The sequence below is a fragment of the Punica granatum genome, chromosome 3 (genome assembly GCF_007655135.1).
Source record: "Punica granatum isolate Tunisia-2019 chromosome 3, ASM765513v2, whole genome shotgun sequence".
Taxonomy (NCBI): domain Eukaryota; kingdom Viridiplantae; phylum Streptophyta; class Magnoliopsida; order Myrtales; family Lythraceae; genus Punica; species Punica granatum.
Window position 1 is genome coordinate 13,584,389 of NC_045129.1, and position 57,510 is coordinate 13,641,898.

Sequence of the window (57,510 nt, forward strand, 5' to 3'; positions counted from 1 at the left end):
AGATATACTAGACTTTATTGTATGTGGGTGTATAAGGTTTATTGGATCAAATGAGTGATTTATGCACGTGGTGGATATACCTAAATGTGCAAAAGGTATAAGTCATGGATACTTGAACCTAAAGTAATCGTTCATAATCGGGTGATGAAGCTGAACAGTTCGCCGTGTAAAGGTTATAACTTGAAGGTCTCCTTCATATATGTAGGGATGACTTACCTTGGTCATTGGATGGGATCTAGACTCATTGAGCAAGTATAGGTGGCTAGCGTTGACTAGGACCATGTGAAAGTGATTCCTAAATGTCATCACAAAAAGGAATCTGATACTTCTACTGATGTATAGTTTTCGTGTGCTCTTAAACTTGAGCATGTGTGAAAGAACCAACGAAGCTAAGAATTTATGCTTTGATACGTCATGGGTGAGATCTTGTACGGGTCAATAACCCCATGTATTAGGCATATGAAAATAGTTAGTTGGAACATGCACGTGTAAAATAGAATCTATGCTGAGTTAATTGTTCAAACAAATTGCCCCCTTGGGTCGTCCAAGTTAATCATTGGAAACTAAGGTCTTAGTAACGTGACTTTGAGTTATGTCGGATGTTAGCTACTTCTAGTTTCCACTGGCCAATGGGAGGCAAGAAAGACACTCAGAGATGTTCATCTTTTAGATGAGATGCTCAAGGACAAAATATATTGAAGAGGCGATTGCTAATTTGAGACCTGACCTCAATTACACTTAGAGGGGCAACACGTAGAGCCACTTACAGGTCAAGGACAAGAGTTGTGCTCGACACGACATGCCTTTGTCATCAACACGGTATTTGACACCAGAGTGCAGCTCTGTTTACGTAATGGTAATAACCAGAATTAAAATGGCTTTAGTGTGCTATTTCTTAGCTGGGGCATTATGGTCATTTTGGAAGCCGAGTTAAATATGTCGTAGGTCCCTCCTCTAGGTACTTGTACCAACTCTTTGTATGATTTGTTAAGACAAGTGAACTGTCAGAACATGGGTTTTTACAAGACCAATTTCAGCTTGGCCCATTATCTCTTTTTTTCTATATATATACATATATGAAAGTAGACTCTTGGGATGTGTGATAGAGTAGAGCAGACACTTACGCTTGGTTGCCTACACTGCCAAATACACAAAGAGATGAGATAGGAATAGGGGAGAAGATCGGGCTGAGGCTATTGATGATCGAGTCGATGATCAATTCAATGCATGCCACTACTAACGCGTCCCCAAGCAAGGCGTGAAGGGGCCAACAACCAATGGTCTTCCTGGACACCTCCAGAGGCTCAGGATAGCCTTGCTCAGCACGTGCAACCAGCCGCAAACATCAAACAACTCACGGAGATCACAACCCGTGAAAGGAGGTATGTCGTGAAACCGATAAATGATGAGTTGCTTCATGGTTGTTTGAGCAATGATCCTAGGGTTCTTCCATTGCGTATAAATTTTTTTTTAAAACCTAGGATTATTGACCTAGAAACCAATAGCAACTGCCCACACTAGATCTTTTAGTACCTTGCCTTTCTTTAATATCGCAGCGGTTATTTCATCGATGGCAAGTGCAATAGTTTTTCTCAGCATTGGGTAATAACTCCTTAAGGATAGTACTAATCCCTAAATAACATAAGAAGAAAGGTTGGTTGTCAACAAACATTTAAGATTTAATTGTATAATAATGCAAATAATAATAAGGTAACAAGTATTCAACACCTTTTCCTTCTCCCAATAAAGACCAATGGGCAGAACTTTGAATATTCAAGTCAATGGTCAAATTTCTCAAGAACCATGACCATGTCTCTCTATATTCAATGTCAACATCCCATATGCTATAAGATAAATACAGTCATTTGCTTCTATCCTAGCTGCTAATAAGAGTTATCCTCCATATCTGGCTTTCAGCCAACACCCACCCAAACCAACTAAAGGTTTGTAACCTGCAAAGAATCCCCTCTTGCATGCATCAAGACAAACGTACATGTTTTGGAAAATCAAGTTATCGCACCTTATGTAACCGAAGAACTCAGAACTCATCTTTTTAAGCTCTTCAGCATAGCCCCATAAGTTTCATACTATTTATCCTTTGAACTCCTGAAAATACTCAAGGCATGGTTTTTGGCCCTCCATAACTTCATCCTATTGCATTTAGTCTTGAAGTCTTACTGAAGCTAATGGGCAAATGCTTTATTTGACCATTTAGGGTCAACCTTGAAATGGTTCTTGTACTTTTCACTTAACCAATTGTGAGTAATAAATATGGTTGGCACCTCCTTCCCACAGGTGTATCTATCCTTTAACTTCTTGATTTGGATAGCTTGGTACTTTCTATTTATTGATAAACATAGTTTTCAAGCATTATAGTTTCTACATTTTGTATTCACTCTTTCTTTGTTATTTCTCACTATAGTCACATATACCCTGTTCGCAACGCCATACTGCCTCATTGCTGTTTTAAGCGCTTGCTTTGTAGCAAACAACATCTTATTTAGAAAATTAGGATTGTCCATATCCCTGTTAGCATTGAACTTTGGTAGCCCGGGTGCCATTTCACCATATGAGTCTATGCTCTACGAGGCATCAAACTCATCACCGAGGTCACCTGCCTCCTATCCACCTTGTGCATCTTCTCCAGCAATGGCATTACCTTGTAGATATTCTCCAATAGTGGCATCACCTTGTGCATCTTCTCTAGCGCTGGCATGCTCTTGCTGATCTTCCCTAGCAGTAGCATCAGGAAAAACTCCCTTTCCATGGCAATATCGACATTAATCAACCCCACATCATTAGTTAAATCAATGTCGTTGTCAGCAAAGTCACTATTGTCTTCTGTCGTTCCATCTTCCACCGGTACTCCTTATACAAGTGGTGGCTACTCATCCATAGTAGCTCCATTCCTTTCATCAACTTGATGTGTCTGTTCCTCGATAGCAACAACATTCTCTAAATCAGCTTGAGGTGGTTGTTCATTACCAGCAGCAAATGGTGCAACATATGTAGTTTTCTCCATGTTATGTGTACTTGAATAGCATCAATCTCATCCAAGTTTACTTTACTCCCAATCAAAATCATCAAACACACCACCTACCTAACTAGCGTTAACAGCCCCACTTGGTTCTCTTACTTGTCCCATTTTCTCTTTCCCACCCTTAAAATCATTAGGCACACCTCCATCACCAAGTAAAAGGGGTGTTCTTCTTCTCCTTTTTCTTGGCCTATGTACTGGCATGGGGGGTTTTCATCCTCTAACTCCTCAATCACAACACTAGGGGAAATCTTAAAAGCTAGTTCTTTCATCAGCTTCTCCACCACCTCTTCTTTTATTCTACTAACTATGTAGATATAGACATATCTCCCTGCATTTATAGCTTCTTGTCCCATCCTAGAAGTATCTTTACCAGCCTAAAGCTTCTCCAAATTATCAAGTCTATCCCCTTCAGTTGTCCATTAATAATTTGCAAATCCCACTATTCCAAAATTCTCAACATCATCATCCATCTTTATCAGGGATATATAATCCACAGATGCATAGTTTGTATGACATATTTTACCCCCAACATAAACAATATGTATGTTCTCCCTTCAAAATTCCCTCTGTAATGATACTCAATCGTAAAATATGGAGAATCCTCATCTGTAATGTATAATACAGAGCAACTTAGTCATAGAACATCATTAAACCCTCAAACATTGCAATAGAAAGCAAAAGTTCCAGACTTTTTCATAAAGGTCTAAACTTTCTCATGTCCATAAACCCCTGAAGCTATTAGTGGCCATTCAACCATGACATGAGGTCTTTGATCAACGAAAAATGCAATATTTTTCCTATTCTCACTACAAAGTCTTGAAAACATACTTTGCATGACCTTTCTTATTAACTGGATAGCAACATCTAACAAAGTACATCACACAAAAAGTTATAAGGTAAATAACTTACCATACAAGGGACCCTTTACGAACTCATCTCGATGTCGATTGTTCTATCAGGGAATCGCGACCATTGTGGCTGCAAACCTTCAGTACAAGATCACCCTTAAACGCTTGACCAAACGGAGAACCAAGATTCTCAGACATTTGATAAAAAAAAACAACTTTGTTGACAAGAGAACACAAACCTTGTTGAGGGAATGATTATTTGTCTTTCTATCTTCCCTTTGAAATATACTATTTTATTTGGGTTTTTTTTTATTTTTAAATTTTTTTCAAGGTGCCAACCAATTTTTTCTCGCTTCCATGCGAGTAGGGGGTGACGACATCAATCGAAAATCGAAGGAATATATCTGATTGAAACATTTTGAAATTTCATGTACCCAATTGTTTTTTTTTTTCCTTTTTGTACCAGAGTGTTTTAAAAACATTTTGTAACCCTAGTGGAATTAGCCCAAAAAAAATCAAAAGGCAATTTCTATCATGACTTGGGGTTATAGAGACGCGTGCATCCTCACCGTCGAATGAAGTGGAAAAGATCTCAAACGACATGATCAATGACTTAGGTCATCAAGTCAATCAAAGTACCAAAATGATCGTAATGTGGGCCAAAGGGAAAAATCCTAGAAAAGAGCGAGAAGTTTTAACCAAATAATTAAGCCAATCTATCTATACAAATATAAAGCTGAAGCAATACCTCAGACATTTCCACGTAAGACAGAGGTAGTTCGTACTTAAGCGATCTTTGAGTTTCTCACAAATCACAAAGTGACATATGGCATTGTTTTAGCGTGCCACACCACTCATCTAACTCCAAATGTCATTTAGTTATGAAAATAAAAAGATCATATACATATATATATATATACACTATATAGTCTAAAATAAATCTCAATATGTGTGTGCATTACATGCCCTCATCATCTTCCCAAGATCAAAACAAAAGTTGTTATCCTACAAGTCTTAGGAAATTCTAATAATTTGTGAGATGCTAACATGGAGTGTTGTTATTGGCCTCTGTAAATCAGGGCTTTAAGGAGGCTTCGGATTTTACCATATTTTGGGTCACTCATAACTCTAGGGATAAAATAATTTTGGCCCTCAACCTTTGAAGCTTTCTTTCATTTTAGTCTAAAACTTCTTTTTATCATTCTTATCCATAACCTTTCCTTTTTTTTGTCACATTGTCACTTTAACTATGATGTCTACTTTCCCATCAAAAAAACACATTTTTCTTCCAAAAAATAATTTTTTATAATTATAATTTTGAAAATATTAAAAAACTAAAATAATTAATGGCAAAAAAGGGAGGAGGCCAGTCTTATTAGAGTCACTATCCCACCACCACCACCAGCCCCGGAGGGAGCTCATAAAATGCCCATCTCTCTTTTTTCAAAACAAATCTCGAAGAGAGAAATGGTGGGGCTCCCCAAGTGAGTCAGTGCCTTAACCCTAAACCCCCCCCCCTTGTGTTTTTTTTAATCTATATTTTAAAATTTTCAAAAAATTATTTTTGGATGGAAAATGTGCTTTTATGGAAAAATGGATGGCAAGACTAAAGTGGCAAAAAAGCAAAAGATTGAGGGAAAAAAATGACAAAGAATAGGTTTAGGACTAAAATAATAAAAGGTCAAAAATTGAAAATGAAAACTGTCTTTTTCTTTCCAATTTTATCTCTAAAATGTTTTTTTTTTCCAGTTACAAATGAGGTCTAAAGCCTAATACCGTGAAAAAGAAATCATAAATAATTAATAAATTGGTACATATAGTCCCACAAGATATCGAACATGCGACTTTTAGATCAACAGACAATGAGTGCTCCACTACGCTACATTCTCTTTTTATTCTTTGAAATGTATTTTGAATAATAAATGTCAATCTTTCAGAGCGGCCATCCATAAGCCGTTTCATTATCTCATCATCGTCTCTTGATGCGTTTTAAGCTTGAGCCATGATGAAGGATCAACAATCAGGTACGTCTGGTTCACTTCCTCCCCATCTCATCCTGGGCACCTCTGATGGCCCCGGGACTCCGCTCGTCTCGTGTCTCCTTAATGGAACAAACTATTTGACTTGGTCATGGGCGATGCTCACTGCTATTCCGGCCAAGAGTAAGGAAGGATTCTTGGATGGCACCGTGAAAAATCGGATGAAGGAGAGCCGCACCTTATGCAGTGACGAGCTTGCAACTCCATGATAGTGATGTGGATATTCAATCACTTCGTTGCGTATGCAGAAGACACCAAATTCCTTTTGGACGACCTAAAGGAACGTTTTTCTCAAAGTGATGAGACGAGAATCCATCAAATTAAAACTAATATCTGTTTGCTGAGGTAGGAAGGTCCGCTACGTTCGGAAATACTACTCCGAGTTGAAGACTCTGTGGGATGAGTTTGAGAATCTTCTTCACACTCCGACCTGTACGTTTGCGGCAGCGATTACATTATCGGCACGGCGAGAGAGGGAGAGAGCCCACCAGTTTCTCATGGGGCTCAATCCCGAATATGCTACCATCTGTTCGACCATTTTGAGTCTAGATCCAATGCCGAATGTAAACAAAATTTTTGCCATGCTCACCAATGAGGAGGCACAGCGTGCAGCCTGTCGAGGTCAAGAGGCGACTCTAGACAATCTTGCCTCTGTTGCCATATCTGGTGGTCATCAACTGGCGGTTTTCAAACTAATCCCAGCAGTTCTGGCAAGTCGAATCAATCCGGCAAGGGAAGACCAGTTTGCGATTACTGTGGAAAAGTCGGCCACGTCGGGAAAGTCATTTTTGGTGATGATCTTACCATTAGACATGTCTTCTTGTGCCGGATTTCAAATGCAATCTCATCTGGGCTGCACAGTTGTGTAGCAATTTTGACTACGCTGTCCGTTCAGGACCGCTTCCCAAGGAGGACGCTTGGAGTGGGTGAACTCCATGGGAGGGCTTGGCTTGTGGGAGATGTGCGGTCATCCATCACGACAATACAGGCAGAGGTTGGCGAGTCAGAGCTTCGGCATCGGGGTTTTGGGCATCCCTCACGGGAAATTAGAATAAATGGCACTAAGTTAATGTTAGGAGATTCAATAAAGGGGCCTTGTGACGTTTGTTACTGGGCGAAACAATATCGAGCAAGTTTTTCTAATAGTGACAGTAAAGCGGAATTTCCATTTTATTTTGGTGCATTGCAATCTTTGGGGTCCTTATAAGACTTCTACCATTTCTGGCACAAATTATTTCCTTACATTGGTGGATTATTATAGCAGATCCGTTTGGTATTACATGTTACGTCACAAATCCGAAGCTCAACGATCTTTGATTGCCTTTTGCAAGCTAATAGAAAATCAATTCGGTCTATCCATCAAAGTTATTAGAACCAACAATGGCCTCGAGTTTTTATCCCGGGACTTGCAAAAAAAATTTGTTGATCGGGATATTGTTCATCAAACGTCATGCATTGACGCCTCACAATAAAACGGGAGAGTCGAACGGAAGCATGGCCACATTTCGAACATGGCTCGGGCATTGCTTTTCGCATTTGAAAGTTTTTGGGTCACTTTCGCTACGCTCACAGTCGGCCACGAGTTCGAGATAAAGTCTCTCTCTCTCTCTCTCTCTCTCTCTCTCTCTCTGAGAGGAGGGGCATGGAGCATTGGCAATTCAAAAATCCACACAACAGAGGGACTCGGTCACTCTTCTGCCGAGAGCAGTGATCGATCGGTTGATCGAACGACAGCCGCCGATGGAGTTGCCGAGGGAATGCTGGGAGCTCATCTTCTCCTTCCTCGACCACCATCGCCACCTCGATCCCCTCTCCCTCTCCTGCAAGCAGTTCCTCTCCATCTCCGACAGCCTCCTCTCCTCCCTCTCTCTCACCACCCCTTCTGCTGTCCCCTTCCTCCCCTCCCTCCTGGCCCGCTTCCGCAACCTTCGCTCCCTCGACCTCTCCTCCTTCCCCGGCTCCCCCGATCCCGTCCTCCTCCAGGTCTCCCGCTCCTGCCCCAACCTCCGCCGCCTCGACCTCTCCAACCAGCCCCGCCTCCCCGTCGACAGCCTGGCCCAGATTGGCGAGAGAATCAAGGGCCTCGAGGCCCTCGTGCTGTCGAGGCTGCACTTTTTGCAGAACCACGACCTGTTCGTCGTCGCCAGGCTGTTCCCCTTCCTCCAGGAGCTCGACGTCAGCTACCCCCAGCACCTCGGCCGGGCCTCCGACGAAGGGGTCTCCTTCCTCTCCCAGCGCCTCAAGGGTCTCCGCAGGGTCGACATTTCCGGTAATCATTTCGTGTCCGATCAGTCTCTCGTGCATTTGGCCACTCACTGTGCTCTGTTGAGGGAGGTTGCCGTTAAAGACTGTACCTTCGTAACCCCGAGAGGCATCGATTTCTTGATGAGCAATTCGCCGGATTTGGTCAGTCTGAGTGTGAGTATCGGGATTAGTCTTACTTACGACATGTGGAATCAGACATTTCCAAAAGCTAGAGCTTTGAGTAGTCTCGATGTTTCACATTCGTACTTGAGCGATGGTTTGCTTTCTTTGCTGGCCGAAGCAAATCTTACCTTGAGGACTGTCAGTCTGTCCTATTCGGGTGGGTTCACCTTCGATGGGATTTCACTGCTCTTGTCCAAGAACCGATCAGTCGAGTCTCTGGATCTTGAGCGGGTTTATTTCCTTAGTGATCAGCATATGAGTGAGCTGTGCAAATTCCTTGGTAACCTAACCTTCATAAACCTGAGCTTATGTTCCAAGGTTGGCAATTCGACCTTCTACAACCTTGTCAGGAGCTGTACTTTGCTACGCGAGATCCGAATGGAGAGAACAGGACTAGGAAATGCGGATTTCATGGGTTCAGATACGCAGTTTATAAACTCCAAGGTTAGGTCTCTCCACTTGGCCCGGAACTATAACTTGTGCGATGAATGGTGCATCAGAGAGCTTGTGCGTGCTTGTCCAGAATTGCAATTCCTCGACGTGAGCCACTGCCCTGTAATTACCGGAGCGGGCGTTTCAACTGTACTTGAGAAGTGCCCTGAAATCATGTATTTGGATATCAGTGATTGCAATAGTATATGTAATCTTGTGGTTGGGTCTGATTCCCCGAGGTTGGAGGTTCTGCGAGCAAATGGGCTGGTGCTCCATAACCAGGCACTAGCAACGATTGGGAGGAGATGCTCCCGTTTAATGGTCCTGGACTTGCAGCGCTGTTTCAATCTGACGGATGAAGGGGTGAAGGAGGTCACGGGCCATTGTAAAGCTTTGAGGGAGATAAACTTGAGACATTGCAAAGGTGTAAGCGTTCATATCGTACCCTGGTTGGTGTTCTCAAGGCCATCGCTAAGGAAGATAACTCCGCCTAATGGGTTGAAGCTTAGTGAGAACCAGCGGAACTTGTTCCTGCGCCATGGATGTCTTGTATACGATGGGTGCTTTGTGGGCAATGAATTGTTGCCGACGCCAGAAGAAAATCAAATAAGAGAGCAGACATCCACTTGAAGGGAATTGCATCTGCTTCTAGCATTCTGCGGATCTCAGCACTGTTGATTCTTCGAGGGATTGCATCTTTGTTAGGTTTATGATTTGTTATATACAGGCGTGATTCATAAAATGTCAATTGTTACATTTCTCTTTGCTGCAGCTGTAATTTGTAGTATTTAATGAACAAAAAATAAGAGAATAATTGTTTGTCTATGTATATCCAATACGAGAATGATATCTGATGTTGCTTTGCTACCGCTATTGTCAATTGTCATCCCCCTTACATGTTATGAGTTATGTCAAACGATTGATTTGTTTCGCATTCTCAGAAATAGATCCCTCGATTATTGGGCAAGCGAACAGCTAACCTTAAACTCGGGAAAATTAATAGGACAGCTCGGATTTTGCTACTGCTCAGTAGCAAAGCTGCAAATTACAAAATTTTCCATCATGTTAACCATTACATTGGATCTGCGATTTCATGCAGAGCATAACAGATTACTCAATGGATCAACTGAGAAAAACTGTTAAGATAATCACAGACAGAAAGACGGCTGTCCAAATAAGGCAACTTCCCATTAGGAACAGCAGAGATGAAATGGAACGCGGAAGATTAAAGAAGAGCATTTATTCGATTCGTCCGGACAAAAAATGGTAACAGCCTCTGGTATGAAATCACAAGATGAAGTTCCAACACTGTTGAATTTGTATCAGAAGCTACTGCCTAGCGCTTCAAATCTGGGTTGTCTCGGAGACCTAATCTAGAAAGAACCAAGCAGTACGAATCCCAGTCTGTTCTTCTTAGGTACTTCAACAATTTCTTTCTCCTTTGCACCATCTCTTCAAGACCTTTCCGAGAATGCTTGTCCTGTCACATTGCAATAGGTGCCTTTTTAGCAGCAATTATCAACATTTTACCAGAACATGAAGGACAGTACATGGAATAATATGTTTAGGCCATTCTTTTAAAAAAGAAAATCTTTTTCGAATGCAAATGTGGTATTAGAGATGAGCGTATTGCCATGGAAAGTATTAGGTCTCAGAGTCACCTTCTTGTGCAGGACAGAAGATAGATGCTTGATCTTAGTTGTCAGCTGTGCAACTGCAAGATAAAGTGGAACGAGTGAGATATTTTAGAAAATAAAAAACCTTAAGTAGTGCAGAACTCTCATGGAAAAACAAAATATATTCGGCTGTAACTTGAAGGTTAATATAATGACCTTCTATTCATTTTGGTTTAAAAGTTGAAACAAGGATTAAGCTAGTCATGAGTCAGCAGGTTGAAACAATGTGATGGTTTTTCCCTGCTTGCTTAATGTGTATACTAAAGCCATGTCTACGGTATGCATATGGTGGCACATGCTTTTTAATGTCTTCAGTATACTTATCTTTTTCATGGATCCTTTCTATTCATTTTGGTTTAAATGTTGAAACAAGGATTGAGCTAGTCATGATTCAGTAATATGCACATCAATAACCAGTGAAAGAAACATAGCAAGAACAGCAGGTCAAGACTTGTCATGAAGAAGAGGAAGAAAAGACATAACATGATTTTATGGAAGAATAAATTACAATACTAAAAAGGGTTTTAAGAAATGCAAGCATTCGTGTTCTTGTCTTAAAAAAAATAACAGCACATACTGAAATCAGGAACTCTGGGTGAATTAGGATGGGAGTTCTAGGGAGTAAATTACTAATGAAATATAGAAAACTTTGACATCTTACAAAAAGGTTCTGAACATAGAATGATTGAGACTTCTATCCATTATGCCGTAAATCTGAGTAAATCACTTAGTTACGTGCAAGACAGACACATGCAATATGTTCCAGACATGTCTAGGTTCGGGTCAAAACCTTGGACACGTGCTGATCCACAGTCTGATTCTGACATTTTAAACTCTTCTCTGACTTTTGCAAGCTCGAGTTTCATTTTCTCTTCAGAAGACATGTTATCCAGATGGAAGTACTGCAAATAACAAAACCAAAATGAAACAATTATCAGACAGCAAGCAAGCAAGAGGGCATACTTATTTATTCTTCTGCTTCATATGTTTGCTTATAGTATACATTTGCAATCGAGAATTTTCACAGAATCTGCTCTACCCACATGGATACGGATCACTACTCAAAGACTAATATGAAGAGCTAAATGATGGAACTAGCATGTGCTTCTAAAGAATCAGCTGCCATAATGCCCCTCACAAAGGAGTGTAGACTTACCTGTTCAAGTAATTGCTCCTTTGGAGGGTGTGACATGTAGTCTGGAGTTCGTGACGCCTGTTCCAGTATATTGAGTCGCTGGACTGCAAGTTAGATCTGATCAATAAATTGAGGAGTTACATATAATTTGCTAACCGCAGGCAAAACCGACCAGGATATTTTTCTCCTTCATTTGCCCGAGGAAACCCCAAAACAGGTGCAGAGTCAGTGACCAGAGTTATACTAATTATTGGTCGTCCATATCTCAGTGAATGGAGTTAGGGACGAGCAAAGATTGTTCCAGTAAAACAAATTTCAACCAAACAACACAGTATATGGATTGAAATTTAGGACATTTCTGATTTCAATAAGCCTTGAACTCATCCCACTGGTTTGCGGAAAACTACACTGGGTGATAATCCTGAAATCAAGCTCCATATTTGATAAAAGAGTAGCATTCCAAGTGCTCGTGGAATATCAAAAATAAGCAAATCTTAACCCATAAATACTCTAGCAAATCAGAGGTTCACTAACCATTATGCAATTCGAATGTCTTCGAAGCCCATAAACACCATCAAAAATCAAGAATTTAAAGCATCAAATTGGACAAACGCACACTCACTTGCTGTCTGCTTGGTCTTCTCCTCTTCAGACATCTTCAGCTTTTGCAAACTTTCCCTCAGCTCCCTATAGCCGAACCCGGCCATCCTCTCATCAGTCTCTTGCTCCTCCATCTCCCTTAACTTCCCCAACCTCTCATTCAGCTCCTCCAGAGAGAACCCGACCTTCCCTTTATCCAAGCCTTCGGGCCTCAACTGCCTCAACCTTTCCCCCAAATCTTCATAGTTATACATCTTCAAGAACTCAGTCTTCAACGCGAAGCCCGTCCCACCACCACTCTCTTTTGACTTCCGCTCCTTCATCTCCTTCCCGAACACCGAGAGCGGCAATCTGTCCGTCCCTCCGATCGCAGTCGAACCTGGGCTAGGTGTCAGCCCACCAGGCTTGAGCTTGAGAGAGTCCTTAAGGCTCGAGAGCGACAACGGGTCCCCACCCCGCTTATCAGTTCGCGAACTGGTGTTGTTCCTCAGCTGTTTCAAGCTCTCCCGGATAGCGTCAAAGGATAGATGAGCCGCAGGCTTCGGAGGGCCGGGCTCGTTCCCGGGCTCGACTCCCTTGGGGAACACATTCCGCTTGAGGAGTTCATTGACGGAGATGGGCTGCGATGAAGGGGAGTCCGCGGGGTTGGGAGGGGCGGAGCGGCGGCGGTACTCGGAGAGGTTCTTGCGGATCTCTTCGAGGGAGACCTTCGGGGGCGGCACTTGGCCCGAGGCGGAGAACTGGGTGCTGGGTCTTCTAAGCTGTTGGGAATGCTGCTGCTGCTGCTGCTGTCTGAGCTTAGCCTTGATGTCGCTGAAGTATGAAGAGGTGGAGGACTGAGACTGAGAGGGTTGTGAGGTGGTGGAGGAGGATTCGTCGGGAGGAGGATTGGGGGTGGTGGAGGGGTCTCGGGAGGTGGAGAAGAAGTGGACGAGAGAAGGGTTGGACAACGTCCGATACTTGGGTCTAAGTTGCCGAGCCATGGGAAAGAAATGGAAGGGGGTTTTTGTTTGCAGGAATAAACCCTAGCCAAGGTCAGTCCTCTGCTTGGTGTTGCCTGACTGACGTTATGAAGAAGACGCCGACGACGATGATGGGGGAAATGAGAGGGCTTTCTGTTCAGGTGGAGACGACGGCTTTTGGGTCGTACGAGTTGGGCTGGGCCGGGCCTGGCCTTTCAGTTGGATTTCTCTATTAAGTTGCGGTTAATAAATACAAATATTAATATTTTAAAAAATTGTTGTACATAATATATGGAGTCAAAATAAATATGAACTAGCTTATAAGGCCCGCGGGTCAAGATATTGTTTAATCATAAATATATAATTATGTACATTCATAAATTTGTAATGTAATTTATGCATAAAGATAAGTAACACAATGAGTTTAGTTATCATCGTTCTAATATACAACAAATTAATTTCGAATAAGCATCTTTTGAAACTGTCAAAAATTTCATTAGAAGTGCTTAATATTTTTCATATTTTACTGAATTTAACACATCATCTTTTCTTTTTCTTATTTTAATTTTTAGGACAGGTTCGCTTGTTCATGTTATGTATTCCATCATTTAAATTTTTGACTACTTCTTTGTCAATTATGCATACGAATATATAAGTTCTAATCGATTCTTTTCATAATAAAAATAAGCTATTAAATTCAAGATAGTCTTATAGTTATACATAAATAAAGATATATATTATATCCCCATTCAATACAAACGCGCTATCAATATACTAATATTTATTTTTATTTGTTCTCTTTGTTTCATTTTTATTTTGTTTGTGAAGAAAATAAAACACACGTGTAAGTTTGAAAGAGTGGCGCACTCGCCCCTCGGTCCGAATAGGGACATGCTTATTTTAAGGAGTTTTTTGGTTTTACGATTTTTAAAATTTATTTAAAAAATGAATAGATAGATAGTTAAAAAAATGGAAAAATTCCATGACATATTACAGTTTGAAGACAAGTATCACATTGCATCATATTTCGAAAAATTAACATGGTGCATCAAGAAAATTTGAAAATTTTCTTGATGCACCATGTTAATTTTTCAAAATATTATGTACTGTGATACTTGTCTTCAAACTGTGATGCACGGTGTCATTTTTTTCTAAAAAATTGAAAAAAAAAACTAAGAAAAAGATAAAATGGATGAGATTTTTTTTTTGCTAATAAGGAGGGATGGGAATGGGATAATTAAAGGAGGAACAATTATTTTTAAAAGGAAAGGGGTAAAAAAAAATGGCACCTTACACGTGGCTTAATGAGGGATGGGAACAGGACCTGTCTTCATTTCTTTAGATATTAATAATTAGTTTGAACTTTGAAGCGCATGTGTTATACGAGTAAACTGGTAATTTCGTCCCTGACTTACGCAAATTGCATCATCTGGGTCCCTGAAAAATTTTTTTACATCTAATTTGTCCCTAATCACATCGAATTCATCATTGGTCACATCTAGAAGTTCGTCCTTAGGCACATCATATTCGTCCTTGGTCACATCGTTTTTGTCCATAGTCACATTGTTTTCGTCCTTGGGCACATCAAAATGGTCCTTGTACGCATCAATTCGGTCCTTGGTAACATCATATTAATCTCACGATCCCTTGCCGTTAAAATTCTGTAAGAGGTCTAGATTCATGTGTATCAAAAAGGTCATTATGTCTGTATTTGTAATTTAGCCTTTTTTCATCATTTTTATACAGTTTTGGTTTCCAATTTTCATCAACAGAGTCTTTATCCCTTACATCAATATAGTCATCTACCCTTAATGAAACAGATTGAGCACTCTATAACATATTTGCTGTAATATAGGCTCAAAATCTGCTGTGCACTGTTATTATAGTGTGAGAACATAATGATAAAATTTCAAAATGAATAAAGCAACCGAACCAATTAGCGACAAGTAATATTAATTTAATATAAAATTCATTACAGTTAGAGGTTCTAAGTCACCGCAGTTACAAAAATACATAAACTTTAACATATAACAATTCAGCAAAAAACCCAACATGTACAATTCAGCATGCATACTGCCTTCAGCATAACCCAGCATGTACAATTCAGCATGTACAATCCAACTAAAAACACAACAAAAAACCATCTATGTCCCGACCTAATTACATTCCAATATTCACATCTTAATAATCCAAAATGCATCTGAGTATGTTCTAAAGCAAGATCAGCATCAACCAAAATGAGCAAGAAAAGACAATTGTCATCATTAAGGAGGCCTTGGTGCTCCTGCGTTCATAAAGGCCGCAAACCTTTGGGCAGTTCTAGCACTGGCACCTTGAATGGTTTCCTTTGTAATAGGAGCTCTTGGATGGGGCATCATGCTAGATCTCACAAGCAGTGGTCTGAATGCAATTCCACCTGGAGGAGTGACCTACATGTTGGCAAGATAATCTATAAAGGGAAAGTGCTGCCAAGGACCTATACATCAAGAAAAATGATATTAGGATGACAAAATTAATCAATTCAATAATGTCATGTTGAAATTAAAAAATAAAATAAAATTGTACATGTGTGGTGTGATGGTCAGCTTGTGAGGATTGTGCTGATTGAAGTTCAGGTTGAGATGGGATAGGACCAAAATGTCCATCATGAGCAGCAGCTGGTGCATCATTTGCACCATTACTTGTAGCAACTGAATCCCCCTCACCTGGCACCTGAGATGCTCTGGTTTCCTCATTTGCACCATCACCTGGCACATGAGATGGCCTTGCTTCGTTAGTAGCTGTAGTTGTGTCCCTATCACCTAAGTTAGCCTTGCAACTGATCTTTTTATGTCTAACCTGTTTGCACCTGGAGCACCCAAGAGAGCCAAGCTTCCTCTTCATCTTGTGATGATTAACGTCTTCTTCTGGTGTCTTCTTTCTCTTAGTTTTTGGTTTCCCTGGTTTTCTCTTCACAATGGGAGGTTGGATAAGGTCAAAACCAATTTTCTCCCAAAATCCATCACCAGCTGCAGGGTTGATATAGTTAGAGTATATCTTGTCATTGGTCTCTTTGGTTAGCCAACAGTGGATAAATTGTTCAGTTTTTTCACCATTGTGGCTAATGCAAGCAAGGGCATGCTCGTATAGAATGCCAGACAACTCCCAAGATCTGCATGAACATGTCATCTCTTTCAAATCAACAGCACACTTTGAATGAGGAGGACAAATTACCTCAAACTTTAATCTACTAGGATCCCCTAGCTAGTGAGAAGTCCAATAGATTGCCTTCTGATGCAATTTATCAAGCTTCATTTGGACTTGTTTACAGAGGGGTCCTTGGCTCTTGGCAATCAATGCATGTGTCTTCACTATCTTGCTAGCGATATACATCCTTACACCTTCAAGTATCGTAATTATGGGCTTGCCCCTATACTTGAGGATTGCACCGTTGAACTGCTCATACATATTGGATGTAACTGCCTTATTCTTGCACACAGTATCAAAGGCTGATTTGTTCCACCTATCTGCAGGGATGTCATTCAGCCATTTTACAGCATCCTTATTTAGCTTGTCAAACACCATCATTGCTTCAGTAAAATGGTGTTGTGTTGTTGCCTTAACACAGGCCCGGAATGGTCTTTCATACTATGGGGTGTTGCTAAATTTCTTGAAAAAGTTAGCAAAGATATGTCTGCAATAATATCTATGTGGTGCACTATGACAAACTAACTCCAAAGCACTATCCAGTCCCTGCATGAGAAATGAAGGAATTAATGCAAATAAGTTACCAGTATGAGGACCTAAATGATGTTATTACATTTCCACGTGAATGACAAGTAAGCAATTGGTTACCTTTTGTCTATCAAAAATAAAAGTAAATCCCTTCTCCACTGAATACCCCAAATCATTCACTGGGTTTTCAAGAAACCAAATCCAATTTTCTTTATTCTCCACATCCACAATGTCGTATGTTATCACATAAAAAGAGTTGTTCCCATCCTGACTCACAGCAAATAACAATTGTCCACAATAATATCCCTTAAGGAAGCAGCCATCCAAGCCAATCAGGGGTTTACACCCAGTCAAAAAGCCCATTTTGCAAGCTTCCAACTAGATATACATTATGTAAAACTCATGAGTATATGGTGTACATTGCAAGCCAATAGTTGATCCATGATTTCTCTTCAATAGCTCATTAGCATAATTACGCAACTTTGCATATTGCTCATTCTCTTGGCCTTCACATATTTCATGAGCCAATTTTAGAGCCCTAGATACCATAGCATCATTCATCTTTACTCTATACTCGTGGATCATGTAGTCATATGCTACTTGTCCAGTTATGTCTGGCTGGATCCTGACAAGTAGGATCAACTTAGGGGCAATCCATTCCCTTATCGCAAGCTTGTTTGTCATCCTTCTAGCACATGTGTGCTTAGAGTACAAAGTCTTCACCTGGAAGAGTTTACTTGCCTTGTTTTCTGAGCATAATATGACCCAAGGACATCTCTTACCCTTACCACCCACATCCCTCTCAATACACAGAACTCTGACCCTCTCATTATCATTTTTCACAAAATCAACTTCACTTCCGATGAAGATATTCAATTCTTTCACAACATTTTTGAATTGCTCCAAACTCTCAAACTCCATTAACTTAGTGATAACAACACTACTTTCATCTTCTGGATTGAAACATGGATACCTGATACTCTCATTGTCTGAATCTTCATCATGGATTAACTTCATCTTATCTGTTTCATAGCCCTCACATACACGCTCTTCTTCAAGGTTGGTATCAGATGTGGATGCACCAGTAGCAGCACCACCAGCAGCAAATGATGATATAGCAGGACCTCTATATATTCTATCTGCAGTGCTTCCTTCCATCTCCTATACAAAGCTGAAAGTACCTGAAACATGTGCTCCCTCTCAGTAGTTGTCTTGTCCTTAAACCTTCCTTTGCTCTTATATCTTCTTTTCTTAATGGATTTTGAGGTAGAACAGCTTGATTTCTCCTTGCACTTTCTCTTCATTCTCTTCTCAGGCAGTGTGCTTTCTTCACCTTCCTGCACTTCTCCTTCACCTCTTTGTAGTCCTCCGCCTCCACCTGAATCAACTCTTCCCTCATCGAACTCCTCTGAATTATTGTCATATGGTTCTAGCTTGTAGTTGCTGTCATCTGTGGTGTCATATTCCTTATCACCTTCCTTTTCCTGATCATCTTCCTCTTCTTGATCATCTTCTTCTTCCTGATCATCTTCCTGTCCCCGATCATCTTTCTGTCCTTGATGACTTTCCTCTTGCATTCTCTTTCTCTCAAGCTCTCGAACCTCATCTAAAGAAATTTCTTCAAGAACATTTACTACATTGTGCTCAAAGTACAAGTGAACCTCTCTATAAGGCTCAATAACTTCTGGAAGTTTATTAAACAACAATCTTGCATCATCATCACTAGCTAGAGGTTCAAGTCTAATATCCAAATCACTACAGATTTGATTTTTATAGAAGCAAGCAATGGGTTTGGTCCTATATGTGTTGCCAAGTATGTCTATAACCCCTGCAGCAGTGAACTTATCTATGTTTTCGTCCTTCTTCACTTCCACAACACCATATTCATATCGCAATATGGGTTCTCTAAGAAAATTTCCGCCATGATGCATAACAACATCGATTGTCCTAAACGTGCTTCCATTGCCAAAGACCACAGAAAACCAAAACTTAGAAAACCCCCATTTTTGTATTGTTAGCCAAAGCAATGTCTCCACTCAGAAAATTCGAATGGATAAATAGTAACCAAACTGTAATGCATGTTCCGATCATCAACAAAAATGTCATCTTTTCGCTTAAAACAATAGCTTGTGAGAGTTAGCCGGAGACATACCTTGGCTCACGAACGAATCTGAAGTCTCTAGCCATGATCAGGACGAAACAGAAAGAGAGCTTAGAGAGAGTGAAACTGATCTTTCTCCAAGAGGAAACAACGTCGCTTAGCTCGCGCTTGAAGGGTGTTATGAGAGAGAGAGAAAGCAGAGAGAGAGAGAGCGGGAGTTATGAGCCAAAGACTAGAGGGAGTGATAAAAGAGATGACAAAAAAAAGGGAATAAATTAAAGCAATTTCAAATTTGGCAATAAATTGAACAGTTACATAGAATGACAATATTGATGAATACGATGTTTTTCGTCCAGTGTTAACGATAGATTTGATGGAGGGATGGATTTGATGTTACCAAGGAACTAATTGATGCGACGGAGGACCGAATTGATGTGATGAATGATCGAATTGATGTGTCTAAGGACAAAAATGATGTGCCCATGGATGAATTCGATGTGCTCAAGGACGAATTCAATGTGACCAGGGACGAAGTTGATGTTACAAGGGACGAATTCGATGTGACTATGGACGAATTCGATATAAATTTTTTTTCAATGACCCAGATGATGCAATTTGCGTAAGTCAGAGACGAAATTGCCAATTTACTCTGTGTTATACGGGTCAAAAAAATTATTGTAGAAAATTTATAGATTTAAATATGAGAAATTGAATTGATAAATAATCGTTGATATCGACCTTATAGTATAGGTATTAATATGCATAAAATATGAAGTTTATTTTTTAGTTTATGAATTCTAATATGGTAAATTTCAAACTTGTGATGACAAATAATTATTCAAGAGATCTTTAGCAAACTTTTATGTGACATACCTAATTAGATTAGCTCATTAGTAAATTTAATTTCCAATAAAATAAGGTCAAAACTCGAAAAGTTAGTTGTAAAGGTCTTTTAAGTCTATATAATTTCATGTGGGAAATAAAGTTGAATTACAATAATTATCAAGTTGTACACTCTTTAAATAAAACTAATATTTTTTATGAAAAAATAAAACTAATATCTAAAAGCAGACTAACTTTTTATTTTAACACTTACGTCACTAAGGGTGCAAAAATTTCAATAATCTTCTCACAAAAATATCTTCTAAACTAAATTACTAATAATACTACACTTTAAACATATAAAATTTATTTTTATGTCTTGATTGGTATAATGGATATATAGCTCAGTTCCATGATATTAGAGTATAACCAATACCATCAAATTGTCTTGAATGTAGTAAAGACAAAGATTAAAAAGTAAATATAATTAATAAAAAAGAAAAATATTCATTAATCCGCTCCATGAATAAGGTTATTCTCATTAAGCTTTTTTTTTCTGTGGGTAGTGTGAAAAATTATAATTTTGAAAATATATATATTATAAAGTGATAGTGTACGTCATATATCTATTCAATCATAAATTATATAAATAAAAGCAAGATAATATTAAAAACAAATTACATAATCATGGAAGAAATTACACTGTTCGATGATTGTTTGGAACCTGAATTCACAATATGCTTGAAGATTCGTCCATTCATTAACATCTAAGCTAAATAATAAAACAAGCGAGAGAAGTCACAAATGCATAAAAAAATCAATATCCGTATATATAAACGTAGCAGAAGCATCGAGAGATCGGCACAATATCCATGAAGCAGCAACAACAAAAATATGCTCCTACAATACGAATTCTTGCGATGAGAGATCGACTTTAGTTCGGGGAAATTGTGTTCCAATAAACTCCGCGACAATTTTATGATCTTCTGATTTACTGTCCTATTATCTCCCTGCACACACTTATAATATTAACTTAATAAACATAGAAATGCTAAATTCATGTATACGATCATCCATCATCAGACAGAATTTCCAATATTTATTTACAATAAGAGAATCAAGGGACTGGAGACTAACTACAAAGTCCTTGATGCTCCGTTTGGTTTCGCAGTTAAAATCACAAAAATTTTAACTTTAACTTTAACTTAACACACTACACAATCATTTGTCCTTTTTCACAATCAAAATCAAAGTTACTTTTAATTCTGAAATCAAACGCGCTATGAGTATTTACAAAAGGAACCTGTACAAGCCACAAAAGTAATTGCCCTAAGATCTAAACTTGGAGACGCTCGGCGATACTGGACTCATTTCAATAGATAAGTCGGACAAGAGAGGAGTCGATGCACTTAGACATCGAGGTGGTGTCGAAGGAACTGCTATATCGGAAGGATGATTTTGAACTTTGAGGAGGCACTGCTGGAGAACTTTGCGGAATTTTGCTTGGAAAGAGGCTGAAGGCGTCTTTCAACTGGCAGAGGCGTGTGTGTTTTAAACTTGCGATATCAAACCCCTTCCTTACCAGTTCAACATGTCGCATGTCAAGCATATTGCAGAGGAAGTTAGAAGCCCAGGAACCACTCGACACATGTCAAAAGGTGATGAGATAGGACAACAGATTACGTCGGACTTCGAAGCAACATTAAGCCCGCCAAATTTGAGATCTCACGATTTCAAAACTTCGATATCTACACTATGCAAGGCAATGATGAATAAACCAAAAGCTCGACATGATGAACCCTAAATGGGGAACATAAAAATAAAGAATGAAAAACAAAAAAAGCTACAGAACAAACAATAAAGTTCCCTCTGAATACTGAGATGCAAGTCGTTCCCATCTCTTCCTAAGATAAGATCGACTGGGGGATAGATTTTAATCAACAATAAGCATCTTCACCCAAAAACATTCCAGCACAACAGAATTTCAATACCCACCATGCCATTCCAATATCTTCCAAGCCCACAAACCCATGAAGGGGATCCTTTTCAGAAGTTAGCATGATAAATCAGGAACTGAAAGCATCACATTGGACGAATGCACGGTCACTTGCTTTCTGCTTGGTGTTCTCTTCTTCAGACATCTTCATGCTCATCTTCTGCCCTGTTTTTTGCAGTACCAGACATGAAAACAACGAAGGAGAAAGAATAAAGGGTATGGAATGCTTTTATGGGCTGGGCTTTTCAGTTGGGCAGCTCGTGCTGGGCTGGGCGTTTCAGTTGGATTTCTGCACTGGTGGGCTGGGAAGGCCGTACGAGTCGTATGGGGCCCAGCTCTGGTCTTGAAAATTTGATCAATTACATATCATCGTACAATCGTACTGAAAGAAATTGATGCTCCAATAATATAGGAGGACTAATTGAATGGCAAATTCCTTTCAAACTTCTCCCCCCCTTTCTCCCAGCTCTTCCTCCAATGCTCATGAGCTTTCCGCGGAGGAGGCCGACGAGATCCAACGAAGCACCACGAAAGTAAAGGAATGGACCCCAAATACAGAATCCCCTGCTTCTCCGGCTGTTTCCTACGAGGACAGACTCACTGGAACTTTCCCTGGGTCCATGGCAGGGGCCTATGAGGAAGCTTTCTGCATCGACCACGCCTACGAGGATGACACTGATGATGATATTGGCCCAGAGGACGATGATGGTGAACCACGCATCCTCCTCACTTGGGAGGAAAAGCTTAAGCTCCGCGCTCCTTGGCGTGATTCCCTCATAATCAAGCTCATCGACCAACCACTGGACCACAACTATTTTGTTCAGAGAATTCACAGCCTCTGGAAGCCATCCGGGGGCCTTGATTTATATGACCAAAATGGCAAAAAGCTAAAAATTGAGAACAAAAACTGTCTCTCTCTTTTTTTTTTACATTATTTAACATTTATCTTTCTGATGCTATTTATTGCCTAATCATCAAATTTATATATATATATATATATATATATATATATAGTATGCCCGTGTAATGCACGGGTTATCCGTTACTAATAAAATATAAATAGCTGTCTAACTATTCAATGTAAAATTTGGACAAAGCATAAAGAGATATTTAGCTTCTCCATCGTAAAACATATATACCAATATACCATATAAGAATTCTAAAATTTTATTAACTATAAAGAGTTCATAATTATAATTCTATTATTATAAGTTGAGATTATGTGTAATATCGAGTATGTATAAATTACGATCACCGAATTATTCGCCAAAAATCTTTTAACTTTGCCGCGGGGACTTTGTCCTAGTTTATACCTAAATCTATTCCGGCCAATAACGATTCAACCAGATCATCATTGTAATTAGTATAATGAGAAAGAGGGTGCAACGCATGCTCTGGTAACGGTAAGCTAGAGATTTTATGTTTGATTCTCGAGGTGGAACTGCTCTTGTCCATTTACTAATTATGAGGATTATATTTCGTTGTAACTAAAAAAAGAACTAATACAAATTTCATTATATGTCATATATGTTACATGTAATTTATATTCTTTTTCTGGTAAATAAATGATCATCATAATATTCTCTGTCAAGTGATCTAAACACAATATTTACGTGTTGAAAGGATGCAAATGAAACCTAACATAGTACAATTTCCCGAAGGAAAAAAAAGGAAAAGAAAAAAAGAACCGCATATATATATTTATGCCTTACATTCCCGATCAAATTCGGTTAACGATATTATGTCGACGAGCTTTAAGTTGACGCATATGTTGGGCCATTTTCGACTAAACTTTAGGTACAAGTACGCAATTTGTAAATGCAGTGAACCGACACTACGTGAAAGTAATTAAATCAATTCAGCATGGGGCAGCATCCTGATTTGAATTTTGCCATTCATTTTTTTCCCTCCTTACTCACATACACATAGCTCCTCACTCACATCGGCCCCATCCCCCCTCTCTTTGAGTTCAAATAACAAATTCCAAATGGCCAATGTCTTCTGCTGGTCCACTCATAAATATTCCATCCCCGCTTAGTCATCACAAAATATGCATGTGGAAAGCGTTAGCTGCATGATGAGGCATCATGAACTATTTAGCTGCGTTTTGTTTTACGAAAGATATTTCATGTATCCATTGTATGTATGCCAAGAAAGGCTGATGAATTAGACGGTTAATTAGACCAATATTACATGGATTCTAGCGATCGCCAGATATATTATATTTCGGTTAATTATACGTGGCAGAAACAAAGTTTATAAGACTCCTAAGGTCTTTTGTTGAAGGCACATCTGTTTGCAGCGATTTCCTTGTAAAGAATCTTCTGCGAAGAAAAAGGATATATTCAACTAAGATTACAAGTAGTTTCGGGGAGCATTTCTGAATTTGAACATTTGACAGAGATGGAAAGTGACTCACAACGAAATACTTCATTAGAAGTCGTTTCCCTTCGGACGGGCCCAATGGAATTCCACATATATACATCCATAATCAGCTTGTAAAGAGAGAAATTAACCAACATGGATTTGGTTCAAGCGGTTCGAATTTATTCCACTTAAGCAATGTTTGGGTTTGAGTTCTTATAAATGTAAAAAATCTATGCTAAAAGAGTTTTACCACTTAGTGAGCCGAGCCGGTTTGACTGAATTAGTTAGGTTTAATTGAGCTTTCGATACTATGGTTTACACCGAAAAAAAGAGAAAAATAAAAGACCAACAGTGTGTTTAGTTTTAGAAATAAATAGAGTTGAGTTTTGATTTTAATTAGGTTGTAATGATTGTATTGTTGAATTACGAGAAAAAATGTGGAAAAGTAATGAATAGTTGAGAGAGTTTAGTATTAAAAATTGAATTAATTGATTAAAAAATTGAAGAAAAAATAAAAAGTAATAATTGTATTGCTGACTTTTGTTGTGTAGTGAGTGGAGTTAAAATTTTAAAAATCGATCCTAAAACCAAACGGACCGTAACAATTTGGTGGTGTTTGATTTCAGAATTCCAATCATACTTTCAATCAAATTCCACTTTACTGCACTCAATTCTTCACGCAATTCTTCGCACAATTCAACCATATAATTATTATTATTATTTTTCATTTAAGAATACATTTTCACACATATTTTTTTCTAATTATTAATACAATCAATTTTTCAATAATAAATTCCTACATCTATTTACACATCCATATATATATATATATTGTTGTCCTTTCATTTAATAAATTATCGCATATATTTTTTAAATTATTATTATAATTAATTTTTAATAATAAATTTTTTTGCGTAAAATTATCTATTTTGTCTCTAGTGATTAGAGTAGAATTAGATAATTCCAACTCCAAACTCAAACGAAGCTCGACTAATGTATTATAGGATTGAACTGGATTGACTCATTGAAGCGTAAATCTCTTTTGATTTATATTTTTTTATTCACAAGACTCAAATTTAAAATTCTATTTAAAAAAAATAAATGTCGAATTTGAGCCAACTTACACCGATGACCGAAAATAATAAAATATATAATAAATAAATTAGGGACAGGTTGAGAAAACAAGGGCGGAAAGGTGGAAGGACGAGGAACAAATGGGAAAAGAGGAAGGGGAAGAAGGAAAAGACCAAAGAGGGCAATGCCACGGTTGACTGGTGGGTCCATAAAACACAACACAAATACAATACAAATAGAGGGAGAGGGAGAGAGAGAGAGAGAGAGAGAGACCAAACCCCACGACACAGCACACTTCACTTGCCATTGTACAGTGACACAGAGAGAGAGAGAGGAACAGCAAATGAAAGTGTGGAGTTGTCAACAAACATCTACTCCCACACCACACCACACACACACAGAGGCCACATATATAAAACCTCCCTCTCTCTCTCCCTTCCCTCTCTCTTCCCCATCCCACCTCCCTCATTATTATTTCTCATCCCACAGTTTGATTTTCATTTTCCACACACATCCCCCTCCCCCCAACCCAACAAACCCCATCTCCCTACCCTCTCTCTCTCCCCCTGTAGGAAGAAAGTGTGTGTATACACCCGAGAAGACAACATACATACACACATGACGACAGCCGCCGCCGCCGCGGAGGAGGAGTGGATGGAGCTCGCCGCGAGGGACGACCACGTGGTGGCGGAGCTGCTCCTCCGCCTCTGCCGCGCAGCGCCCTCTTCCAGTAAACCCGCCGCCGTGCCCGGCTGGACCGTGCGCCAGCCCAGGAGCGGAGGACCCAAGAAGAAGGACAACGACAACAAGAGGAGGACGAAGAAGACGCAGACGACGAAGCAGAAGCAGAAGCAGAAGCAGAACCAGCAGGAGGAGGACGGCGTGGAGCCCACACGCGCCAGCCCCACCACCCCGCTGTCCTGGAGCGGCGCCACCTCCACCAGCGGTGGCGGCGCGGACGGCCCCGAGGAGTCCAGCCGCCCGGCCAGGCCACCCTACAACGCGAGATCTAAGGTCTGTTCGTTCTTGCACCTCTGCCACGTCCCTCCCCCCCTGCTACGCGTCAGCTCCTTTATTAGTTGGTCCCGTCGTCTCGTCCCTCGTCGTTTTCACTCCTTCTCTCTTCCCTTTGCTGCTTAACAATTACATACATATACACATATGTAAGTATGATGCGTACTACGATGAGCTACATGGCATGGATCTTCCATTGCTGAGGAGGAGGAAGAAGAGGAAGATGGTTGAGGTTGGAGCTTGGTGGCGTTTGGTGGAATATTTTTAGTGGGTTGACGAAACTGCCCTCACCGTAGGGGTGGATGGAAAGATTAGATATTCCGTCGTTTGGTCACAAGAAGAAGTAAAGTCACCTCACAAATACAAAGGATGCGTCTCTTCTACTCCTTACAATCACAATTATATAATTTATAAAGAAAAAAACCAAAAAAAAAAAAACAAACTGTCACTTGTCAGATTTCTCTTCGTTTCCAGCTTCCTTTTGCAGCACACCCTTTATTCCTGCCCCCTTCCCCCCTCCCCCCTCCCTCCCCTAATTACCCTTTTTACCCTTCCCCCCGTCCGTCCATCTGGTGGTTAGTCATCGATAATATTATTATTTTTATTAAAATAAATTTATTTTTTTGTTTCTTTTATTATTTGGAGGTTGAAGAGATAAATGGGTAAAGCGAGAGCGACACTCGTCGTCTCGTTTCGCTTTTGCCGCTTCCACGTCCCCTATCCGGAGGGGCATATCCGTAATTCCGACTCAGCTCGCGGTATGCCCACCTAGTTTTCCAAAGTAGGCAAAGCGCCACACCTCAACCGAATTGACCGAAAAGCCCCCTCCCCCGGCCGTAGGGTCACCGACCGAAAGCCACCTCGACAGGTCAAGTGGGTCTTCCACGGGGCCGGGGCAGTTTCGTCAGTCAGCGCATTGAACCTGTTTTGTTGATGGCGTGTTGTCATGGCAATAGGAATAGGGCTGCGATGCAGAACAGTTTGGGGGGCGCCAGTGTGTGTATATCGTTAGTGGCCGTGGCCCTTTTTTTTTTTTAATTAGTCTTTTAATTTAATTAATTAATATGAATAATTATGTATTCATGCGATTGTTGTCGGGAGGGGAATGATTGGGTGCGGCTGCTGTAGCTTCACGTTTCCTGTATCTGCATTCTCTGTCCGTCCGTATAAGAGAATCATTAGCTAGTAGGCAACATTCAACATTTTGCCGAATATTCTAAACCAAGACCTGACTTTGATTTGGGCCATTGAACCTTCCCTGAGAAAAATATCGGGTCGTTGTCGGTTCAAGTCATTCCATGAAACCCTCTGTCGGAATCTCAGCTCGGTTTGAAGTGAGCGGACGACTTGATGTGAATTGTGGACATGGTGACAGGCTGGGCCAATAGGAAAAGAAGCTTCGGGTTTGGGGGGTCAAGAGCATAAACATGGATTCTGTCATGGGATTTGTATGGACTTTTTTTTTTTTGGGGTAATTCATGCTTTATTCAATCAAAATCAAACGTTCCTGCTGATATGCTCAGCTACAGAGCGGGGATAACAAGTCCCATTTACATTTGAAAATGACTTGTCATACATACTAAAGTAGGAGCTAAATTTAGAACTACTAAGGTGGCATCTTTGTCCCTCCCATCTTGGCAAGAGCATCAGCACACCGCCTCTTTGAGAATATGTGACAGTCGAGCTCATCCATCTGAGCGCAAAGCTTCTTGCAATCATTGATAATCAGTTGGAGCAGTAAACTGGGAGCGTTACCCCGAACCCAATCAAAAATTAGACGACCATCTAATTGAACGCAAAGCCTCTTAATGCCACAGGTAAGAGCCAGCTGCAGGCCCCGTCGAAGTGCACTAAGTTCCACTACAGGGGTTGTGGTCTGTCCAAGGTGCATCACGAAACCTTTGACCCAGTTCCTGTTATGGTCTCAGATTAAACCTCCTCCACCCGCTCTTCCCGAGTTTCCCTCTACAGAGCCATCTGTATTCAGAGTATAGAAGCCTGCTGGTGGCATATTCCAGTTTACCAGAATGGACTTTGGACTTTGGAGATGCATGAAGATGGATGGAGCAATTAATTCAGAAGGGGAAGAAAGAGTGAGGACAAAGTGGGATCCTTTCTGGGGTGGGGGGGATGGAATGGAAATGGGAATGGAGCCAGTGGGAGAGAGTGGTTCTCAAAGTGGGGTCCACTTTTGTCCCCAGATAAGCAGCTGACTGTCTGACTCATTCTAGGGTTTGCACCTGCCTGCCTTCCTTTGCTATAAACTAATTTCCTTTTTCTTTTTTTTTCTAATTTTTTGAATTTTAATAAAATATAATCAATGCAAAAGTCAAGATTGTTTTCTGTGGTCCAAATCATGAGGAAGCTGGGTGTTGGGTTTCTCTTGATAATGGGCCTAAGATCGAGTAATGGTCAATCGGCTAAGACCAGGCACGGGCCAGTCTCTTTCATGGAGACTGTTCACGTGAATAAAATTCTTTTCATTGTCTAGTATATTATCGTCGAGCGCCAAGCACCACAGGCAATGGAAGGACAACTTCCGGGAAAGAAGGCTTCGTCCCCGTCTATCGTCTCATTTCGTGTCGGAGAATGTACGCTAGGAATACAATGAGAATGATTTACTGTGGCCCGGCTAGACTCTTTGGATGGGTTGTTTATCATTTTTTTTTTTACCACGGTTTGTTTATCGACTACTGGGAAATCATTGTGTTTAGCGCGTCGTTCTTGCAGTGACACGAATGTTTAAGTCTTATTTTTAAGTTCGAAGGAGAAAATGAATCTTGAGTTATATACATTGGGGATGCAGGCTCAGCTTATCACGTAACACTTTGGTTTGGGTTTCAAAACCGTTGCTCCTGTTTATTTAGGCTACCGTCTCTAATGTCATGTCGGGCTCGTTCATGAAGGGCAGTGTTAAACTAAAACAAGCTTGATATATATATGTGTGTGTGTGTGTGTGTATGTATGTCGCTCAGGAACTCTTCGAGTTTAAGGTTTTAGGAAATTGATTACCACTTAATATTTAAATCACTTTATATGTTTCCTGTTCCATATCTACTTGTTATCTACCTATTGTTTGTCGAAGGCCTTCCCTATTAACCAGAAGCATCTCTAACAGAGAACTCTTGCTTCTTCAGGCTTCTATGTTCACAGCAACGGCCACCTCCACGACCCCCATGACAAAAAGGCCAAAGAGGAAAAAGGTGATTTGTAATATCTTACTTGAAGTTCTTTGGTACTGAATCCTTTTCATTAGATTCATATAATCTTAGATAGAAAGTTCAACTTCTTTATCCTCACCGCTGATTCTAAATTGATGCTTAAAATGTGATGAACTGATTTCATTCTGAAGCTCGAATTTTTTCGGTTCTAGCAGACATTAGCTGAACTTAAAGATGAGGAGAGTTTGCTCTTGAAGGAAAGGAGAAACTTGAGACATGTACGATCTTCCAAGTTCCAACTTAGTTTCTCAGGGCGTGTCCTCGTATTATAGTCCTCCTGCGTTGTCTATATTATGCTTCATTCCACTTCATGGAGCTGATGCAATCTTCTTCTATTAACAGCAATTGGCAACTCTGCGCCTGACTGTTGAACAAGAAAGGGCCAAAAATGAAATCTTTAAGCAGAAAAAGGTGAGACTGTCACTAATCCTTCCGAATTCTCATCTCGATATAGCATATTCTCAGGAGAAATCGTCCTCCTACCGTGCCGTTAAATAGAGTTGCTTTTGGTCTTTCATATATATTTATAGATGTAGATGTAGTTGCTGAGCCTGTTCTTGCCCTTTTCAGCTTGATGTGCAATTGCAGCATACAGAAACAATTGCGGCAAGGGACATGAAAGCTGAATGTGAACCTCGAGGAATCTTACCTAAAAGTCGAGACAATATCAATGTAGCCACTCAACAAAATTCTCTGCCTGATAATATTTCTGGGATGACCGAAGTTGAAAGGCCTCAGGCGATGTTTGAGCTTCCCGATCTGAACCTACCGCTCGATGAACATTGTGGGCCCCAGGTTCTCAACGGAGCAAGCTGAGAATAAAGAGCTGCATATAAGTTGGACGAAGTGCTTCTTCAGCCGAACTTATGGGGTAATAATTTTTCCCCTGCTTCATAGTCCTAACATCTTAGGTTCAGTCACCCGTGACGGAGTTCGGGCTTTAGCCCTGTTTCTACCTTCTCAATCTCCAGGAGAAAAATCTCCATCCTTGTGGAGACACCGAGATCCTGACAAGTTAGAGTAAGTGAGACTTATATTCTTTACTTGCCCACCTCCATAATAGTTTGGCAAATGACGAGCAATACCGTGAATGCTGCGGTGCGAAACGTACTAATTACTGTTACTGAAACTATACCTTTGTTCAGTTGCATTGTTGTATGGCTTTCTTTTTACTAGTGAAGATTTGATTCTGTTTAGTGTTGGAATTTGATCGTACTCGTTTGGAATATGCCCAGATATCTTATTAGTATCGATGATGTCAAAATTGTGTTTGAACTGAAATCGGCTCGACATTCTTACGCTGTAAGATCGCAGAGTGGAGTGATCTCAAAACGACGTACGCTATAGGTTTGAATTCGAGTTACTTTCCAAGCAACGTTGTTCAGTTCATTTCAATCCATTATTTAATCTTCCAAACATGTCAGTATTCTTCTCTCTCTCTCTCTCTCTCTCTCTTTTTCATTTCAATCAGGATTTTTTATTTATTAAAAACTATATTAATATGATCACATCCTCTCCAAATTAATCCAAAATATATATTTTATATTCCTTCCACGAGCAAAGATGAGTGAGACTTGGACATGCACGTACTGGTAGTGGACTCAGCTTTGAGGCCCATTTCGGTCTCGTCTTGTGGGCCTTGTGGCTGGCCCAAGTTCTGACTCAGCACGCAGTTGACAAATGACGTTGCTGACTAAGCAAAATGACTCTTAAGCAGGAATTTTCTTTTTGGGTAAGTTTATGCAGAAATTAGTCTCACAAAATATATTAAACGACACACCGTGGTCCCAAAAAAAAGAAAAAAAAAGAAAATAAGAATATGGACAATCATAATAGTCTGACCGTATAAATATATATACACGTATAGAGGGCTCAAGGTCGTTTCAGTTATGGCATGCGGTGTAAGCTTCCATTATTTCCAACTGAGGTTTTGGCAACTTCTTGTATTATATAAAGACTAGGGAAAGCAAAACTGCAAGTTGAGGGATCTATTGTTGTAATCAGGGTGAATTTTATACAAAATCACGTTATTTTCAAAATTTTCGAGATCAAGCTAGCGTATGATTTAAAGAAATTAATATTGTAAAAACGTGGGATTTCATATTTGGTGGCAAATATTTCACGTTCATCAACCGAAGTTGAAAATTCCCGTTAGGAGAATTATAACATTTGGAGGCTCACTCTTAAAAGCATATGGTATAGACCGAAGAGGTGATGAGCTGAAGGTGGTTGATTGGTAGGCCCAAAACACATGGAAAGAAAGAAAGAAAGACATTTCCCCATTTCTCAGGTCACTTTTCTCTCCTCTCTATATTCCTTCCTATACTTTTCCCGTCTCTCATAAGAGAGAGACACAAATGAACCCATGAGAATTTATGTGAGTTATGTAAAAGCTTGACAAAATACTAAATCACAAGTGAATTATGTGAAGTTGCATTTTACTAAACTATTCAAACAATGGTTAAATTACTTGAGTAAATTATGTAAATTCTAATAAAGTTAATTATATTTATAATAATATACATACTTCTAACTCGCATAGATAAATTACCCTTTGAGTAAATTCCTTGCACATGTAATGACTTACTTTTCTTCAGGTGTTCATTACCCGATATTCGAAAATTTAATGAGTCTTGACTAATTCAAATTCAAATTGAATCAGTTCATTAATGAATAAAACTCGTCCGATCGTTGGTTATCTTTGTTCATAAGACTCAATGCCGAAATCTTACTCCATGGAATAAATGCCGAACCACTATTAAACCCACTCACTTTGGTGTAAATGACTTCTTACATGTAGATTTTGAGTAGATTACATAGTTTTATTTATTTATTTCTTTTTCCTCTTTAAAGTAAATTTCATAGTTAAAAGTGATGGCATCACCCACACCCTCTCTCTTTCAAGCAAAGCATTACGGTTTACCCACCATGGAATTTCCTCAATCACCCCCGCCGTCCCATCAAATTCAATCCTTGCCAGAACATATCACAGAAGATCCCTGCAATCTTTACCCTCCCCAGGTGTGTCAGGATCAGTCCAGCTTTAACTTCTCCCAGTTCCAGCCCTCTTTTCGTGGGTGCAAAGATATACTTATTTCACTTCATATCTCTCCTATCATAAAAACGTAAGCACACCTGTTTCATGACGTGTTTCTACAATTGTCCCCGCTGTATATTCATTTAAAACAAATCTAAAATTCTATGGAAAATTCATTTTATGATACAATCACTTTTGAATTATTGAATGATTGTTTATGAGTGGAGCTAAAATACACACCCCATATGACTATGATCACCCATTTTATGGCAAATAGACAAAGTTATTATTTATCTCTCTATGAAATCCAATTTTACAGAATCACATTTTAAGGATAACTTTGTCATTTATCATAAAAGGGATAACCTTAGCCATATTAGGTATACCCAAATCTTATTTATTTACATTTTTAATCTATGATGGTAATTCAAAACAAATAACTGTACATAAAGTGATTACAGTATATATTTTCAATATATATCCACTTTCCTTTTTGAGGAAAGATTTATCGTGTAATCATTTTAGTAATCATTTTAAAATGATTTACGCCATGTAATCAAATTAATTACTTTAGTTTGTAGTAAAATTATCTCAATATGATCAATATCACATAAATTATATGTACTTCCAGTAAGTTATATTATTTTCAAGTGAAATAATTGAGAATAATTACTTACTTTTCTAGTAAATTGTTCATTAAAAAAAAAGTAACTTACCCCACAAATAATGGATGATTTTGGCATTTATTTCTCTTGAGCAAAATATTATGATGATTTGACGCTTATTTTTTTAAGCAAACTATTAGCTCGAGTATTACAAATGGAGAAAGTCCTTGATTAGGAGCATTCTACCCGTAATTAGTCGAGGCTCGTTAAGCTTCCAAATGCTAATACACACCGAAAAATATAACTTGGACCTATTTATAATAAATTACATACATTTCGAGAAATTTTACTTAATTTTATAATAAATTATAAGAATTTAACTTAAATTTTACTAATTTACGTGATTATATATTGCATCACTTTCATCTTTTTTTCACCGAATAAAAGACTAGGTCAGATTATTAACCCGCTGTGACTGTCCCAACTAAAGAAATCTAATCGTTACAGAATGTTCATTTCGCCATAATTCGTTGAGACTTTAGCTCAATTTGATCACCGTAGACCCACCAATACACTAATGAATTAAGTCCAAAACTCACTTGATCAAGCATTATGAACCAACTACCGACATCCCATAATACACCCACATAATAAAGAAATCTACGTCCTCGATGAGATTCGAACTCGTGATGTTCAAATAGAGCTTGTGATACTTAATCACTTAATCTAATCACTGAATCACCATGCTAATGGTATTGCATCACTTTATCGATTGCGCCATATAATTTCCCTCCCTTCTCTTCCTCACACATTCCCCATATTTTCTTTAATTTTCTACTCTCTCTTCCATCACCTATGTCTTCTCATTTTATTCCCAACTTTCGTCAATCTGTTTTCTCATTTTCTGCTTCCTTCCTTTCTCTTTCTCACACATTCCCCATTTTTTCTCTAATTTTCTTTCAACATTACTCTCTCTTCCATCCCCCATATCTTCTCATTTTATTCCCAACTTCCGTCAACCTGTTTTCTCATTTTCTGCCCCAACTTGTTTTCGATCGTGAAGGAGGCTAACCAATCACGATCGTGAAGGAGACTGATAACCTAATACAACAATATAAAATAAACGAAATAAAAGAACACATAAATCCAATAAATAAAAATCAAATATGCACTACTAAAAATTCAGCACATAATTTCTCGTTTTTAATTCGATGCCTTGTCCAATAACTTGAGATAATTTCAAAATAAAAATGAAAACATTTTATGCCTAAATAAATATGCATCTCTATTATGTTCCATATTAACCAATGGAAGTAGCATCTATATCTATATGTCCAATTGAGTTGCTCAAGTAGTCGGTTAGAAAAGATGGATCACCATAACCACATATATCATTCTAAGCCAGAGGATTCCTACTCTGTCATTCTCAGCCAAAAAACCATATATATATATATATATATATATAGAAACATGGAAAATTTACACAGTAAGACAAGGTCTTAAGTACATTCAACATCTCCCAAAAGGTTCCCACATATTGCCATCCATACAATATATATACTTGATCTTACCATCCATGCAATATACTTGATTAATTTTAAATATAGAGCGACATGCATGCACTTACATCTTCCTATTAAGCCCCAAAAATGACTCCCCTATGATCAAAAAACGAAGCGCACAGAGAGGCGTTGACTAGAGTCAGTGAGGATCTACGTAATGTACCACTAGAGTACCATCGATCTAGCCATAGCGACGGCGTTATCGCTTGGACCGACGAACCCCGACCTCAAGCTTCAGATCAAGCTCCAGACCATTGCTGATGCTATTGCTCCCATTGGTTATTTTGGCTTTGTTACCTGATCCGTTGCCGTGAGCGCTAGGGCTGCCACTGAACAGGTGCTCCACGGAGGTCACCACCGAGCACTTCCTCCCTCGGCCGGCAGCCTCCCTTCTCCTCCGAGAGCCCGGCAGCGCCGGAGGGGATGATAAAGCCGGCAGCGGCACGATCGGCGGTATCTCGAAGTTGGTCCTCGCCTTTGAGCCCCTCAGCCGCCTGGCAGCCGCATCGTAGGCCCGGGCCGCCTCCTCGGCCGTGTCGAAGGTCCCCAGCCAGTGCCTGCACCGCCCTATTCTGTCCCTTATCTCTGCCGACCACCTCCCCCACGGCCGCTTCCTCACCCCCCGGTAGTTCTTCTGCACCGACACGTTCCCCTCGACGGCCGCGGTCCGACGCCTCTCCTCGCTGACCTGCCGCTTCTGGGGTCTCATCGGCCCTAGACACCGCGAGATGGAAGGCAAATGCGATTCATCAGCCTGCTCCGAATCCTTCTTCCCGAAGAGGACGTGCTCACCAACAACGGCGGCGATTCCATCAAGCGGCGGCGCGGCGTCGGCCTCGGACTTGATGGCTTCGGGGGCGGGAGAATACGAAAGGGCAGGTTGGCCGATTTGGAGATTTGGGACGAAGGATAGTTTTGTTAAGGAGAGAGGGACATGCAGGAGGGGCGTTTCATCGATGAAGCGAAACATTTCGAGGGGAGGCTGCGGGTGCTGGATGGGGCTTGCATGAAACGGAACGGGAAGCAGAGCCTGACCGTTCATGGTGAAAGAAGAGTTTGCTAAGTAACTCGCCCAAAGAAAGAGTCTGCTGAATAATGAGAAAAAAGGAAAAATTGAAGAGTATTTATACCTAAAGAAACGAAATTTCAATTTAAAATAAATAATAAATAAAAATTTGAAAAGTCTGTGCGCAAATAAAATTAAAATAATATATAATATACAAACTTTCGATTATAAGATTGACTAATCAATCTAAGTATGACTAAATAGAAATTTCAATAATTAATAAAAAATATAAATAATTTCATAATAAATATTAAATTTAAAATATTTTAATTATAATGTAAAAGTATGTATTACTTTGTTATAATTTTTTTGATATATATATATATATAATATAAATATATATAAGTTAAAATTTAATAAGAAGGAATAAATATTTTGTCTTACTTATGGTTATGGGAATAGGATTCTACGGAAGCACTTAAGATATTCCTGTCAATATCGATGCGACCGTAAATCACCCACGTTTACAAGCCTTTGCCTTTCCCTAGGCAAGGACAACTAGGAAGGGGGATTACGACCAGATGTACCTCGACAATGTCGATATTGCCCCCTGTTGCCGTTTTCAATGTGGTTTTCCCTTTTCGGTGACATAAGCGGGGGAAGCTGTCTACATATCATGTTACTCCATGTACCCTTATGAGAGTCTCTTCGAGCTCCACTTTAAATTCACGGCAATCTTCCGTCTGGATCGGTAAGTACATGCTATATCAACATCCTCAACTCCTCATAAAAAGTATTTTCATGTTCCTGAATTAAACATACGAAAATTTTGTAAAATCGTATTTCATAATCTCCATCATCAATAATATTTTAAGTCATCATTCCACTGCAATTCTAAAATATATCTCACAAAAAATTAAATATAATATATAAATAAAATTGCTCGTGCAATGCACGGACAAGAAAACTAATTTATTATTATTATTGATTAATTAATTTCTTCATTAATTAAATTTTGGCCTTTTAAAATTAAAATACAAGGTCATGGCAGTATCATCTTGTCTAATCCTATCCATCCATATTATGTACAACAAACTAACCTCCCTTTGAGAACACTGTCTACGTTTGAGAAACAAAGGATAATTGTTGATGTTGCATGTTTACCGCGTGTTCCCTTAATCATTGCGCACTTAGCCGATGACACCATGAGTTTACACTTCTCCATTGGTGATAAATAGATGGATAGAAATGTGGAGATTTGGTATATTATTGATACGTTTATATTCGATTAATTAATAACAGTTCTTTTGTGAAATTTTTTCACAATTTTAATTTATTTTAAAATGAATTCAGAAGATTTGATCATGTTTTATTTCAACAGATCACTAGGTAATTATGTTACCGAAAAAGTCCAGTAATAATTTGTACGCAAAATATTTCGAGCATCAGTGAGCCATCTATCATCGATTGACATAAGAATATTTTCAACTACAAGAGAAGCTCACCGCTATATAAATAGTATCCAGTTAAAATGTCTACGAGCAGAAATTTATAAAACCAATATGGACCTAATTTTTAGAGTTCTCTCCCCTCCACCCAACTCTCTTCCCCAAGCTACTCCCCAAAAACCAACAAACTCTCATTTTCAGCCATCGCCCGGGATATGCCATGATTTCCGAGATATTTCCACATATTGCTCGAGATTTGTTACATTAGAATCTTCTTGTATTCTTAGGATATTCTAGGATATTCTTAGGATATTCTTTGTATAGTTTATACAGTATCCTTTTTGATTTACTTACCATAGGTATCAATGAGTTATTTTGTATATATACGGTTATCACATCAATAAAGATTATCACCTTCTATTCAATCGATTCTCCTCTTTTCACATGGTATCAGAGCTTCAAAGCCTTGAAACCGATCAAATCCTTGTTGATATTCGTTTCTTATTTTCCAATTATCCCATGGAAGCAAACACTGGAGTAGGAATGGGATCCATCATCGCTGTTTCACCTTATGCTGTCACCTCATCCGATGTGCTAGGAATCAAGATCATCGCCTGCACTTTGAACAGTGAGAATTATCTCACTTGGTCCAGGCTAATGACTAATGCACTTCGAGCAAAGAATAAGCTTGGGTTCATCGATGGCTCAGTACAAAAACCAGCTGAGGGAGATGCCAATGAATTGCAATGGATCATGTGCAATTCGATGGTCGTGGCGTGGATAACCAATACTCTCGATCAAGATTTGCAATCGAGTGTCGCATGTATCGAAAATGCGAAGACTCTCTGGGATGACCTCAAAGAGAGGTTTTCGGAAGGTAACGAAGCAAGGATATATGAATTGAAATCTCGTTTATGTCTGATGAGACAGGAAGGTGAAACCGTCGCAAAGTATTATTCCAATCTCAAAGTCTTGTGGGATGAGCTAGAGAATTTTCTCACGGCTCCTACTTGTACTTGTGCGGCGGCAGCATTCGTGACTTCACATCGCGAGAAAGAAAAAGCATATCAATTTCTCATGGGGCTCAACCCGGAGTTCGGTATGGTGCGCTCCAATATCCTGAGTCTTGATACACTTCCTTCTCTTAACAAAATTTATTACATGGTGATTCATGAGGAGCGACAAAAGATTGTGGCTCGTGGACATGAGTCGGGACCAGAGGCAGCAGTTTATTATGTCAAGGAGGGAGCTGGAACAAATCAACCCGACGCACGATCGGGAGGACGACCTTACTGTGATCACTGTGACCGAATGGGCCACACTCGCAGCACATGCTGGAAACTTCACGGAAAGCCCACGAATTGGGAGCCCAGGAGCAAAGGCAAAGGCGGGCCCAAGCAGCATAAGAAACATGGGCCGAGTTATGCAGCGATTGGGCCGAGCAATTTGCAGGCCCGTTCAAATGCAGTCCAGGCCGCCAGCTCTGGTCTGAAGCCCAGCAAAATTTCAGAGCTGTCCACAGCCCAGTTCAAGAAGCTTCTTGACATAGTCGGAAGAGATAATCACTCAGCTGAGCCTCTTGTCGGTAATAAATTAATTTCCATTAATCCAGATGATCAATGGATTATTGACACGGGTGCTTCACGCCACATGACAGGAAGGGTTGACTTATTTAATTCTAGTCAACTTATTGAGAATTTTAGGGTTCGATTTCCTAATGGCAATTCTATTCTTGCCACTAAGAAAGGAAACATTCATATCGCTGGGGATCTTAATTTATCGAATGTCATACTAGTTCCATCTTTTGAGTGCAATTTAATATCAGTTGCTCAATTATCCACTGATTCTAATTGTCGGGTGATTTTTCATGGTGACATGTGCTTATTACAGGACCTCACCATGAGGAAGACGTTTGGAGTGGGTGAAATGCTCGGGGGGGTCTACTATCTACGGCGTGTGTCATCATCGTCAATCATAGCTTCCGCAGTCACATTTGAAAATAATGAGCTTTGGCACAACCGTTTGGGGCACCCGTCACGTCGTCTTATTTTTAAGGGTATTACATCTAATTCCAGTTGTCATAAGGACTGTGATGTTTGCTATAGGTCAAAGCAAACTCGTTCTCCATTTCCAATAAGTCTCAATAAAGCGAGTTATTTATTCCAATTAGTTCATTGTGATTTATGGGGGCCATAGAAAATTAAATCACTTTCTGGGGCTTATTACTTCATGACGATTGTTGATGACTATAGTCGAGCTATTTGGATATACCCTTTACGTGATAAAGCCGAGGCCAGATATAACCTAATTGGATTCATCAATCTGGTACAAAATCAGTTTGAAAGATCAGTGAAAATTCTTCAGACTGATAATGGGTCGGAATTTCTCTCCAAAGAAATACAAAATTTCTTCTCACAACGTGGCATCATACATCAGACTTCCTGTTCCTATACTCCACAACAGAATGGGCGAGTAGAAAGGAAACATCGCCACATATTAAACGTGGCACGGGCACTCTTATTTCAGGCAAGTCTTCCAACACGATTTTGGGGAGAATGTGTAACCACTGCTGCATACCTCATCAATATAACGCCATCATCGATTTTATCGAGTAAAACTCCGTTTGAGATGTTATTCAATAAACCACCTGATTATTCTCACCTACGAGTATTTGGTTGTCTTTGCTATGCACATAATAGGTCAAGCGTAACAGACAAATTTGGAGAAAGATCACGTAAGTGTATTTTCGTGGGATATCCATACGGTAAGAAGGGTTGGCGCTTATATGATTTGAAAACACAAGAAATATTTGTCTCTAGGGATGTGAAATTTTTTGAGGACACATTTCCTTTTTCTCAAGAGAGGTTGGACAGTAGAATTATTGACAAGAATGACACACCATTGTTCTTGGATTTTGTGCCCGGTTCGGATTATGGAAGCAAGGGGGAGAATTCTGAGCTAGAAAATAAATTCATATCAGTTCAGCCCAATGATGAATCGGGACATGCCCAGCCCGAAGTTAATTCAGCAGTCCAACCCGTTTCTTCTGATCATCGGCCTGCGGAACTGGAGAAAATTCCAGCTCGGCCCGCAGCCCAGCTCCCTTCCTCTGAGGCCCAGTTCTCTTCCTCCGAGGCACAAATCACTTCCTCCGAGGCCCAGCTTCTTCCTTCTGCGGCCCAGCTTCCTTTTTCTGTACACAGTCCACTGATTCAGCCCATGGATTTTGGGCCTCTTTCTCCTACCCATGCTGATAGTACTCCAGATAATCAGAATATTCAGTTACGAAGATCAGACAGAAATCGACATCCTCCCAGTTGGCACAAGGATTTTCTTTGCCATACAGTTGAAATTCAACCCCCCCTCTCCAATTCGAGCACACCCACTTCATCGACTTTCTCGGGTAAGTCTTATTCAATTGAGCCATGTCTATCATATTCGAAATTTACTGATTATCATTTTGCATATACTGCGGCATTGGACCATGAGGTTGAACCTCGATCCTACCAAGAAGCAGTACAAGATTCTCGATGGCGTAATGCTATGCAGGCTTAAATACGAGCTTTGGAATCTAACAATACTTGGCGAATAGAACCAGTTCCAGAAGGCAAGAAACCCATTGGTTGCAAATGGGTTTTCAAAATTAAACGTCATGCGGATAGCAGCATTGAACGTTTCAAGGCTCGTCTTGTAGCAAAAGGATTCACACAAATAGAGGGTGTGGATTTTCATGAAACTTTTGCACCCGTCGCCAAGCTTGTTACGGTACGTGTTCTGCTTTCTCTCGCAGTAACTAATAATTGGAAAATGCATCAACTAGATGTCCATAATGCATTTCTTCATGGGGAACTTGAAGAGGAAGTATATATGAAGTTACCCCCGGGATTTTCTCATCGACGCCCAGGTTATGCGTGTCGTCTTCAGAAATCTCTTTATGGTCTTCGCCAAGCGTCTCGCAATTGGTTCTCTAAGTTTACGAGTGCCCTACGCAATTATGGTTTCTCTCAGTCTGAAGCCGATCATTCTCTCTTTACACTACAGCGGGATAAGAAATTTCTTGCGGTACTAGTCTATGTGGATGATATGATTGTCGTTGGGAATAGTTCTGAAGATTGTACATCTCTTAAGAGATATCTTGATACTCATTTTCGCATTAAAGACCTGGGGTCTTTAAAATACTTTCTCGGAATAGAAGTAACCCGCATGGAGAAGGGCTTATTTCTCAATCAAAGGAAATATGCACTCGACATCATCAATGAGTGCGGCTTACTTGGATCGAAGCCCTCCTACTTTCCTATGGAACAACGTCATGGTCTATCATCGGACTCGGGCTCTCCAATATCAAAACCGACTAGATACCGTCGTCTGATCGGTCGTCTAATTTATTTGACCATAACTCGTCCTGAGTTGTCTTACTCGGTTCACATCCTCTCCCAGTTCATGCAGGACCCACGAAAGGATCACTGGGATGCAGCATTAAGGATCATTCGTTACCTCAAATGCTCACCGGGACAGGGAATATTCTTATGACCTGCTTCCATGGATTTAGTAGCATATTGTGATTCCAATTGGGCTAGATGTCCAATGACTAGACGATCAGTCACCGGATATTTTATCACACTTGGTGGTAGTCCAGTATCATGGAAAAAAAAGAAGCAAACCACAGTCTCCAGATCATCTGCAGAAGCTGAGTACCGAGCTATGGCAGCAACTGTTAGTGAGGTCATATGGTTACGTAGTCTTCTATCTTCTTTGGGCATCACAATACCTGGACCTACACTCTTGTATTGTGATAATCAAGCCGCTCTACATATTGCGGCAAATCCTGTATTCCATGAACGAACCAAGCATATTGAGATCGATTGCCATTTTATCCGGGATCATATACTGTCAGGCATTATTTCTACAGCTTATTTATCGACACATTCACAGTTGGCAGATTTGTTCACTAAAGCTCTCGGTCGAGATCGCTTTCATTTACTCCTTCGCAAGTTGGGAATTCGGGATCGTCATTCTCCAACTTGAGGGGGAGTATTACAGGATATGCCATGATTTTCGAGATATTTCCACATATTCCCCGAGATTTGTTACATTAGAATCTTCTTGTATTCTTAGGATATTCTAGGATATTTTTTGTATAGTTTATACAGTATCCTTTTCTATTTACTTACCGTAGGTATCAATGAGTTATTTTGTATATATACGGTTATCACATCAATAAAGATTATCACCTTCTATTCAATCGATTCTCCTCTTTTCACAGTGTCCAACCTTCGTCGGGCGTGTCGGGCATCACCTCCTTCGCCATCAGAGAATCTAAACTGCTTTTATACCCTCCGGTGATCTTAGTTTTTTCGATGGCTCCCTCCTTCCACTCTTTCCATCTCTCTCTTTTTTCTTTTTTCTTTTTTTTTCCTTTTTTTTTGAATGGGTAACGATGGTGTGGTGGTTCGATTACATCCAGCTTCGTCATAGTGAGGGCGTCAACGTTCCCTTCTCGATGACTAGAGTCCGTCCTCTTCTCCGTTCGGCCGTTTTCTTCATCGTGGTGGCTCAAATCCGGTGGCCCCTTCACAGTGTCGGTCTCCTTACGATGCAATGGGGCATCCCCTCCTCCGGATGGTGGCTCAAACCTGTGAGGAAGATGGAGTGGGCTCTTCAGCTATGACAGTGGCCCTCTCATCCTCCTTTCCGTTCGGCAGCATGGTATACCCTGATGGCGGCGGTCTCCCGCTCCCTCCTGGAGGTTGCTCCCCCTCTTCGGCGGTTCATTGATTTTCTGATGGAGCATAGTCGCTACTGGCTGTCGTTCGGGTCGGGCTGGTCTCGAGTTGAGTCGGGCCGAGTCCATTGCCAACCCATTGGACCCTCGATCAGAGCTGGGATGATCTACACCTCCCTACTAGTTTATCGATCCAATTTTCTCCTCTTCTACGGCGGCTTCTTGTCTTCGGCCTTCCCACCAATTTTTTGAGTGACAGTATCCCCGCTTATCAAGACAAGGATCGCGATTCTAGTCGGTTTGATCTTCAAGCTGCCTGTTCAAATCAATTTTTTGTGGCTTACCTTTTGTTATTGATTATGAACAGGTTGGCTCTCCTATTGACGGTCACTGGTTTGACCAATCAAGGGAGCTCTAGCCACTTAGCTGCTAGCTCTTTCGATTTGATTGTCTTGGGATTGGACTATTAAGGTTATGTTGATTAAATTCGATTCATGGTCATTGGTTTGAACTGATGTAGGAGCCCTAGTTTTTTCGATCTGACTGTCTAGGAATTGCAATTTGTGGTGGGAGTTTGTGCTCAGATACCGACCCAAGGCATCCTTTCTACTCTATTTTTTACAATGGAGATATAAATTCACCACGAATTAATGGACTGGACTAAGGATCCCCCTTCCTAGTTTTCACTAGGGTCTGTGGTCGAATTATTGTAGAAAAGTAGTTGATCGAGATTCTTGGTTTCAGGATAGCTTACTATAATTGTAATGCCCTTACTTGTACCTTTTTTAGTCTATCATCCTTTGTAGTCTGCCCGACAGACCAACGAAATGTCCTGCTCTTGTAATTCATGTGCAGTGCTTGGGTATTTTCCTTTGTATCCTTTTTGCAGTGGGTTGCTATATCCATTGAATGTCAATGAAGAATCCTCATTGCCTTTCGAGAAAAAAAAATTCACTTATAATCATTCAGATTAAATGTTACTCATCTAACTTGCAATATATATATATATCACTATTTTTTCTTGGATACCAACCTCTCTTACAACATAAAAGATATATCTTTAGAATGGATATGCATGATCTCTCTTCTTCATTGTAACCTCTAGCATACTTTACATTAATTTTCACTCTATAGTTAGATACTATAATAATTTAGGGTAAATTTCACAAACAGGCCATTCTGTTTCGTGATAGGACAGTGATATTCTTACTTTTATAATAAGACAATTATACCCCTATTTAAAAATACTAAGATTCCTTGTAATTTTCAAAAATGGACACTGAATTCCCCAACGTAAGAGGTATATGTCTTTGAAAATTTTACAGGAAGTGTCAGTATCTATTAAGGAACTTGAATGTGAGCGCCCTTAATTAAATAATGGAGTCCACTGTCTTATTCTAAAAGTAGAAGTGTTATTGTTTTATAATGAAATTATAGAGGGTGTGATTTTAAGAACATGCATGATTGTTTAAGTTTCCATATCAAAAAATGAAAACAATTGTTTTGGAAGAGTTTTTTTTTAATTAAAAACTTACTCCGGCACATTAAAAGTATGTCAACAGTTATGTGACAATTTAGAATGTACCTTATTCATCTAGCGTAAATTAAGACATGTTACACTGAAAATCTTGACCTTTTTATGATGGCATTGAAGGACAAATAGGATTTAGCATATTCGAGGCATGAGTTCTCAGTCTTAAGTAAAATCTCATCTTTCGTGTAAGCAAGTGATTTGTTTAAATAGCCAACGTAGATTTGTTGAGGTAGTTCGGTAACTTCGTCCTTAAATAAGGTCTTAAATTCACGTTTTGCGAATGAAAAAAAGAAGAAGTCCGGAAGCCCTTAATGAACATTATTATTAAAAAACACTTATTTTTCAGATTTCAAGTGATGCTGATCGATAAAAAAAAATTAAAATTAAATGTTGAAGGGCATTGATGATGTTTGAAGGGGGAATTTGAGGGTAAAGAGGGAAAAAAACAGACAAGGTGGAGGGTGGGGCGCGATCTCCATGATTTGATGGGAAGGGATTGACAACCATAGGATTACGTGACGAGGGTGCGCATATCAGATCAAACGGATGTCACGATGTCGTCAATGGACGAGACTATTTTGACTTGATTCCCTCCGGCTGTATGTGATTCTGATCTCTCAGTGCTCGTTTCAATTGCTTTGAGGAAGCATGATCAGGTGTAGTTGAGAACATTGTTGGAACCGTGAAGGAGATCACCTAAAGGACCCATCATGCAATTGCTTGTAGCCACCTATGGCCATATCACTTAGCCAGATGTGAGATCAATCAGATGATGATGACGCACTGAAAGGGCATGATTTGTCAATCAATCATAAGTGTGGCTCCCGATTTGAGGGTTCTCCCCATTCCGGAGGTTGGGGGCCTCAATTCTACCCATCACTCCCCGATTGGGGTCGCTAGCGCTTTTCCCCCCGATTGGGATCGTTGACACCCTTTGTGGCCTTGATTCCGTCCAAATTAACAGAAAATTTGACGTCGTGTTAGATTTGTGCATTTTTAAGTTAAAAGAACAAAATTCGTGATATAATTATTAAAATGTGAAAAGTTTATACTCTTTTTTATTATTAACCCTTTTATATTTCAGCTACTTCCTATTTATAGAATTAAATAAGAAAAGGACGAAACTTGATTGAACAAAGGGGGCTGTTGGCTGGCAATGGCTCATCTGCTAGCCGCCAAAGCCTCCGCAAGGTCGTCGGTAATTACAATGGTCCCTGATAACATTGTCTAGGCTGCGAAGCCAACAACAAACCATTGCAGCCCCGATCTCCTCCTATAGGCTTGGAGGTTGAAGTAGAAATGGCTCGTTGCCTCATTCGCTTCAGCCCAAGACACTGTCATCAGCACCTCTTCAATTGCTAGTGACCTCGCTTAGGTGGCGATGGCTGGCAATGAGCCACCGCACCCCAATCTCTTCTTCTATTCTAAAAATCCATATGGTCGATGGCGATCTCACCGAGGTTGCGGTTGGCCAGGCAATAAGCTCTCTCCCTCATTTGCTCGGCTTCTCTCTTTATTTATTCTACTCTCATAAAAATCCATGTGGGATCTTTCTGTAAATAGGTAATAGTTAAAGAGCACTATTACAAATTTTACCAAAATAGCCTCTAGTTGAGCAAATCAATTGAAAAAAGAGAGAGAGTAAGCATTAAGCAGTTTCTTACTCGGGTAATAAGTAAAGTCAATTTGAATTTTATTAATCAAACAAGTATAATCCAATTAGGTGTTGAAATTTAATTAGAGTAAATGAATATATGTTTTTACGATTATAAAAATTAAATAAATGAGTATCGAACCCATTTAAATATCTCCATTCATAAAAGCTCCCCTGTGCGACCCTCAATTATTTGCTCCATCTTTAATACGATTTTATTGAAAATGTATGAGAAAAAGGAGTAGATTTTAGGCAAATAATAATAAAAAGATGAGACTCTCTCTCTCTCTCTCTCTCTCTCTCTCTTAAGAAAAGATATGCAGGAGAGTCACATATATACAAATCCTAATTATAATACAAAATATGATCCTAATTGTTGTGGTTATCACATTTAAAACATTATTTTCTAAAAAATGAAAAAGAAATTGAGAGAGAGACATCATACTTACTAGGCGAGGCCACGGGGGAGAGTGAGGTGGTTAGACCGCTCAATGCTAGCCACTATTGTCCCAGGCGAGTAGACAACACGTTATTTGGTTTCGATCTATCTACTCTCTCTCAGAGAAGAAAGCTGGATTTATATAAGCGAATGCAGCTCAATGACGTCACCATCATCACGAGACGTCCTCCCTCTCTCTCGGTGTCTTCACAATAGAGAGGAAAAGGTGGTGTCCCGCATCAGACTCTTAACACCCTTCTATCACTCTCCAATTTATGCCCTCTTTTTTTTTAGTATTTTTAATTTTCATACAATAATTTTTATTATTTTAAAAGATGTCACATTGGCATGTTTGAGGGAAAAGCAATGAGATCTTAAGGAATAAAATGTATAATGGTGAGTGTCAGCACCCCATTTTGGCTCACCAGTTCAGGCATTGCCTATCAATAGTAATTCACTCTACGACTTGACCATCAATACAGAAGAATGCTCGACAGAGTAACAAATTACTATTCATTCTCAAGTCAACAGAGATAGACAGATGATTCAAGCATATGACAGAAGAACATATAGAATCATCTAGCGACATACAGAGCAAACAGACATCTCAGACAATATCCAAACCGGCATTTTCAGAATACATCGTCGATAGTGCTATTTTCTACTGATCCGCTCGACCATCAGAAGATAGTCAATATTGAGCTTCAAAAATTCCTCGCGACGTCAAACAGATGAAAAGTGTCTCCGAACACATTTCGCAGATCAACTACTCCATACAGAGCAAGTTCAGAATACATACAACTTTTCAGTAGAAGTCCAAAAATGCCGGTTCATCCGAGAAAAGTTAATGCCCGATGTCAGATTCAGTCATGTCTAACAATTATGCAGAGCATGATCACTGCTTCAAACTGCATTTCAGAAGTCATACAGACTCCTCTAATGACTTCTGAACGACAGAACAAGTATACCTTTCAACGGAAAACTTTATCCGAAGATTGGTCTGACAGAACATCGGCAAACCAAGTTAGCCATGCAATGTCCAGAAAACTGCAGCGGACATACGCAATTGAGCAAATAAGACAACAATACCTCTTTCAATTTCCCGAGTAACCCCCGAAGAGCAGAAAAGTCCGTTTTCAACGGAAATTCATAAATGGAGATCCTTTTCGTAGAAACTTGACGTCGGATGGTTGGCAAACCTAGTGCTACTCATCTCAACGCTCAATGTGAAATCCTCAGACAGAATCTCATAATTCATCTAGACTCTCAGAACAATGTTTTAGGGTTTCAGATGCAATTTTTCAGTCATTTGAGCCCAGTTCTCAACGAACAGAGATTATAGTGATCTCCGGCTCGCCCAAGCAACTCAGAAAGCATTATGAGAAATCCGGCTTCAGACTCTTAGGACGTCTCCGGCTTCACATTGACAATACCGGCTTATTGGTCAATAATTCAATTTGATTGACAATGCATGTAAAAACGACCGATTCAGAATACAGACATGAGATGCGTATTCCAAAATGGCTAACTTTGCTCTGAATGCCTGAAATGAGCAAAACCGGCTTCCGAGCCAAAAATCACACGAATTTTCCTTTGGGCAAAATGGATGATTTCGGGCTCGTTTAAACCGTTTTCGCGCGCGCGATAACAATTCGACGTTCCTTTAATCCACGAACCTTGAACAGGCGATCAATAGAGACCCGAACTTCCCTCATGACCCGTGGGGCCCACGGCCGCACCCATGGCCGCCTCATCCATGCCTTGTTGTCGTCCTCCATTGTCTTCTTCTTCCATTCAACTTGCCTTATCCTTCCATGGAAACATCAAACCTACCATTCCATTCTTGCACTCCATCTTCATTAATGCCCATCAATGCTCTTATCCCTTCCTCATCAATGCAATGGAAGAGTATTGGGCTTGATATTTTCCTAAGCTAGCCACCCATCACTAATCCAAGGAGCTAATGGCACTTTTTCACACTTAATTGTCATTAAACTTAGCCTATATATGCATTTATGTCATTAAGCTAATCACAACTCATCAAACATCATCTCACTAGCTTTCTTACTCATCAAGAAGCTCTCAAACTCCCCTTAGTTTCAGCAGAAACCGCAGCTCAGCAAGAACAAGCAAACCAAGCAAAAATCGGGCAAAGTCTTAAGTCGGAATCCATCCCGGCTTGAATCCATACTTTACCAAACTTCACATCACACATGTTTTCAACCTCCTCTATCCATTTCCGAGCTTAGATTTTAGTTTTGGAGCCTCCAACCCACCGAAACAAGCAACCACAGAATCGAGACAGTTTTGGCCATTTTGGGGTCAGAAATGCCAACTCGGATTCCAAGCCCTTCCAAGTCGGTTTGAGCTACCAAAACCCATCAAACACCTCCTCACACAACATAGGGTGTCAAGGAGTCAAGAAATCCAAGAAAAAACCGTCGGTTTAACCCCAGGAAGAAGAAACAGTCCGACTGCCTAGTCGGGTCAAAATTTCTAACTATTTAAGTGGTTTTCTTGCAGATCGGGTCGATTCGAGATTCTTTTTCGAAAACGACCACCACAGCCACCTCTGGAGGTGAGTTAGGAGTTGGGAGTCGTTGGCCTTGCCTCAAAATTCCATCGGAAGACACCACAATGGCGTCCGACCCGAAAACTGCCCTATCAAACATGTTTTCGACCTCCTCTATCCATTTCCGGGCTTAGATTTTAGTTTTGGAGCCTCCAACCCACTGAAACAAGCAACCACAGAATCGGGACAGTTTTGGCCCTTCTCGGGTCAGAAATGCCAACTCGGATTCCAAGCCCTTCCAAATCGGTTTGAGCTACCAAAACCCATCAAACACCTCCCCACACAACCCTAGGGTGTCAAGGAGTCAAGAAATCCAAGAAAAAACCGTCGGTTTAACCCCAGGAAGAAGAAACAGTCCGACTACCTAATTGGGTCGAAATTTCTGATTGTTTGTGCGGTTTTCTTGCAGATCGGGTCGATCCGAGACTTTTTCTTTGGAAAACGACCACCACAATCACCTTCGGAGGTGAGTTAGGAGTTGGGAGCCGTTGGCTTTGCCTCAAAATTCCATCGGAAGACACCACAGTGACGTCCGACCCGAAAACTGCCCAGCCGGGTCTGTTTTCCAAACGCACTCTATTTTCTGTGATCTTTGCAGGTCTATACGGGTCGACCCGATAACTCTGGGAGCAAACGACCACCACGGTCACCTAGAGGGGTCACTTGGCTACCCAGGGCCATTGACCTTGCCTCAAAATTTCATCAGGAGCCTTCGTGGCGACGTCCGACCCGACTTTTGCTAGTCGGGTCTGTTCAGTTTCCAGCCGGGTCTGTTAAGGCTATTTGGGTCTGTACAAGGCCAAAACAGCCCAAACCCGACTCAACAAAAGTCCAACCCAACTTTTTGCAGTCCCATCCCGTATCTCGAGATTAGGTATGACCATTCCCGACTTAGTGGAGCTAGGACTTTTACATTTTTGTTGTGTTTACAGAGTCATAAGGTGTTTTATGCAAGTTTTACTTCCAAACTTTAATATTATGCAATTTCCTTATTATATCATGCATGTTTATCATCGTTTAATGTGCTAGCATGTCGAAAAACGTTTAAATCGAAGTCGAGGAGACCAATTTAAACCCGAACAACCAAAGAGGCTCACGGGTTTCCTTTGAGGAAAGGTAACCGTGACCCCTTTGTTGGTTTTTTTGGGTTATAATCGGTTTCCTTACCCCGATTTGAGTTGATTCCAGAATCTTTATGTTTTTCCACATCCATGAAGTCGGTATCATTTTATCGATTTTTTAAATAATGTGTTTGTGCATGTTTGTATGCTTGAATGCGTTTTCCAAATCATGACGATATCGATTTTGTTAAATACGTGTCACTTATCGTGTTTAATGCTTGAGCATGCGAGAAATAGTCGAAATCGAGTTCAAGAGAACGTTCGAGACCCGAAATGGGTCAAGGAAACCCACGGCTATTCCCAAGAGGAAAGAGCCGAAGGTTCCTCGACCTTATTCGGGTCAAGAACAGTCTCTTTACCTCGATGAAATTCATTTCTCAGATTTTGTGCAAATTGTAATTTCAATATCATCGCAAATCCTGCATTAAAACTCCTTTAGAACATCGTTTACAAAGGAAAAATGCATGAATTGATGAATCGATGACTCTTTCGGGCCCATTTGGATTCCAAGGGTATTTTGGTCATTTTGACCAAATTATCCTCGACCTTCCTAGACCCGTCTTGACCGCCGTGCCATGAATTATTTTCATTAAATTGAGCTTTTCGGGTACTCAGATTCCATTCAGTGGATCAATCCATGATCTATCTGACTGTCTGTAACCCGCACATTTACTGCATTCGGCATTTAATTTTAAGTTGTAAATCCACAAACGAGTTAATCGGGACGCTCACATGATTAAACCTACTTCACACTGATAAAGTTTGCACGAATTGGCCATTAATTGATAACTCGCGTTGATGAGTTGTCAAATGATGTTGGTACCCTTTTCAAACTTATCAATTTTAAAACCCGAAACGCGCGGTCCGATGTAGCATAGACGTATGGAAAGGGCTTATATGTCTCAACTTGAGTTTTTACCTGATTTTAGGTAACTCGGGTCAGGATACAGAAGATCTTTCTAGATCATTTCCGGGCAGATTGACCGATTCTTTGGCTTTTTCGGGGTTCTTGCACAACCCTGGACGATCCAGGGAATTGGTCGACACCAGCTACAGGCCGAGGTGGGCCACACTGCGATGTTTCCCCTTTTCTGAAAACAATTATCAAATAAAGGGCAAAATCGTCTTTTCACAATTCAGTGACACCCCTAGGGTTAGCATGACAGAAATATTACAGTACGAGATAAGACCAGGCTACCTGTTCAGGTGCATGTTCATCTGCATAGCGTTTTCTTACCTAACTAATGAGTTTTTGTCATCCTAATATAGACTCGGGTAACTAGAACGGTTGTCTCTGTCACAAAACATGCAAAATCCTAGTTAATCATTCACTCGACCTAACCAAATGCTAGACAATGGTTAGGGGAACTCTAGGTTCCAAATCTAAAGTCAAAACATGAGTTTGGTTAATTCAGTGGTAATTCAATGACACAATACATAACAACTGTAAAAACAATCCACACATACGAAAGACTTGACTACAGACGCCATGTCTGTCAAACTTTTAAAACAAAGTCGAATGCAGAATGTTTTACACGCGTTTACTTGTTTAGCATAGGCATTTGTTTGCAAAAACACCCCTGGGTTAATAATCGGTTAATCCACGTAAACTCAACAATAACAAACACATTGTCTGCAATATGCATGTTGTTTGTTACTTTTCTGCCCTTGCTTGTTCATGCGAGTCGAGCCCGACCCATAGGACGCATTGCACTTGAGGTTCAACGCCCTAACCTCCCGATCACAGGGTCTAACGCCCTATTCACTGAGAGCAAATTCGAATTTCAGTTTTTCGGTTTTTTCCTATACTCACGGCGAGTTAGAATGGAATAATAACTGGAAGCGAACTGATTGGGATTCGACCATTTGTAATTTGTATTTTATTGTTTTTGAGAGTATCGTAAGGATTTTATTTTGTACATTCGTTCTGTAAGAATCCCAGTTGGTAAGCGTACGGTCCGAGAGTCGAATTAATCGAATCGGTCCAATGCTTGCCCAGACAAAAGTAATCCAGAGATCTCGCGGTTTCGGTTCACGCAGGAATTCAAACATCATAGTTTGATGAACTGTAGCACAAGATTGTGAACCTATTCCCTGACATACGGGCATACTTCTCTCTCGGCTTCTCAACCGATATCGTTTAGTTCACCGAATTTATGGTGTCAAAACGTGTAAGCCGAGCGCAACCTAATTCACGCGGTAAATGAAAGCAACAAGCTTAGCAAACCAGAGTACCGAAAGGGCGTGCGAGATTTATGCCTGCACGTAACATGAATCCTCGAACTCGGACTTCTGGTTTGGCAAAGATCAATGCCTTAGCAAAACTAGGTGTATCCATTACTCCTAGACCCGGGTAACTTGCCGGCCCTCGACTTTCGGGTCATAAAATGGTAAGTGGCGACTCCTTCTCTCACGTGTGTCACGTCCGTCATGCGTCCCCACGGGACGGTGAACACTCCCAAGCCGCGCGATCTAAAAGCGCGCAATGCGGGCCCCGACGAGAGTCCACATTTGGGTCCGTACAGTGAGGACAAGATTAAAAGAAAAAAAGAGTTAGGACGAAATAAAAAATGCAACTGAAAATTCAGGATCAAAGGTGTAATTTTTATAATTGAAAATAAGATAAGGTGACGGAAATAAAAAATCAATTAAAAGTATGGAATGATATGAACAAAGAAAAAAAAAAGAAAGGTTAAAATAGAAAAGTATGAAAATGTATAAAATTGAGATCTACAAAAAGAACCATAGGAGACCAAACCAAAAAAAATCATACAATTAGTGAACCATCTGTATACTTATCTCTCGAACAAAAAGTAAAATGAAATATATCGTCTCATATAACACTAATACACCATAATTCCATTTATTTAACCCGCTAAACCCCAGTCTGTCTAGTTTAAACATACAGCATAAACAACAACAGTTCTATATATGTCTATTTAGGGGAAGGAAATAAGAGATGCAGTACGTGCGCGCGGAGTAAAGATATTCTTGTATGTGGGTTTTAAAGGTCGATGATATTGCAGATTATAATCCCATATCGTGAATTAGGTACTAATTGATCTTTGGGGATTTGGCTTGGTAGATGTGTAATGGTATTCCACAATCTCCATTAAAGGTTCACATATATTTGGATTCAAGTAGCAAGATGTATCATGTGAATTCCCTAAATCAAGCGTGACCAACTTACTTTTGACTCACTTAAGAAGACGGACTAGTCACTTACTTTTGACTCGCCCGAGAAGATGGTACCGATCAAAGTGCCCGTAAACTTGCCTGGACATCAGATCAGAAACATATTGAGTTTTGCTTGATATATTAATCATGACATCTTTATATTCTATTGTTTCCTGGGACAATATTGTTATTCTTGTCAAAATGGAGGCCGAGGGGTCATGGGAGGAAAAAGGAAATTATGGATCAGATCATCTGTATTTCTTAGTTTATTTTATTTTTAGCTGGGATCGGCCCTCTATTCACCAAAAAAGAAGGAAAGAAAACGAATATTGCAAAGGAAAAAAAAAGTGAATTTCAGAAAACGATATATAATATATATATATATATATATATATATATATGAAGATGAAGCTGATCAGGCCGTATAAATGAAGATTTGTTTAATTTTGTTGACCCATTGAGCTAGGCAGTAGATTATATCAAGTATGCTAGCTAGCAACAAGTCAATCATGTAAAGCCGAGCTCGAGCAGTGAAGGTCCATGGAAACTCAAGGAAACGCACAATCAAAATTAACCAAAAATTTATTAAATGAGACTGCCAAAAAAAAAAAGCAAGAAAAGAAAACTCTACCCAAAATGAAAAGAAAAGAAAGAAACAAGGCAAAAAATAAAAATAAAAATAAAAAACGAAGATCTTTTAAGTTGCTTGATTTTGCGGTGGATCGTCTGTGGAAATCTTCAAAGGGGGTTTGTGGGGAAAAGTGCGGTCGTCTTCCTTGGTTTTATAATTTTGGGGGAAAGACATTTTGGACCCCTTCACTAAGAACAAAGAAGAATGTCTGTCTATGTGACCCCCCTACTATTTAATGAATCCCTAGCTAGCTAATTACCCCAACACACACACACACACAAATAGAAAGGAAAAATATAATATATATATATATATGTGTATATATATATATATGAAAGATTTAGAGAAAAAAAGAGGGATGGGTGGGTTTGACAAGAGGAGATTTCACTGTGAAGCACGCGAAAGGGGTTCTAGTGTTTTGCATCTTCGTATCACATCGATCATAACCCTGCCTTTGTACAAGGAGACTTTTCTGCTGCTTACATGTTTACACACACACACATATATATATAGTTAGGTTACCATTTGATGACGTGGCTGAAGAAATTTTAAAATGTAACTAACACGAAACTCGTACTTCACTGAGACAACATAAAAACACTTTTTATAATCCAATTATTTCTGTTTATTTTATACAATTATATATTATAAATATGAGTTAGTAGATGTAATTCATATATTGAAGCAATTATTTTTTCTTAAAGAATGAGTAAAATATAGTTGACCATGCAATGCATTAGCTTGGTATATCATGTCACGATTCGAAAATTTAGGAGCACTCCTTCTAAATTCTCAATATTCCTAACCTGCTAATTCAAAACAATAATATTAGAATTCAATATTAACTCATAATCACATAACAATTCTAAACCATATATTACATATATTTAATATACAAATAAACATTGACCAACTCAAACTCTAGCAACCATTACGCATTTCAGTGTTAGAACAATTTCAGACAATCTCAACAATTAACAAATAATATATAACACAAACACATACTAAACTCAAGTCTTGAAACTATTCCACAAACATTCAATATCAATAGAACGGTTCTTACAAAATCAAGTTCACCACATCCTAATGCGCTTTCCAATATCATCACAACGTCAAACAAATAGTTTCTAATGCAATCAAACAAAATAGTCATAGAGTCGCATTTCTTCTCAACGAAGTTAAGATGGTACCATGACTCGACATGACTTGATATCCTATCTCCTTACATCTCCCCCTTCAACCTCCACAACTCCCATAACACACCTCAATCTCAATGTCAATCACAATATCATAAATATATCTCAATCTCTCCCTTTTTTTATATTCCGCCGGGTCCAGCAGTCGATCAGTTCCCCATTTATATTCCGCGGCTAGGGATGTGCATGGATACCGGGTAATTTTGGAATCGGTTGGAACTTACTATTTAGGGTAGGGTTTAGATAACTCCAATTGAAAATTGGATAGGGTCCAGATAGCAATTTAAGGAATTGGTGAAAATAGGTCTCGGTTCCGGTTCCAACATACAGAATATCCACTGAACCGGTACCCGAAATTTATATTTATTTTTGAAAAAAATTGTTTTATATTTACATAATTCTCTATGTGCGAGGTCAGTAATTACAAAATCCTAAGGAGAGCTTTTTTGCTTTGTCTATTAAAGAGAGCTACATCATCCTTTTTTTTGCTAAATAGCCATATAATCTTTTAGTTGCTTATTTACTTTATCTACTATATAATCCTAAGGAGAGCTACATAATCCTTTAGTTTTTTGGATGGATGGATGGACGATATTCGACTAATTTATATCGATATTTATCTGTTTTGCCTGATCGTGAATGAAATCTTTTCAATTTTATTTATTTCATTTATTGTGTTTAAAGAGAAAAAAAATAAAAGAAAAAGTTACAAGTTCCAATAAGGTACTCGGAACCTGTAGTATAATTTGGGTTCCGAGTAGGTTTCAGTTCCAAATCCCAACATGGTAGAATCCGATTTAAAAATTTTGGAACTTGTCCTTTACAAGGTAGAGTCCGGGTACCATAAAAAAAAAGGAGTTTTCCGGACCCGCACACCCTTAATAGCGGCCGATCAGACCCCTATTTATATTTCGCCGAGTCCAGCGAACAATCATACCCAATTTGTAACCCACTAGGTCTAGTGGCCCCATAGCTATAATCGAATAACAATACCATCACGCTCACACATATCACAACATCCTCTTAAACAACATATTAATATCCAAATTCCCAAGAAGCAATCTATCATATTATTCTTCCTAATTTAGTCTATATATATATATATATATATAAATCATTTCATAATGAAATAAAATACTCAGAAGACCACTAATAATAATTCACCAAATCAAGCCTTCAAGGTGGGGTCTCCTCGACCCTGGTCCATTATAACCATAGAATTAAGGAAATATGTAAATGTATGAGCTGACTCGGAAATGGGCATGACTTACCATTGTCTCGTATATACACAATGAACATAAAATTAATGGACTCGAACTCCACGACCATGGGAGTGCCTACGTATCTCGTTATATCAAGAATCAGAGCCCATATAGTTCTTACATCATAATTAACTTATATCCATACCGAAGTAGGGAATTATGAGTTTAGTAAATTATTTGATCAGCCCAAACATCCCTTACTATTCACAAATTATCTCTCTAGATGTAAGATATTCCATATCACCACCTAATTCTTTCTTGTTGGAAGTAATGGTCTATGAAACGCATCTAATCTAAACCCAGATCACTAGCTAAGAATTAGCCTATGCATCAAATTAATCAAAGGAAAAAGAATTTCATCCTACTTTAGGAGATTACCAAACAACCAGAGCAGCTTATATAATTTCACTCAACTCTGCTCAAATAAATACATTCGAGGTCTCCCAACTACATACGTAGGCATACCCAGGGGCGGAGCCAATGAAGGAGCAGGGGGGCAATTGCCCCCCCTGAACTTTGAAATTTTACCCTAAAATTATATGTTTTTTTATGTAAAATTAGTATTTTGTCCCTCTTGAATTTTGAAATTTTTAAAATTTGCTCAAAAAGTATAAGTTTGTTCCCCCTTGATTAAAAATTTTGTCTTCGCCCCTGAGCATACTCATAACCTAATTAAGTTCAAGAAGTCTTCCCTTTTCGAATCACTTCTTACTTCTAGCCCCATCATACTCTGCATGCCCTGTTGTCTCGCCCTCTTGCTTTATTTGATTCGCTCCTCTCCCTTGCTCTCATGCAACACACAAGACAAAAAGGAAAAAAAAATGTTATCATGACATCTTTATGATAATGCTTCTACTTTGGATTTGTGCGCGTATGTTCTTTGACTCTCTCTTTGCACGAGGATCATAGCATTTCTATCACAACAGCAGTTCCTTTTGTTTATTCATTTCGAGTAAATCGATATGTTACCACTTCTGAGCATTCTCGCAGCCCTAGTCCTCTCCCGGTTCATGAGAATGGAAATCACGGATTCTCGAGAAGATGCGAAGTGGCCGGTCAGAGGAAAAGGTGGCTGT

General features: G+C 39.7%; 4 protein-coding genes across 5 annotated transcripts; 2 read left to right on the plus strand and 2 right to left on the minus strand.

Annotated features, from left to right (window-relative positions):
- The first annotated feature begins 7,457 nt into the window (after positions 1-7,457).
- Positions 7,458-9,659, plus strand: LOC116199705 (F-box/LRR-repeat protein 3). The gene has a single exon (XM_031530166.1). The coding sequence runs from the start codon at positions 7,668-7,670 to the stop codon at positions 9,414-9,416; it is 1,749 nt and encodes a 582-aa protein (XP_031386026.1). The 5' UTR covers positions 7,458-7,667; the 3' UTR covers positions 9,417-9,659.
- Positions 9,660-9,953: 294 nt separating this feature from the next.
- Positions 9,954-13,307, minus strand: LOC116199706. 2 transcript variants are annotated; one of them, XM_031530167.1, is made up of 5 exons: positions 12,214-13,307; positions 11,619-11,701; positions 11,253-11,364; positions 10,448-10,500; positions 9,954-10,266 (listed from the first exon to the last, which is right to left on the minus strand). In XM_031530167.1, exons 1-5 carry the CDS (start codon positions 13,178-13,180, stop codon positions 10,123-10,125), a joined length of 1,359 nt encoding a protein of 452 aa, XP_031386027.1. In that variant the 5' UTR covers positions 13,181-13,307; the 3' UTR covers positions 9,954-10,122. The 2 variants fall into 2 exon arrangements, with proteins under 2 accessions (XP_031386027.1, XP_031386028.1); XM_031530168.1 differs by having other exon boundaries at positions 12,220-13,304.
- Positions 13,308-25,500: 12,193 nt separating this feature from the next.
- On the plus strand, positions 25,501-30,717 carry LOC116201760. Its single transcript, XM_031533156.1, has 5 exons — positions 25,501-26,247; positions 29,385-29,450; positions 29,624-29,686; positions 29,811-29,879; positions 30,039-30,717. Exons 1-5 carry the CDS (start codon positions 25,852-25,854, stop codon positions 30,282-30,284), a joined length of 840 nt encoding a protein of 279 aa, XP_031389016.1. The 5' UTR covers positions 25,501-25,851; the 3' UTR covers positions 30,285-30,717.
- A 3,915-nt stretch (positions 30,718-34,632) lies between these two features.
- Positions 34,633-35,725, minus strand: LOC116201759 (ethylene-responsive transcription factor ERF084). The gene has a single exon (XM_031533155.1). The coding sequence runs from the start codon at positions 35,712-35,714 to the stop codon at positions 34,872-34,874; it is 843 nt and encodes a 280-aa protein (XP_031389015.1). The 5' UTR covers positions 35,715-35,725; the 3' UTR covers positions 34,633-34,871.
- Positions 35,726-57,510: the final 21,785 nt, after the last annotated feature.

Excerpts from the sequence above, each read along its gene's own strand:
- LOC116201760 (XM_031533156.1), top strand. The coding sequence starts at position 25,852 with ATGACGACAGCCGCCGCCGCCGCGGAGGAGGAGTGGATGGAGCTCGCC. Across the intron at positions 29,451-29,623 it reads AAAGGCCAAAGAGGAAAAAG|ACATTAGCTGAACTTAAAGA; the intron begins GTGATTTGTAAT and ends CGGTTCTAGCAG. Across the intron at positions 29,687-29,810 it reads AAAGGAGAAACTTGAGACAT|CAATTGGCAACTCTGCGCCT; the intron begins GTACGATCTTCC and ends TTCTATTAACAG.
- LOC116199705 (XM_031530166.1), top strand. The coding sequence starts at position 7,668 with ATGGAGTTGCCGAGGGAATGCTGGGAGCTCATCTTCTCCTTCCTCGAC.
- LOC116201759 (XM_031533155.1), bottom strand. The coding sequence starts at position 35,714 with ATGAACGGTCAGGCTCTGCTTCCCGTTCCGTTTCATGCAAGCCCCATC.
- LOC116199706 (XM_031530167.1), bottom strand. The coding sequence starts at position 13,180 with ATGGCTCGGCAACTTAGACCCAAGTATCGGACGTTGTCCAACCCTTCT. Across the intron at positions 10,501-11,252 it reads TGGATCAGCACGTGTCCAAG|TTGCACAGCTGACAACTAAG; the intron begins GTTTTGACCCGA and ends TTTATCTTGCAG. Across the intron at positions 10,267-10,447 it reads CTTCTGTCCTGCACAAGAAG|GACAAGCATTCTCGGAAAGG; the intron begins GTGACTCTGAGA and ends GCAATGTGACAG.